The sequence below is a fragment of the Peromyscus eremicus genome, chromosome 1 (assembly GCF_949786415.1).
Source record: "Peromyscus eremicus chromosome 1, PerEre_H2_v1, whole genome shotgun sequence".
Lineage (NCBI taxonomy): Eukaryota > Metazoa > Chordata > Mammalia > Rodentia > Cricetidae > Peromyscus > Peromyscus eremicus.
The window spans coordinates 116,439,840-116,511,100 of NC_081416.1; the positions used below are offsets into that span (position 1 = coordinate 116,439,840).

Here is a 71,261-nt window from a genome sequence, read left to right on the forward strand (position 1 = left end):
TTTCTTGGAATGTCCTGCCTGGTTTTGAGCTCTCTGCCATTCACTATCACCAAGACTTTCCCCAGCTTTTGCAGCTTCACAACGTGTTTCCTTAAGTCTTTCTGCTTGGGAAACAAACAACAATTCAGAAAACATCCTCAAGAGTAGAAGCTGACCTGGTGCTTCTTTCTCCTAAGGATTCTGTTCCCTCAAGTCTCAAGATCTCTGTATCCGTTCCTCTACAAAGTGGGTACGTTCTTATTGGTCACATTTTAGGCAAGTTCTGAACCCCTCTTCAACTAGGCTTCAATAGAAGCCCCTGTCCTGCCTTTAGTCTGTCAGAACCCAGTCTTAGCAAGCATCTACTCTAGCAAGAATCTTCCTAGCCTTCATGTGTCCTCTTAAGTTTCCATCTGTTGACTTTCACTTTGGTTTTTGGTCACAAATCCCTAGCTAGCTTTGCGGAATTCACAGCTGAGTCTGGTTTTTCAATGCCCCTTTGCAGCAATCTTAATGAAAGTCTTCCTTCCTGTTTCATTAAGTATCAAAATAATCTTTCCTTTAGCGATGCCCTCACACAGTTCTTTTATATATTTTTCATATTTGTATAGTTGAGAGTGGGAGAGTAAGCCAGAGTGAGGTGCTATATTATGACAGGGCAAGATACTGCAAAGGTTCCTCCATCTTGTTTTCTTTCTCTCTCTCTCTCTCTCTCTCTCTCTCTCTCTCTCTCTCTCTCTCTCTCTCTCTCTTCATTTCTTTCTTTCTTGTTTTTTTTCAAGACAGAGTTTCTCTGTGTAGCTTTGGAACCTATCCTGGAACTCACTCTGTAGACCAGGCTGGCCTCAAACTCACAGAGATCCGCCTGGCTCTGCCTCCCGAGTGCTGGGATTAAAGGCATGCGCCGCGGCCACCACCCGGCCAAGTTTAGGACTCTTAAATTACTTGACATTTGTAAACCGGAAGGTTTCTCACCTAGTAATGAATCATTCTCTGGGTCCGTTTTACTTTCTGCCTCTAACAACTGATTTATCTTGGGATCTACTTATTTCTGCAAGGTTCAAGAAAGGCTCCCACACACTGACAACTACATAGCTACACTGCCTGAAAGGAGATTCACACGTCAGCGCATTTCCCATTTGTTTTTGAGAGGAGAGGAGTTAAGACAGGGTCTCTGTTCGCAGCCCGGGTTGGTCTCCCTCTTGCAGCCAACTTCCTGCCTCGGCCTCCCAAACTGCTGGGATAGGCAAGAGCAGTTCTGGCTTACAGGGTGGTTTGTTCTGTATAGGAACTGGAAACAAGGCCTAGGAGAGGGTTGGGCAGGAGCCTCCACCACAGACATGGAAATGGAGGAGGAACTCGCTCTGCTCTCGGGGCGCGTAGTGGAGCCTGGACAGACCGGAGGGGTAAGGAACCTGCAGACCCGGGGAGAGATCAGTGGGGTTCCTAGCCTCTCAGCTCTGCTAGTGGGGAGTCCAGGGTGGTGCAGCCATCGGGGAGGTGACAGGGCCACCATCCCGGCTGGACGACATCAGGGCGTCTCCCCTCCACAAACTCCCGTGCCATGCCCTCGAGGTCCCTCCACTTCCAGCTCCCCCACCAAGAGGGCTGGGGCCGCGTCCTCGCATGGCAGCCAAGAGGAAGAGGCCGGCTGAACCCCGCTGAGACGATGGGCGCCGGCGGGGAGGCGCGGTGGGCGGTGGGCGGCGAGCACTCCCGAGGCCGCGCGGCTCCTCCTCCTCCCCCTCCTCCTCCCTCCTCCCTCCCCCTCCTCCCTCCTCCTCCCCCTCCGCCCTCCCGCCCCGGCAACGCCGCCCTGCCGGAGGGCGGGGACGCGCGGCCGGAAGCGCCTTTCCCGGAAGGCAGGGAGGGGGCGGTGCCGGCCTCGGGGCGGCTCGACGATGGCGGCGGCGCGTCGGCTGCTCGCTCAGTGAGCGGAGCCGCGCAGCGGGAGGATGGCCTCGCTCGGGTCGGCCGCGGCCGGGGAGCCGGCGGCCGGGGCTGAGGCGGAGCTAGGTCCTCCGGCCCCTCCGCCGCCGCCGCCGCCCGCGCCCGCGCCCTCGCCGTCGCCGTCCGCGCTCGGGCCGCTGCTGCCCTTGCAGCGGGAGCCGCTCTACAACTGGCAGGCCACCAAGGCGTCGCTGAAGGAGCGCTTCGCCTTCCTCTTCAACTCGGAGCTGCTGAGCGATGTGCGCTTCGTCCTCGGCAAGGGCCGCGGCGCGGCGGCCGCCGGGGGCCCGCAGCGCATCCCCGCCCACCGCTTCGTCCTGGCGGCCGGCAGCGCCGTCTTCGACGCCATGTTCAACGGCGGCATGGCCACGACGTCGGCCGAGATCGAGCTGCCGGACGTGGAGCCCGCTGCCTTCCTGGCGCTGCTGAGGTGAGCGGCGCGGCGCGCGGAGCCCGTGGCCGGCGGCCCGGAGGGAGGCGGCACCCGGCCGGGCCGGCGCCCACTCCCGGGTGACCTTGGGCCAGGCGCGCCGGCCTCCCTCGGCTCCTCCCCGGCCGGAGATGCTCGGGGAGCTCGGGCCAGTCGTTACGGTGAAAGCCAGGGTCGTCATCCCAGCGGTGTGCGCTTTGCCGTTTGAAGGGCGCTGTCACATTCCGGGGCCGGAATTGTCGCCCGGGCTTCAGAGTCAAGTGGGCAGAGCCGAGGACGGGGGTGGGCTGCCCTGATGGCCCACTTGCAAGATTTGTTTTTGTTTGGAGGACGGGCCGGGTAGCTGAAGGATCTTGGAGGACTGGTGTTGTCAGGTTCTTCACGGTTTGTTGTCAACACCCCCCCCCCCCCAAAGTAAGAGCCGTTAACAGGTACTAGCTGACCTGCTTCGTGTTCCGGCAAACAAGGTGACATTTACTGTACCCTAAACCCCCGCTACTGGTGTTGAGAGTTTGCTTTCTGATGATTCGAGAGTAGGAGATCGATAGCTGTTTAGTTTTCTTTCATGGAAGGGAGTATCACTTTGGCGTGATTCGTTTTTAATCGCAACAGTCCTGTTAGGGAGGTAGATCGTGTTGTTTACCCCAATTTTACAAATGGGACAAAGGACCAGAAAAGCAACTCGCCCAAGATAACTGAGCCAGCTCCCAGAGGACCATGTGTGTTTCATTATACTAGGATGGTTTTGGCTGCCCGAGTGGTGTGTTTTTAAGCTAGCAGAGTCTTGAGTAATTCTGACGTAAACAGGCAGGTCAGTGGAACAGAAGCGTCCACAAAGGAAGGCTCCCAGCTTGGTCAAGAAGATGCGTACGGAGTGAAATAGCAGCTAGAGATAAATATTACGGTCCCATTAATGAATGGATAAAGGACAAGATAAATAGAAAAGAGGAACTACAGCTAAAGAACCTTTAACCTCTTTAGTAAATTAGGAAGTGCAAATTAAAATAGTGAAATGCTTTCTCCTTTTCATCAACCCCAATTTTTTTGTTTTGTTTTGGGTTTTTTTTTTTTTTTTTTTTTTATTTTCTGGGACAGGGTTCCATTATGCGGGCTTGGCTGACTTGGAGCTCAGTATGTATACCAAGCGGGTTCGGACTCGTAAAGATCCACCTGCTTTCAGCCCCCGAAGTGCTGGCCCACCAAAAAAATTTTTTAAAAGATGGCTATAGGAACACTTTCTCACGAAAAATGTTCATAAAAAGCCTTTGAAAAAAAGTTGGACACTTTAGATTTCTTTTCCACACATAGGAACATCGAAAAAAGATCTACAGTAGCATTCTTCATAATAATGTGGAAAGAAGTCAAGCCAAGGGAATAAATTGATTGTTTGATAAACAATGCTAGGTCCACTTGATGGACTATAATGCAATCACTGTGATGTTTATGAAAACCAGGTAACACTATGGGGAATGTTTATGGTAGCATTTTGAATTTCCTGCACCATAGTAACGCCTGAGAAGGAATGGAACCAGCGCTGTACCTGGAGATAGGAGAGAAGGCAAACCAATATGCTAAGCAAGAGGTGTTGAATTGGAAAACCGACGGCACCGTTTTCTGTCTTTGTTCTCATAGTTCTAGCATTTAATTCACTTTCATTTATGGGGATAGTTGTGCAGCCTCAAGGCTAGTATCTGGGTCATTTGCATTTTGAAGTTACTAGGAGGACTAGATACAGCTTGCTTAAATTACGCAGTTTAGAAGTCTTTTTTAAAGTGTTAAGGCCAGAGACGTGGCACAGTGCAGACCTGAGCTAGATCCCTGTGAGCCACATGATGAAAGGAGAGAACCTACTCCTGCAAGCTGTCCTCTGACCTCCATGTGTGTGCCACTGTGTACCTGCCTACACGTACATCCAGGAAAAGAAATACAACAAAATGATTCCTTGGTCACCTGCACCTTGATCCACCGGGATGTTCAGTTTCTAGGTCTCTCCTTTTGGTGTCATGTTTAGAGGTGAAACCTTAAAGCGTTTTAAATACTTTTCCTAAGTGACTTTTACACTGACTAAATTTAAGAACTGCCGATCTAAAAGTGTTAAGGCACCCTTCCCCTTAAGAGCACATCTTAGACCTTAACTTTGTCCTGTTAGAGCACAAGAGTACACTAGTGTGCTTTAAGCAGATGAACAGATGGTAGTGGTAAGGATAGACCAGGCAGGGCGTGACAGACTGAGAGGAAGGACTTGTGAGTTCTCATCTGGGGACGAGAGAAAAGTTGTAGAGGATTTAGGTGGAGTGCTGTGATCCTATTTCCATCTTAAAATCTCATCTGGCTGTTATTTGGAGATTATACAGGTAGTAAAACGGAGCAGATGATAAATCAAGAGGTTTTGCTGTAGTCTACTCAAATGATGGTGCGCCTCCAGGGAGGTAGGGGATGTGATGAGAAGTGGTCAAATTCCGGTTCTATTTGAGAGTAGAACCAGAGAAAATTAAGAGTGAATGGTAATGATTTAACTGAATGAAATTAACCTGGGAAAGAAGTGGATCGTGAAGAGAAGTACAAGGATGAACCTGGGGATCTGGAAGCTTGTGGAGATGTGGGAGGGAAGGGAGCATGAAACAGGCAGCTGTCAGGGGAGAGACGGAAGCAGGAGGTATCCTGAGAGAGTGGACAAACGCCAGCTGTGGAGCTGGTCAGCTGTGTTAAATGTCCTGAGGGTTGGGAGAAATGAGAGTGAATTCCTGATGATGTGATAAGATGTACGCTCTTGATAACCCTGGGGAGGGAGCACACAAAACACATGGAGCGAACGGACGCACGCACGCACGCACGCACGCACGCACGCACGCACTCTTATTCAGGAGTCCCGGGGAGGAAGTTGTAGTTTTGGTGCTCCTCTTCTCGGCACGTTTCTCATTTGGGGACCATGCCAGAGTGTTCTACCCCTTCCCCCTTGCGTTTCTTTACCAAACTACTGTCTTTAGACTTCTCTCTGTTGACATTTTTCCCTCTAGCACTCATGTCACCCTATGATTTCTCTGAATCATTTAGGGATTTTTGTCTGTTGGATGAAGTTCAATACTTAGAGGTATTAAAGGCCTTTGTGATGTGTCCCCACCCAATTACTACTGGTGACATTTTCCCTATTTTAATGCTTGCCTTCCAAGGCCTCTTCTAACTGTGCAGCCTCTACCTAAAAGACAGTAATTATTATACTTCAGGTCATAATTTGGGGCTTTCCTTTTTTGATTAAATCACTGTTTCCTTCCCCCCGGGCAGATTTGTACACTAGCTCATTTAATCTCTCGGCCTGTTTTGGTTACATGTTACCCTAGAACAAACCACTCCAACCCCTGGTGGTTTTAAACAGCCATTTCATTATCTTCAGAGCTGTTTGGGTTGATGGGCTCTCCTGGGTGATTGTTTGGCAAATCTTTAAGGTTTCATGCATGGATTTCAGACAGCATCTATGGCTGGGGTCATATGGAGGATTTGACTCAGATTCTGAGATGATTTTCTAATAGTCTGAGATCTTCTTTTCCATGTGCCTTTTCCAGCTGGTCGTTTCAGCAGCTTGATTTCTTGAACAAAAGTAGGAGCTGCCAAGTATTCTTAAAGCGTAGGCTCGGAGCTGACATTTGCTCTGCTACATTTTGTTGATGAGTAGTGAATGGGAATCATGTGAACCAACAGAGATCTATGTAACAGCATTGATGTTAGAAGGCGTGACTTAATGTGGGCCTCTTAAGTGATTAGTTATTGTATATTAGTGCCTAATTGACACTTATGTTCTTGTGACATTACTTTTTTTTCTTTTTGGTTTTTGAGACAGGGTTTTTCTGTAGCTTTGGCTGTCTTGGAATGCTCTCTGTATACCAGCCTGGCCTCAAACTCACAGAGATCCTCCTGCCTCTGCTTCCGGAGTGCTGGGATTAAAGGTGTGTACCACCACCACTCAGCTTTTTGTTTATTTTTTTTGGGGGGTGTGTGTTACTTTTTAAACATTTCAATATCAAACTATAAATTTACACTCACAAAGCTATCTTACCCTTTCTGTAGCTCTGTTATTTATCACAATGCCTAATGATATATATATGGTCCTTCAAAGAATGCTTTTGAATAAAATGGATCATTGGGATAAAAAACTCTTCAGATGTGGTCTTGTAACCTCGTTTCTCCCTAATATAAAATCAAGTTTCACTCTATCCTTCCAAAACTGTTTTAATTCAGGGCTGGAGGAACAACTGAAATGGTAAAGTGCTGGCCTTGGAAACAGGAGAACGTAGATCTGCTTCCCAGAACCTGCATGAAATTGCCTGATGTGGCAGGCAGGTACTTGCAGTCCCAAGGCTGGGCAGGCTAAGGCAGGAGGACCCTGGGGCTCCCTGGCCTTCACAGGAGCTGAATGGTGTTCCAGAAGTCAGCCTCCACACACCCACCACATGTGCATATAATTATTTTAATTAGCCAGGTGTGGTGGCACACTTGTCACCCCAACATTTGGGAGGTGGAGGCTTGAGGATCAGAAAGTTAAGGCCTGCAACTTGGCTACATAAGACCCTATCTCAAAAAAAAAAAAAAAAAAAAAAAAGAAAAGAAAGAAAGAAAAAAAAGGTGCTTTATTTTGTTTTGTTTTTTTTCAAGACAGGGTTCTCTGTGTAGCCCTGGCTGTCCTGTAACTAGCTCAGTAGACCAGGCTGGCTTCAAACTCACCTGTGCTGGGATTAAGGTGTGAGTCACCACTGCCTGGCTCAAATTTTCTTAAAAGTTATAATAAATATAGCCTTAAATTTTTATCTTTTTGGAGACCATCTTTGGGGTGTAGATAAGAAAACAGATATACTTGATGACGTACAGTCATTTCTCCGTTCTATGCTCTTGGCCTTGAAGGTTGTGTCTGGGAGCTTCTGCTGTCCCTTTAAAATACAAAGAGTTGGCCTGCACTATGGTGCTTGCTGTGCAAGCCAACAGTCGGAATCGAGCATGTACAGGTTAAAGGGGAGAGCCAATTCCACACATGTGTCATGCACGCACACTAATAATTAAAATTAGAGAATTATGATCATGTCAGGGTTAAGTTTTAGTTGTGTCTTTCTTAGGTTTCCTTAATATAAAAATTCTACCAATTGGGGGCTAGAGAGATAGATAGTTCAGTGATTAAGAGGACTTGTTGCTCTTGTAGACAACAGGATTTAGTTCCCAGAACCCACATGACAGCTCACAGCTCCCTTGTAACTCCAGTACCAGGGAATCTGAGACTCTTCTGGCCTTTGTAGGCTCTTGTATCAAACTCACTCGGCCTCATATACATAAAATTTTACAAATCTTTAAAGAAAAAGAAATTCTACTGATTAAATATATTTCAGAGAACATATAAATGAAACATGAGCAAGAGGATTCTTGGATTTTTAGTAACTTTTCTATTAGAAATGAAAATACTACCCTATCCCCCTTGTTGATGTTACATAGAGACTTTTGCCTAGTCTGTTAATGTGTAATCATTAAAATTTGCCCACACATTGTCTGGTGCTGCAGGGGGAAAATTCCCTTACTGTTTACAATCCAGTGTTTAACTTGCAGTCTCATAATAATTTAAAGCATCTTATAAGAAATCCAAGGATAAAAACCAAAATAGCACTAAGTTAGGCTAATACAAAAAAAGTATGTTGCGAACAAGCCACAGCATTCATTTGTAATTGTCTTAGCAACAGATATGAAAAAGGAAGCATGCTTGAGCAGTAATAATTCATGGTGTTTCTAAACTTAAAAACAAACTGCTTAGGGGATCTGTAACTCTAGTACTGACAGCAATAATGAAACTGATGTTCCAGTTGAAGTGCCTTTATAAAGAGGGTATTATTGTAGTAATGAGCAATGTCTGCAAGCTATGGCTTTAGAGTCAGATGATTATTTAATGTAATAATGATTGTGTTCCTTGATATAAACTAAAGCTTATTACTGAAGTGAAATTTAATAAAAACAATTTGAATGTGAAGGATCACATGCAGAATAATCTAAAACACAATTCTTTTTTGTACCTAGAATGTAGTCACAGGTATTTGATGCCTCCCGCCTAAATTGGGGCCTCCAACATAGATTGATATAGAACCATATACTTCAGCTTTGTGTTCTTATCTCCTATCTTTCCTTCAATTAAAATGATAATAGGAAAGACAATATGCCTATTACATATTGAACAGAGAAGAAAAGGAATGGCCAAGGTGTAGAAAACAGATAATGTACTTAGAAATTGTGTGGGTAAAATGAGAGTCCTGAATCTGGAGCCTAGAGTCGCAGAAGGAGCTGCAGTGGAGCCGGGAGCTATTCTGGTAGAACCCCAGCTAGGAGTTGGTAGTGAAGAGGGTAGAAAGAAAGTCTAGTGCTAAGACATAGAGATTCTTTTAAACCCTCCTTATAGACGTCCTCAACCATGTACTGATGACAGCTGAAGGTTCCTCCAAACTTGAGCAGACTGCCTGGCAACAGATAGAACTGCTGCTGTGCTTTTGGAACCTCTAGGTAAAGCTCTCATAATGGCATGAGGGTCCTTGACCTCAAGGCTGGCTTCCCACTGTAAGGCAAGATGCTGGTCAGCAGCTTCCACATACTGGGAACTCCCACCCAGGCTTTGCATTTGCAAGACGTTTTTATCTGGACCTAGAACAGTTGCTAACTACTGAATTTAGAGATATTGACCCCTTGACACACATAGAAAACCAGAATGTGAATGTGAATGACAAAGATAAACAGAACGTAGGAATTTCAAGGAAGCATAGAAAAGAAGAAAACCTAAACATTTCTATTAAGTGTCTTGGAAACTTGTGGAAGTTTTTGTGTCCATAAAACAAAGACATAAAGTTGTGGAGGGAAGAACAATCAGGAACAAAGCAGAATTTCTAGAAATCTGAATGTCATTGTGTGGGGGGGGGGGAGGGGGGATAGAGAAAAGAACTACTCCAAAATACAGAGGAAGAAAAAATTTCATGAGACCTTATATTAATGAACAGCTAACATTTACTCTGATTAATTTTTGTTGGGCTCTACTGAAAGTGCTGTATGTTTTAAATTGTGTTCATTCTCACTACAACATTACAAGTATGTGCTGCTATTTTCATCTCTGGGGAGTCACACTGGGATAATTTGCTTAAAGCCACACACCAAGTAGATAATGAGAGCACTGCCTCCAACCCCCCCTCCCCCCACGTATTATTGATAGAGATTTGGCTGAGTCCATGAATATGCAACCTGTGGATACAGCCCAACTGGATTATTACATTATCTTCCTCTCTAAAGCCCCAGCTCTCTAGTCTGTGGTCTGTGCTGATTCTGGAATGACTATGAAAGGGTTTAAGGAATAAGAAGGTTCTGCTATCAAGAAATAAATGAATCTTTTATCATTTGGAGATGTGACCTTAGCTAACAGTAAATTTACTCAAGGGAATATCCTTTGATGAGGGAGACATTAGTGAACTACTGTTCTTGTAAGCAGCTATCGAGTACTAAAAAGAGCCGAAGTTTCACTTAAGGAACATTTGTTTGGCATCTGTCTCCTGAGCACTACTTAACCTCCTCTGAAAATGGAATTACTTTGTGCCTCTCAGGAATAAGAGTATGATGTCTGTATAGGTTCATCTTACTCTGATGTAAATTTCAGGGTTTTTTTTCTTTTGTTTGCTTATTTAAAGGTTAATTCTGATGGATTGCTTATCTAAAACAATGCTGATCATCTATTTAAGTTTTTTCATTGCTTTTCAGATTTTTGTATTCAGATGAAGTTCAGATTGGGCCAGAAACTGTTATGACCACTCTTTATACTGCCAAGAAATATGCAGTCCCTGCCCTGGAAGCACACTGTGTAGAATTTCTCACCAAACACCTTAGGGCAGATAATGCCTTTATGTTGCTTACTCAGGTAAGTAAATATAGCTAAAATAGTAGCTTAAAAACTGAGCATAAGCTGGGTGAGGTGGTGCATGCCTTTACTCCTAGCACTTGGTGTAAGTGTTACAGCTTGGATGGAAAGTTATCCTGGTAGTCAGGAGCCAAGGAATACCAAAAAGTCACACCGCACAACAAACCTTCCAAGAGATTTATTGGGAAGGAAAGACCCTGGAGAGTGACTGCCTCTGCCTGGGTGAGACAAAGCAGAGAACTGGGCAGAACACAAGGCTTATATAGGGTTTCTTGAGGTGGGGAGGCACGGCGAGTTTTCCAAGGTGGCCTGGGATTGGAGGGATTATGTAGCCTGATCTTGGGGAGAGTCAGGGATTCGTGGTTTTGTTTTTTTGTTTTTTTTTTTTTTCTCCCTGTAGGGTGGGACCTGGCTTCTGGCCTGGGAATGGACACTTAGGGCCCTTAGGGAAGTTTGGGGGTTGGAGCCTGGCCTGGAGCTCCTCAGGGGTCAGGCCCAGCTCAAGGGGTCTCAGCTGCCAAAGGTCTCCAGGGATAGGGCTTACAAGGAGTCTCTCCCCATCTGAGTTTGAGGCCAGCCTGGTTGGTCTGCAGAGTAAGTTCCAGGACAGCCAAGGCTACACAGAGAAACCCTGTTTCAAAACAACCAACAAAAAACAACAATAAAAACTGAACATATTTATATAAAAATATTACTAATTAATATTATATAAATATTAATATTACCTGGATAATTCTAGATCATTATTTTAAAATATGTAGTTATTTTTGTATATATAGTTATTTTGTGATTATTTGGGAAAATATATTTAAGATTTTCTGGACAGCTTCATTTTCAATTTTTGCTGAATCTGAAATAAACATTGAGTATTTAATATCAGAGAGGTTCTAAGATTGACTATCTTTACTTCTGTGCCTATGCCTGGAAGCTTCCTAACCCATTACTGGAGCAGTTATGGTATTAGGTTTATATGAAATACTTTTTGTGCCACATTAAGTACAGTCCATACAGAAAAGTACACATACTGTAAGTGTGCAGCTTGGTGATGTTTTTATAAACAGAACATAACTAAAGGACCATTAGCCATCCCTAACATGTAATATTTAGCATTTTGTTGTGTTTGTAATCTGAACTTTTTTGATGAAAATAAATTATTTCTCTTTTTAGATAGTGTTTTAATACTTTATATGAACTTTTAAAAATTATGAATAGATAAAATAAAATCCTGCCTGACATGATGGCACATGCCTTTAGTTACAATACTCAGGAAGCTGAAACAGAAGGATTATTTTGAGTCCAGAAGTTTGAGACCAGCCTGGACAACATAATGCATCTATGTGAAACAATATATATTCTTCTTGAATTTTTGTATTAGAAATAATTACTGGTGACTCCTAGGTCATTTCTCATTTTATAAATGAAAATTAAAATCTGGGCAAATTAACTGCCTGTCTAAAACCTCACAGTAAGTGATGCCAGGGCCCCGAGCTCATCTTTACAGTTGTTTATTGGGTGCTTTAAAAGCAGACTTCTTTTATTAAATATTTGTACTTGAAGAAAGAACTTGCTGATGTCACTCTTCTTGGCCATAGTTACAGAAATCCACATATGCCAGAGACCAAGCTAATAATAATAGCAGAGTGTATTGGGTAGTGGCTGTTGAGTCAAATAGCTTTCTTAGTATTTTTTTTTTTTTTTTTTGGTTTTTCGAGACAGGGTTTCTCTGTGTAGCTTTGCGCCTTTCCTGGAACTCACTTGGTAGCCCAGGCTGGCCTCGAACTCACAGAGATCCGCCTGGCTCTGCCTCCCAAGTGCTGGGATTAAAGGCGTGCGCCACCACCGCCCGGCTTGCTTTCTTAGTATTTTATAGGTATCAATTTAAGCCTTATTATAACTTCATGAACTATTGCTATTCAGAGTGGAAACTTATTTACCATTAAGAAACTGAAAGAATGAGGAGGTTTAGGGAAGGAGCAAGGCCATGTGTTCAGTCCTAGGGATAGGCAGAAATTGAGGCAGAGGTGAAATAACTTAACCAAAGCCATATAACAAATGTGTGCTATTTACTACGTTAAAAAAATTTAGATAAAAGTATCTAATAAATAAGTTGATTCTAAGATTGAAAAGATTATTGTTCAAGGAGTTTTAATGTATTGGAGCAGATTAAGTAACAACTTTTGTTGTTGTTGTCGTTTTTTTTCAAGACAGGGTTAGGGTTTCTCTGTGTAGTGCTGGCTTTCCAGGCTGCCTGGAACTCAAAAGATCCACCTACCTCTGCCACCCTAGTGCTGGGACTAAAGGCATGTGCCACTATGCCCAGCTAAGTAACAACTTTTATATTTCAATTATTGTTATTTATAAACCAAGAGACTAAAATCAGGCTATTATGATGCATTAGATTCTTGTTCATTAGGTCTGAGATGAGGCCTGAGAATCTGTACTTTTAATAGGCTTTCAGGTGATACTAGTGATTCTGGACCACGATTAGCAAGCATGTTAATGTGAGGGAGGGAAACAAAAGACTTGAGTTTTGTTGGCCTGAGAACCAGATCATGTGAAGTTGGACCTCTCACAAAAGTGATTTAAAGTAAGCCTGATCATTCACTTGGATCTGTAGAAGTTCACTCTAAAACAGAGAGTTAGCATCTGCTACATGATTTATACAAAGAGCACGTTTGTGACTTATGACCAGAAATGGTGCTAAAGTAAACATTGAGAAACCTGAAGCAGCAGATTCCATACAGAACTCAGTACTATTGCTCATAGTATATTAAGGATTAAAAATAGTTACCACAAAAATTGTCCAAAACTCTTGTTTTGCTTGATGAGCTGAGCCTGTGGGCACATGCCTTTAATCCCAGCACTTTGGGAGACAAAGGCAGGCAGATTTCTGTGAGTTTGAGGCCAACCATGTCTACATAGTGAGTTCTAGTACAGCCAGAGCACATAGAAAGACCCTGCCTGAAAAAAACAAAAAATGAAACAAAAATCTGTTTGTTAGAGTTTCACTTTATAAAAAATGCATTAACTTTTCTTTAAGTATGTACATACTCTGGTTGTAGACTGGATCCTGTACCAGAAAAATGTTAGAAAATTGGACCAGGTCAAAGTTACAAAACTGAAATCAGCCAACATTAGTAAATTAGTAAATATTGTATTAATTTTGTATTTACCAAAACTAAAGTTATATGAGAATATCCTGAATATCCTTATTCTTAGGAAATTTAAAAGCCCACAATATATGCAGCTTACTCTCATGGCTTACCCCCTCACAAATGGTGTATGTATACACAGATTTGTATGAAGGAAAGAGAATAAACAGAATATAGTAGATAACTTTTAGATAGGTAATCTGGATATAGGATACATTGAGGGTGTACACACGTGCTATCCTTAAAACTTTCTATAAATTTAAAATTCCAAATTTTATGGGAAAATTACATGAAATAGAGTTAATATTATATTAACACCTTTTTATTATTTAAAGCTAAAATTAGCAAATTGACAAAGCAAATGAATATAAACAAGCCCAGTGTGTAATCTAATGAGAACACTGTTCGTTTGCATCTGAATTACTGAATCTGGTTGGAGACATGACTCAGTGAAATGCTCCTGTAAAATGAAGACGACATGCATTCAGATCGCTGATACCCACGTTCAAGCTGTGCTGTGCGTGTCAGGGTGCATCTGTAACTCCAGCATTGATGGGCAGAGACAGGAAGATTCAGGAGACTCATGGCCAGCCAGCCTAGCTGAACTGTTGATCTTCAAGTTCAGTGAGAGACCCTGTTTCTAAAAAGCAAGGTGAAGAGTGAGCGAGGAAAGCATTTGACATCATCCTCGGCCACTGTGTGCACATGAGTTTGCATCTACCTACACAATACACTCATATACATATGTGTGTGTACTATACATATGTGCACACACATGCACAGAAACTCAGTTACTGAGTCCTTTAAAATTAATTTTGCTGGGGCTAAAGAGATGGCTCAGCAGTTAAGGAGCATTTGCTGCTCTCCTAGAGGACCTAGGTTCAGTTTCTAGCACCGAATGGTGTCTTAACCTAACTCCAGTTCTAGGGGATCCAATGTTCTTTGGTCTATGCAGGCACCAAGCACACACATAGTACATATATATGCATGCATGCAAATGCTCATAGACATAAAATAAAAATAAATACATCTTTAAGAAAAGAATTTGACTTTAAGTGACGACTTTGCAGTCATGCCAGGTTCTGGGTGTCATTTCTGGCGTGGTTAATTAGCTGGGTGCCCGGAGCTGTGGTGCTCTAAATTCTTATACCACTTCCTTCACAACAGGAAATGTTGACGACAACAACAACAAAACTGATCTGTTTTTTTATTCTTGACAGTTGATGTTCTAGTTACTGGTGATGGTGAGACTAAAATTTTAAATACTAGACTGCAGCCTATCTAACTACATGATCTTAGACAAACAAATCACATCACTGGACCTGTTTGGTGTGCTTTATCTAATCTAGAGAGTTTGTTTAGGATCAGACTAAGTAATAGCTAAGAAAGTAGGCTGTAGTGTATATGCATAGGAAAGTAAAAGGAGCAAGATGGTTGATAATGTGAGTTCATTGCTCAGTGAAACATTAGTATTCTTTAGCCTTCCATTTCTCATTGTCAGTATTTTTGCATAATTAGCGATTACAGTTGTCTACACTGTCAACTTGGAATGTGCACAGCCTGAAGGTAAAGTAACTGAAAGTAAGATGAATTTTTTCTGTGTATGTGTGTGTGTGTAGGCGCGGCTATTCGATGAACCTCAGCTGGCCAGTCTTTGTCTAGACACCATAGACAAGAGCACAGTGGATGCAATAAGTGCGGAAGGCTTTACTGATATTGACATAGGTAAGTCCCCGTGGAGCAAATGTTTACACTGTAGATACCGCCATGTCTTGTCAGCCTGGCGGGAAAACTGTCCATTAGTGTTTTCTCCAAATGACTGAAGGAGTACCTCCTTATGAGTTGTGCTTCCTTTCATTTTAGTGAAAATACTCCTGGAAATCCTAACTACCTCAGTGTACTCCAAAATGTACCAAATAACTAAGATTCTCACCATCTTCATGGGATTGTACTAGGGTCCTAGAGCAAGTAAAAAGAAGAGTAAAATGTGATTTGTTTTGTTAAATAATCACTAGCTAGAGATTTTGTCAAGGAACAAAATATGTGAACATTAGGATTTATCATGTTAATGGAATAGCTAGCATGTAGCCGGAACTTTTGCCTGTCTAAGTAGGTATCAGACGTGGGAAATAATGACTTGGCAACTGCAGAAAATAAGAGATGTTACCTTCAATTGGGGTCATGTTAGGGAAATTATGGCGAAAGAGGTGCTGACAGGAGCCTTAAGGAATGGATAGTACTTGGACTGAGGATGGCTGAGTGGTAGATTACTTCCCTGGCCTGTGTGAGGCCCTGATTCCATTCCCAGCAGCACAAGAAACAAAGTTCTGAGTAGTGAAACGGATAGCATTAGGCGTTAGAGGTAGGTGGTATGGTGCCTCATGGGGTATGTGTGAAGTTGGGGAAATGCTGGCACATTGTTCCGAGTGGCAGAGGACCAGGCAGTGACGGGCTCTGGGTTTGAACTTGGTTTTGTAGTAGAGGAGAGAAAGCTAATTCTCATAGCTTTAAACTATCTTTTTTTTTTTTTAATGGTGAACTGGAATTATGTGTCTTTAAGTCCCTCTCTTTTGGCATTGAAAGTCATATACCTTGTTGTCTGTTTCATTTGTAGAAATTTTTAAACATATTTTATACAAAACAGTCAAAAGAGAACTGTTAATTTCCTTCTCAGTGTTAGAACTCTTCAGTTCTCTTCTGGCTGTTTTTAGTCTTCACCAAGAAGTCTGATGCTCTAAAAATTTTTGTATTCCTTTCTCTCAGTCACAACAGGAAATGTTTTTTCATCTATTTTTAGACCAGATTGCTCAAGCTTAAACCCCAGAACTTAACCTTGATTTTTATTCTTTTTCATTTGTGCCCCACATGCAGTCTCACACTAGGTACCCATGATTCCATGTTCAAAACAAACCCTATGTTTGACTGGTTTTTTTGTTTGTTTGTTTTTTTGTTTTTTTGTTTTTTCGAGACAGGGTTTCTCTGTGTAGCTTTGCGCCTTTTCCTGGAACTCACTTTGGTAGCCCAGGCTGGCCTCGAACTCACAGAGATCTGCCTGGCTCTGCCTCCCGAGTGCTGGGATTAAAGGCGTGCGCCACCACCGCCCGACCTTGACTGTTTCTTATCTGCTGCTACCACCTAATATAAGCCAGTGTTCTTTCTCATTTGGATAGCTCAGAGTGATCTTCATAAATAGAAAATTCAGGCTGTATTACTTCTGTTTCCACTGCAGTAAGAGTATAATTCAAACTTCTTACAAAGCTTAGAAAATCAGGCCCTGTGGAAGTCAGGAAAGATTAGGCTTGGCTGTAGTAACAAACCCCAAAGTGTATTCTGGCTCCAACACAAAAGCAAGGTCATTTTACGTTTATGTAATGGGCCACAGAGAGTAATGTCCAGAGGTAGCTCTCAGGGTCTGATTACTGCCTGTGTCTTGCTAGTAGATGGTAGGGGAAATAACCACATATTAAAATACGTGGCTCTGAAATTGCTTCTTTATGTTGTCCTTTATTTCATTGTCCAGAATTCAGTCAGAAGATCCACCTGACTTCAGGACAAGCTAGTATGTACAAGACTAGTCACTTTCTAAGACAAGGAAACAGAATTGTAATTAACAGCTCCTACTCAGTACAACTGCCTGGTCTTTTGCTTCTTGTTCATTCCTGTTCCATTTACACTGGACAGGTGTCATTATATTTCAAGCCTTTATATTTGTTACTCTTTCTGACTGGAATCCTTTTCCCTTGAATCTTTGTATGGCTACCTGCTTCTCAGCCCGCAGGTTAACTGAGACAGACTATGTCAGACTTACTTAATTAAACTAAATACCTAAACAAAATTCTTGTTTCTTTGCTCTGATTTATTTTTCTTATTTATTGCCATTTGAGAGTCTTAACTAGGTATTCATATCTCTCTCTCTCTCTCTCTCTCTCTCTTTGGTTTTTCAAGACCAAAAACTTACTGAGTTTCTTTGTGTAGTCCTGACTGTTCTGGAACTCACTCTGTAGACAAGGCTGGCCTCTAATTTACAGAGATCCACCCGCCTCTGCCTACCAAGTGCTGGGATTAAAGACATGCACCACAATGCCCGTTGTGTTCCTCTTTTTTTAAGTGTTGGTTGTCTGCTTTCCTCTCCTAGACTATAAACTCCTGGAAGGCAGGGCCTTTGTCTTGTTTCCCACGGTATTTCTAGTGCAGAAGACAGCAGAACGTAGTCCATGTGTGTTAACACCCTGACCAGCTGCTCTCCAGACAACCATGTAGTTCTCACTCAGCTTAGACCACTGGCGTGAGTCGTCTGAGATCGGACACCTTACCCTTTCCGGGATACCGAGTGTACTTCTCCTTTATAGTTGATTAGCGTTCCATTGTCGGTTCACCTGTTCACTTCTCAAGTGCCTTGGGAAGAATTCGTACATTGTGTTTTACTGAAGGGCAAAGCTAGTACACTCTCGAGTTGTTAATGAAGCATTGTTTAATCTTAATTGTTTCTTGTTAAGGGTCTGTCAAGTGCTCCATTTGTTTTTCATCTGCTCATGAAGTCATACTACCTGCATTACATGTGTGCTTTACATGTGGCAATTGTTTTATACATAGTTTTTATATTTTTCATGCCATTAGAGCCTGGGAATCTTAAAAGTGTGGGTGTTTGCTAAGTAGATACCCTATAAATATTTGCTAATTTGTTTAACACCCAGTGTTGTATTATGTTTATGAGTGACAATCTGTTACATTTTTATCATCTTAGGCTCAGCTATGATTTTTTTAACACATTTGCCAGTAGAAGCCTGCCAGTACAAGGACCTATGTGTTCCTCCACCTGTGTCTGTGTCATAGGCCCGTTTGCCTGACATGTACTTGTTGAGTTTGGGAACTCTAGAGAAAGTATAGGAGCTGAGAGGAGAAGGCCCTGGCTTCAAGTTCTTAGAGCTGTCTTAAGTTCAGGGACTTTTTTTCTTCTCTAGGGTTTGAGCATGTGTTCCAGAAGAAGGGATATGCTATCTTAGGTTTTTGCTTTAGGGAGAAGATTCTTGGTTGAGTGGATGGAACAGAATGGACTTGGGCCACCAAGACAGCTCACTGGATAAAGTGCTTGCTGCTGAGCCTCGTGTCTGGAGTTTGAGGCCCAGGACCATGTGGTAGAATCAGAGAACCAGTTCCCATAAGGTGTCCTCTGACTCTCACCTGTACACTGTGGTGCGTGCACACACACACACACACACACACACACACACACAATAACTGTAAAAATTCACATTGTGCCAACAAGAGCAGTGTGATGGGGTGTATCATACTCCAACTTTCAGTTTATTTTTAACTCAAGTTATTAATGAATTAGATTGGAGGTCTGTCTTTGTTGAATTTTTTGGAGGCAGAGTCTCACACTGTAGGCCAGGCCATCTTGGAACTCACTTTGTCGTCCAGGCAGGCCTTGAACTTGTGATGATCTTCTTGCTTCTGCCTTCAGAGCACTGGGATTATAGCAGTTAGCCACCATGCCCAGCTCATTCATTGTATATTCTTTTTTTTTTTTTAAATGATTTTACTTTATTTTATGTGCATTGGTGTTTTTCCTGCATATGTGTCTGTGTAAAGGTGTGAGATCCCCTGGAACTGGAGTTACAGACAGTTGTGAGCTGCCACATGGATGCTGGGAATTGAACCTGGGGAACTATCCTCTGGGATAGTAGCTGGTGCTCTTAACCACTTAGCCTTCTCCAGCCCTGTGTATTCTTTTTGTTTTTAATTAATTTTATTTTATATGCATTGGTGTTTTGCCTGCATGTATGTCTGTGTGAGGGTATCAGATCCTCAGGAACTAGAGTTACAGACAGGTGTGAGCTGCCATGTGGGTGCTGGGAATTGAACCCTGGTCCTCTGGAAGAGCAGCCAGTGCTCTTGACATATGAGGCATCGGCATCTCTCCAGTCCCTCACTGTGTATTCTTTTTTTGTTTTGTTTTTCGAGACAGGGTTTCTCTGTGTAACAGCCCTGGCTGATCTGGATCCCGCTCTGTAGCCCAGGCTGGCCTCCTGCTCACCTGCCTCTGCCTCCCCAGTGCTGGGATTAAAGGCGTGTGCCACCACCACCTGGCTCTCATTGTGTATTCTTAATCCAACAAATAATGAAGTATGTTAACCTTCACTTAACTGTGAAAAGCGTTATAGAGCCTTAGTTCAAACTCATTTGCTCAGCTACAGTGAAAACAAGAACAATTGGATGTTAAAAACAAAGAAATACCGGGGACTGCGAGAAGGCTCAGTGAGTAAAGGTGCTGACCTTTGCACTGGTGACCTGAGTGCCCAGGCTTACGTGGTAGAAAGAAAGAACCTACGCCCACTGATTGTCCTCTGATTTCCATGTATCACTTCCATACCATGACACCACCCCCGACAATAAATAATAAATACATGTCAGTTTTTAAGACATTTTTGTTCAACCAAATTTTAACATGTTATTGACCCTACTTTGTTCTAAGGACTAATACCTTTCAGTGTTACCCACCCTTGATAAACAAAATTTGACCTTTAGTGTGAATGTATGTTCTGCAGAAAGTGATTTTTAAAATAATTTTTATATGTCTTTCTGGATAATTTACTCATGTTTAATGCGTTAGTTGATTTCTGCTGTATATAAATATAGCATGCCTTTAATTTAAATTTAAAGTGTGGGCGGTCAGATGGCTTGGTGGGTAAAGATGCTTGCTGCCAATCCTGACAGCCCGAGTTTAAGGCCAGGCACCCACCTGGGAGAAGAGAAGAACTGGCCCCATTCCCAAGCTGTCCTCTGGCCTTCACATTCATGTAGACATCTGCACATGCACTAAATAAATGTAATTTAAAAATTGTAGATGTAACTTAGATGTTTTATAGTAGTGCCTGTTTTACTTATGTTCTTTAGAAAATAAGATTCCATAAAATAATGTTTGCATACATTAGAATAGTTCTTTGGGGGAAGATAAAGTACATTTTACTTTACCTGTCTTTATTAAACAATGTTTCCTAAATAAATATCATATATTCTTGTGATTATTAATGCTCATTATATTTTACTCTTACTCTAGAGTGACACATTTAGGGACTCTGAAGTGTTTTACTTATTTTTTTGAGCTCTTGTATAAGACAAGATTGCTTTGCTTATTAAGTATGAATGTCTACTTTTTACATGTTTCCTCTTTGTTAAACTGCAGCTTATTGTATTCTAGTATGCTTGCTTCTAAAGGTCCCTTTTCCTTTGAACTCACTACTTCTGGGGCTGCTATTGCTTAAAAATAACTGACCTTATTTTAATAGTCTGCCTATGATCAGTTTTTGATACTCCATCTGCCATCCTGGTCCAGGCTACTGTCAACTCTGACCTGGGTTTGTACTATAGCTTCCTAACTGGTTACACTTTTATTCCTGCCTCCACCACAATCTCTTCTCAATACAATAGCCATAGGTAGAGATGTTGATGTACACCTGTAATCCCAGCACTTAGAAGGCAGAGGCAGGAGAATGACAAATTTGAGGCCAGTCTGGGCTACCTAGTGAGACCTGTTTCAAAAATACATACATACATACGTACATACATACATATGTCACTATTACGTCACTATGAAGAGACACCATGACCAAAGCAACTTTTATAAATGAAAGCATTTAATTGGGCAGTTGCTTACAGTTTCAGAGACTTTGTTCATTATCATCATGGCAGAGAGCATGGTGCTGGAGCAGTAGATGAGAGCCACATTCTGATCTGCAAGCTGAGATGCTGGGCCTTGGGCTTTTGAAACCTCCAAGCCCACCCCCAGTGACACACTTCCTCCAACAAGGCCACAGCTCCTGATCCTTCTCTAATAGTTGTAGTGGTATTTGCTCCACCCATGACCTTGGGCCATAGGGCAGTGCTTCCTGACATTGTACTGACCTCTTAAAGGAAAGGGAGAATGGTCATGAGCCCCTCTGCTGTCTGCTTCCTGGTCTGATTGAACTGCTAGGTGGATTCACTTCCAGTCAGATCAGAAGATGACTTCAGCTGTCTACTCCATTTTGTGTTCGTGAGTGTATATCCTCAATTTACCCTAATACATTTCCCTAATACTCTTTAACCAGACTCCCGTGGATTTCTCGAGTTAAATAGTGCCACTTCCTAATGACTAAACTTTCAAATATGTGAGCTTATGGGGGCCATTCTTATTCAAACCACTAAATACATCATACTTACTCAAAACATAACAAAACAAGACCCTACTACAGTCAAAGTGATCCTTTCAGAATATCAGCTAGTCTCAGTCATTCAAACAGGTTGATGTTCCTGCTGTGAGGGATTACATGTGGGGGCTGTGGGGAGGACTAGTAGGGGCTTCACTTTGCTGCCAGAGACTCCATTTCTACCCCACATTAGTTGTAACATGTCATCTCTAGTGTTTGAGGGTTCAGTTACATCGAGAAATCCAAGAGAGTCTGCTGAAGAGTTATAAGGAATTTATTAGGAAGTAAGTCAGAAAAGATCACTCACTAAACAGAATAGGCGAGTCGTCTCAGGGTTTTGGAAGGCTGAGGTCCTGTCCTACACTGCTCCCACCACCTGAACCAGTCCCACAGTCAGTTACCTGTGAGTAATGACCTCTGGTGTGTCCAGTCTCCTCCTACCTGCACAAGGAGACTGCAGCAAGTTCAGCAGAGCTCTTGCTGCCTTCTCTGTCTGTCTCAGCCAGGCCTGATGAGGGTGGTTTCTTCCAGGATGTTCACTTCAGAGCTCTGCTGGAGAATCTCAGCATGAGGCTCTGCAGAGGTCTCATCTTAGTCTTAGTTCTTTTTTCTTCAATTCTTTCTATTGTAAAAGTTTATTGTTTTTATCCCGGTTCCTTCTTTTCACTGGGTTGCACAGAGGATGCTGCTAATCCACCATCTTACCTGGAAATCCTAGTTTTTTATTAATAGGTTTAAGTGTCTAGTCTGAAGTTTTGTTGGCTTTTTTTTGTGTGTGTGTGTGTGTGTGTGTGTGGTCTTTGTTTAGCTGAGTTTTAAGAACTTAACATAAACAATACTTTATTAAAGAGCAAAATGTTCTTTATTATTGTATTTTCTCTGTAGATACACTCTGTGCAGTTCTAGAAAGAGACACATTAAGTATTCGAGAAAGTCGACTTTTTGGAGCTATTGTACGTTGGGCAGAAGCAGAATGTCAGAGACAACAATTGCCTGTGACGTTTGGAAACAAACAGAAAGTTCTAGGAAAAGCACTTTCCTTAATCCGGTTCCCACTGATGACAATTGAGGAATTTGCAGCAGGTAAGGCTGTAACTTCACTAATTTGAAACTATTTCCAGACCAGAAGAGAAGCTATGATTTACTAAGTACTAGTTACAAAATAAATATGTTTGTGTATAATTTCAATTCAAGATAACATCCACATTTTATAGCTTAGAGAAGTAAATAGAAAAGGTAAGTGCCTTGTCCAAGTCTATAGGGACAAATCTTCTTGGCCTTTATGGGTGCTACTTCTGCTTAAAATGAGACAGACCTGATTTTGAATTTCAGGTGTGTGACTAGCACTCATATGAGAGTTGCCAACAGTCTGTAACTACAACCCCAAGGGTCCTGATGCCTTCTTCTGTCCCCTATGGGTGCCAGGCATGCACATGATGAACAGACATACATTTAGACAAAACAGTCATACACATAGAATAAACTCATAAAATTCAAAAGAACATCCATATATATGTCATTTGGTATACATATAAATATTTTCTATTGAACGTAGAAGAGTAGAACTACTAAGTTGAGAATGAATATGATTAGCAGTAGTTTATCCTGTCAGTTTTCCAAAGTGAAAGAACTAAGTTCTTCTAACATTGGAGAACGAAGTTAAGACACTTAACTTCAGTCTGATTCTTCACATGACTGTCTTCTCTTAACACTCTGCATCATTATGGAGGTAGTTGGTTTTCTACTGCTGTGATTGAAAACATGACCAAAAGCAACTTGGGGAGGAAAGGGTTTATTTCATCTTAAACCTTGGAGGACTTCCCAGCATATATATGGGATTGGGTTTAACCCACAGCAGCAACAATTAAAAACCCAATTTTAATTTTGTGGGAGAATTTTCTCTTCAGAGCTGTGATTATAGGTGTATGTTTTAATTTTCAAATATTTGAGCATTCTGTTTTTTTTCTCTTAATTTCAGTGTAGTTAGAAAATCCTGTGTCATCTCAGTCCTTTGAAATTTGTTGAGACTTGTTTTATGTCCCAACATAAATATCCATACTCTAAGTTGATTGTATTCTGAGTCATTGAGTACAGAAAAATCTAATGAGTTCTATACTTGCCTAACAATTTCATTATCCTGTATCTACAAAATAAATATTCTAAAAATAGTGTTCAAAATTTGTGTGTACCTACTGTTTCCTTTTGTCCTGTCCATTACTAAGAGAAATAGGTTCAGGCTTTGGGTTTTGGTTGAAAATAAGTCCTTATTTGGTTCCATAAATCTTTTATTTGTATATTTTAAGATTCTAACATTAGGTACATTAAATTTTGTAATTTATTCCTTTATGATATATATATCCCACTTTATATCTAGTAAAGCTTTTTTTTTTACATCTTTGACACTAATGTAGTTTTACAATCTTTTTTAAAAGCTTTTTTGTAGTCTATATTTTCTAAAGATTTATTTTTATTATTTTTAATTGTATGCGTGTGAGAGGTATATACATATGAGTGCAGATGCCCAAGGAGGCCGAGGTGTTGAATCCCCTTGGAGCTGGGAATCAAACCAGGTCTCTATAAGAGTAGTTAAATGCTATTACTTATTAAACCATCTTTCCAAACTGTATTCTATATTTCCCCATTCTTTTTATTAGGTTTTTATTGTCTTTGTATATCAGTTATGTTCTTATAAGTTGCTTTTTTTTTTGGTTTTTGTTTTTTTTTTTGGTTTTTTGAGACAGGGTTTCTCTGTGTAGCTTTGTGCCTTTCCTGGATCTCACTCTGTAGACCAGGCTGGCCTCAAACTCACAGAGATCCGCCTGCCTCTGCCTCCCAAGTGCTGGGATTAAAGGCGTGAGCCACCACTGCTCGGCCTAAGTTGCATTTTTTTAAGGCATCCAATTTAAGCATCATCTTTTTTTTTTTTTTTTTTTTTTTTTTTTTGGTTTTTCCGAGACAGGGTTTCTCTGTGTAGCTTTGCGCCTTTCCTGGATCTCGCTCAGTAGACCAGGCTGGCCTCGAACTCACAGAGATCCGCCTGGCTCTGCCTCCCGAGTGCTGGGATTAAAGGCGTGCGCCACCACCGCCCGGCTGAGCATCATCTTTTGCTTGGAATATTTGGTTTACATTTACTGGATCATTGTACATTTGATTTACATTTTAATAGGTCATTGGTACGTTTGGTTTACATTCAGTAGGTCCTTGGTACATTTGGTTTACATTCAGTAGGTCCTTGGTACATTTAGTTTATATTCAGTAGGTCCTTGGTACATTTGGTTTACATTCAGTAGGTCCTTGGTACATTTGGTTTACATTCAGTAGGTCCTTGGTACATTTGGTTTACATTCAGTAGGTCCTTGGTACATTTGGTTTACATTCAGTAGGTCCTTGGTACATTTGGTTTACATTCAGTAGGTCCTTGGTACATTTGGTTTACATTCAGTAGGTCCTTGGTACATTTGGTTTACATTCAGTAAGTCATTGGTACATTTGGTTTACATTCAGTAGGTCCTTGGTACATTTGGTTTACATTCAGTAGGTCATTGGTACATTTGGTTTACATTCAGTAGGTCATTGGTTCATTTGGTTTACATTCAGTAGGTCATTGGTTCATTTGGTTTACATTCAGTAGGTCATTGGTACATTTGGTTTACATTCAGTAGGTCATTGGTTCATTTGGTTTACCATCTTGCTACTTGTTCCTGACTCAGCTGTGGGTTTGTAGTGGATTTTGTTTGTTTCTTCTTTCTCCCCCTTTTTCTTTTGGAGGAACCAAGTGATTTCTGGTATTTTGTTGCTTGATAAACATTCTTTTACTATTGTTTAGTGAAAGCAAGAAAAGTTAAGCAAATAAAGAGAAATCAGTATCATTCACTATTCTTTTGGTGGGTTACTTGATAATATACAAATGCTTCCTTATGAGATTTTAAAGGTAATTCTTAAAAATTAAAAATTTCAAATTAAAATTTCCCATGCAGTACAAAAGATTTTACTAATACTTAACTCTTCAGTATTTGTTGCCATTTCATGTACTTGAACTCTTCATATATTTTGAAGCCCATAAGATGATGTTATCTTGGGCTGGAGAGATGGCTCAGAGGTTAAGAGCACTGGCTGCTCTTCCAGAGGTCCTGAGTTCAATTCCCAGCAACCACATGGTGGCTCACAACCACCTGTATGAGATCTGGTGCTCTCTTCTGGCCTGTAGTCATACATGCTGTATACATAATAAATAAATAAATAAATCTTAAAAAAAAAAAAAGATGATGTTATCTTAAAAATCAGTAGTCATTTTAGATTACCTGTAAATTTATCCTTTCTGATGATTGTTGTTCTTCTATCTGGGATCATCCATCAAGCTAAATAATGAGTATTTCTCACAGCAGGTATTCGGCCATCAGAGTCTTTTCCCCTGTGCTCATCTGTAAACATCTTTTCCTGCTCTCAGTTTTCAAGGATATGTTTCTGGAAATACTATTCAGTTTAACAGTTTTTCATCTATTATGTTGATGTGATCCTGTTTCCTTTTGGCTTATTATTTCCCTTGGCCAGTCTTTTTATGACCTCTTTAGAAGGATACATACCTTTTGTCAGGTACTCTAGGATTTTACATTACTTTACTTTCCAGTTGGTTGTTGATGATGTATTAGGGGTACTTTTATACAACAGACATTTAATTTTTTGATTTACCCCTCTGTTAATTTTAGTGAATGCTATTTTATTTTCTTTAAGCTGTTACATGTTTTTCATGACCTGAAGACTTCCTGTTTTTTCTTTTTTGTTTTGTTTTGTTTTCTCTGTGTCGCTCTGGCTATTCTGGCACTCACTTTGTAGACTAGGCTGATCTTGAACTCAGAGATCTGCCTGCATCTGCTCTTCTGCTCTTGAGTGCTGGGATTAAAGGCATGTGCCACAACCACCCAGTAAAGACTTTCTTTTCAACTAAGGAAAATTCTCATGCATTTTTAACCTTAAAAAGTGTGTAAGTGTGTGTGTGTGTGTGTGTGTGTGTGTGTGTGTGTGTGTGTGTTGCAATGTTACACACAAACATGTAGAAGCCAGAGATCAGCCAGGGGGTGGTGGCACATGTCTTTAATCCCAGCACTAGGGAGGCAGAGCCAGGCGGATCTCTGTGAGTTCAAGGCCAGCCTAGTCTACAGAGCGAGCTCCAGGAAAGGCGCAAAGCTACACAGAGAAACCCTGTCTCGAAAAACCAAAAAAAAAAAAAAAAAAAAAAAAAAAAAAAAAAAAAAAAAAAAAAAAAAGAAGCAGCAGCAGCAGCCAGAGGTCAGCCTTGAGTATCGTTCCTTGTAGCTAGAGTTTTCATTCCTGGCCCATGGTCAGGACAAATCTCTCTCACCCGCCAGTCCCGCAGCTGCTCAGACCCAACCAAGTAAACACACAGAGACTTATATTGCTTACAAACTGTGTGGCTGCAGCAGGCTACTTGTTATCTAGTTCTTATATCTTAAATTAACACATTTCTATTAGTCTATAAGTTGCCATGTGGCTCGTGGCTTATCGGTACCTTACATCTCGCTTGTCAAGGTGGCAGCTGGCAGTGTCTCTCTCCTCAGCCTTCCACTTCCCAGAATTCTCTTCTCTCCTTGTCCCGCCTATACTTCTTGCCTGACTACTGGCCAATCAGTGTTTTATTTATTAACCAATCAGAGCAACACATTTAACATACAAAACATCCCACAGCACTTCCCCCCCCCCTTTTTTTTTTTCAAAAAGCAAAGTTTTAACTTTGACATAGTAAAATTACAGATAACAAAACAGTTATCAAGCAAGAATTACAGTTACACTATCTAGTCTATTTATAATATCTAGTCTGTATTTGGCAAAATTAAGAAGGTATCCTATCCTATATTTGTGAGTCTAAGGCTTCATATCTAACTCATCTCTTATCATAACTAAGGAAAATTAAAACTCCAGTCTTCAACTATATCAAAGACCTCAGAAGGACAGTCAGTAGAGCATGAGACTCTTAATCTCAGGGTCGTGAGTCCGTGCTCCATGTTGGGTGCCAGATATTGGTGAAATTATTAAGGCAACTCCACGTAGTTAAAAGGGAGGTTTATTTTGTGGGGTAACTCACAAATGAAAGGATAGGTAACAGGGTCTGAGAAAGGTGTAGCACAGTCCCGTGGTGTTCTCTGGAGAACTCTGCTTGGTCCACGTCCAGCGTCCAGGGTCCAGGAACCAAGAGAGCCAGCACATTGGAATCTTGGGTCTTCAAGGTTCTCTCTCGGCCCACCTACAAGGTGTGACAGTTACAGAAGCCTCAATGGGGGTTGGAACTTCCAGATCAAAGCTGGAATGGCTACCCACTACAGTTCCTTAGGAAGTGTCCACATTGGTTTTCTTTTTGAGACAATCTCTAACTTGGACTCTGCCTGGCTTTGCCTCCCCATGCTGGGGTTGTAAGTATGTACCACCATCCCTGGTTTCTTACATGGGTGCCGGGGTTCAATCCTATAGACTAAGGCATCTCCTCAGCCCATATCCTTAAAATTTTAATCCATCTGGAGGGAATTTTTATCCAGCTCTTGTCTCATCATGAATAGGTTCAATTCTGTTTCTTACTACCTTCCTTCCCTCCCTCCCCCCTCCCCCTCCCTCCCTCCCTCCCTCCCTCCCTCCCTCCCTCTCTCCCTTCCTTCCTTCCCCACTCATCCTCTTTCTTGATTGCTTGCTTTGTACGCTTTCCTTATCCAGAGATTACAAGTAGTAAAGCTTGTATCATATATGTCAAGCCAGTACATTTTGTCATTTGTATGTGATTTTTAAATTTATTTATTTATTTGAATCAGGGTCTCACTATGTAGTTGGTGTGACTGGGAAGTTGCTATGTGAAGTGTACTGACCTTGAATTTACAGAAATTCAGCTGCTTCTGTATCCCAAGTTCTGGGATTACAGGCATGCACGCCACACTTGGCTCTCATACAGAATTTATATAATTCTGTGTTTTAAAATCAGTAGGCTTTTTAATCCAAATTTTCTAGTATTTTGAAATCTCTTACTCCATTGTTTTACTGGCTTTGCAAGGGATCTCCTGGCCTCTTTTATGAAGGAGCAGCATTAATTCTGGTAAGTTTATAAAGTATTTAGCATTTTTCTCCAATAAGAAATAGTGAGTTGGGAAACTGTACTGTGTAGTTTTCTATTTCCATAGCTTCCCAACCATAGTTCTCACCTTCTGTTAGCTTCTAAATCTCAGAAATAAAGCTTTATTCTCTGTTGTTCTGTGCTGAAATGTCCCTTGTTCAGATTATAGCTTCAGACAAGTAGGAAGTGGGAGCTGGAGGGTCACAAGTACCTGTCTGTCCTGGAAATGATTTGCCACAGAGAGAATGCTTCTTTGGTTGAATGGAAGTCTGTGGTACTCAGGAGAGAAGACAGAAAAATTATTTGTTACAGTGGAGTTCCATCTAAGTTTTCACTTATCTTAACACATTCTTTCAGATTAGCCTCAAGGATTGATCAAAACTTCAAATGTATGCTAAAATTTTATATGCTAAGTTTATTTTCTATTTCTACAGGTCCTGCTCAGTCTGGAATTTTATCAGATCGTGAAGTGGTAAACCTCTTTCTTCATTTTACTGTCAATCCTAAACCCCGAGTAGAATACATTGATCGACCACGATGCTGCCTCAGAGGGAAGGAATGCTGCATCAATCGATTCCAGCAAGTAGAGAGCCGCTGGGGCTATAGTGGAACAAGTGACAGAATCAGGTATCTGTCCGAGTGGGGGCTTGGCATGGGGGTGGAGGGCAGCCGTTAGTGGTTAGCCTTTAGCCTCGTCTTGAGAGGTAGTTAACCACTATTTCATTTTATAGTTTGCTTAATACAGGATGAGGCCATAGCTGCACACAAAGGAAAAATAAGAGTAGGAACAAATGATTTGGCATATAAGAATAGGAACAAATGATTTAAGTATTTAATCCAAGTAAGTAGAAATGAACATAGGAGCACTAGAGAAATTAAATAGGCAAATGAAGACAGTAGTGAGTTAAAAGTAGAAACGTTAATGAATTCATAATCTGTTTTCCTTAAAAGATCAATAAAACAAACCATCCTAGAAGAAGCAATTCTTGAAATTCCTTTTAGAAATCAAAATGCAACTATCATATGCTTGAATTTTTTACTTTTATTCTGGATTTACTCTGTGCTAATAAATTGAACATCTTGATGGAATGGATCATTTTATAGGCAAATATAAATTATCAAAATTGACCGAAGAAGAAAGCCTGAGTAGACCAATTACCCTGGGAAGAATTAAAAGTTATCAGAGAACTGTCCATTCACAAAGTTTTTACAGGTGAGTTTTTTATCAACCGTTCAAGGAACAGTTCCCTTGAGCGCTGAAAGAAGAAAATACCGTGTGGTTAGTTACTGAAGGAAGCAAAATTCAGATAAGAGTTGAATAAGACACATAATCTGGATCCACCTCACCATAGAGGAAATTCTACATACCCACTCCACCTTAACAGGACAGTGCCATGAGAGCAGATAGAGTGTGTTTGCAGAGTGAAGAGGTAGCTCAGTGTTAACGTGTTAATGTAGCTCATCACTGAAGAGACTATAAGAAAATGGTTCGTATAGACAGCAAGACTCTGGAGGTGGGTAGGGGTGCTTTTGCTAACGTTTTACCTCTACCTGGTGATACCTGTTAGTAGCTTAAGTCTAGAAAACATTTCACTAACAGTGGTTGATCACTGAAGAGAAAGTAGGAATTGAAACTCTAGCTAGAGATGCCTACCACCTTTGCTGAGTCTCGGTGGTCATTGGTGCAGTCATAAACAAGAGCTCCATATACTCAGAACAGGGTGGACCTTAGTGTATAGCTCTAGGAAGCTCAGGTTTTCTGTAGTAATTTTTTTTTTTCCTTCAGAGGCAGGGTATCTCTGTGTAACAGCCCTTGCTGTCATTGGGACTGGCTTTGTAACCAGGCTGGCCTCAAACTCACAGAGATCTGCCTTTCTGTGCCTCTCGAGTGCTGGGATTAAAGGTGTGTACTACCACTGCCAGGCAATATTTTGTAGTTCTTCCTTTACCGACTTGAAATGAAATTCATAGTGCATACTTCAGGGGATAAATGGCCTTTCTGTAATACAAAGGAGAAATAAATACAGCTGATAATAAAAATTTAAGGAGAAATAATGAAGCTGATAGTAAAGTTAGTACTTCAATATATAGACTTTTGGTAGGACACTAGCAGGTAAACTGAAGTGTACATCTCAATATATATGTACTGATATATAATACCTTACATTCCAATGTTTGATAAAAGTTGAGTCAGTTCCATGTATTCATATATCCATATCTGAACTTGCCTACTGGCTGAAAGTTGTTTCAAATTCTAAAATCATTCCTCAGAATTTTTAGTCCTTTTTTGCCAAAGACTTTAGTTGCATGTTCCCAGGCAAGCTGAAGCTCTGCCTCCCAGTTTCAGCTTTCCTGCAGAGATGGAAAAGGTCAGGGCAGTGCAGTGCAGTGCAGGAAACTTCCCTGGGCTGCATCTAAAGGGTTAGGTCCAGGGACACATCTGTAATAGAGCAGCCTTGGTCAAGTCACTGAATGTCTCTACTCCAGCTGCTCTTTCATAAAATGAAGGTACAGTGTAGGATGAGTCTTTCGTAGGATTGAAGTGGAAGATAGGTAGGGGTGTCTATGTGTGTCTTCACATATGACGTATGCACGTGTGGGTATAAATTTGTGTGTATAGGAATATACACATCATTACTAATGGCAACAATGAATGATACGAGCTTTATTTATATGGAAATCAGTAAAATTGCACTAAATATCTTTAGTTTGTAAATAAAATATGATTACAGCTTACAGTCACAACAGTAAATTTCCTTTCATGAATTTTGGGGTTCTGGGTTATGGGACTCTGTTCTGTCACTGGCTCCTTGTGCCTAAACCTTAAAAGAGAACTTACTAAACAGCCTACTGGAACTAATAGAAGAGTAACTGCTGCTCAGAATGTGAATTTGAGATTATTCTTACCATTACTAAAAACTCTGTTAAAATAAAAAGCCCTCAGTTACAGAAATGAATGGTGGTGACAGTTGTACAGTGATGTAAATGCCTCTTAACTGTACATGTAATGACTAGCGTGGTATAATTTACATATGTACTGCCACAGTAAGAAAACCCAAGAGTTTAAATGTAAAAGAAATTGAGTTATAGTAAGTAAATAACATTTTAAGTACATATTCTACTATATTATAGTAAATTATATTTTTATTATGTTGAACATTACTGTAATAATGTAGGATTAAACTCCGAAATGTCCAGCATTAGTACTTCTATGTAGATCTAGAGAAGTTTGGCTGGAATCACACTTTAATAAGGATATGTTAACTTTCTAAATTAATTTGAGTATGTTAGAAAGTTCCTTTCAGAAGACCCATGTTTTTGGTAGCGGAGTGGCCTAACAAAATATAAAGTTAATCTGGAAGAATAAATTCTCTTCTAAAAAAGAGAGGCACCTCAAATATGAAAAAGAACGATGAGTCTATCGCCTTTAATCCCAGCACTCGGGAGGCAGAGGCAGGTGGATCTCTGTGAGTTCGAGGCCAGCCTGGACTACCAAGTGAGTTCCAGGAAAAGGCACAAAGCTACACAGAGAAACCCTGTCTTGAAAAACCAAAAAAAAAAAAAAAAAAAAAGAAGAAGAAGTGTTATATGGATTGCACTATACAGGTCAGAAACCATGAGGCCAGATGAGCATTTAGAATGGGGTAAAAAAGGAAGGATTACTGGATCCTTACTGACCACATGAAATATTCATATAAATTCAAGTTTTAACATTAAACAAAAATGAAACTTTGAACATACTACAGCAGACGAGGATGATGTGGGCCTCTCTAAACCTGAAATAGATTATTGTTTGGTAAAGAATTTTATGTCCCAAATCACCATGAAGTTTAAAAATAAATGACAAATATGAAACTTTTTTGAAGCAGTTTGACAAATATCATAATGCCTAAGAGTGTGCCTTTGATTTTCATCAATACTACTCCTGGGAATTTATTCTAAGAAAATAATGAAAGCTTTATAAAACAGTTTTGCTCTGAATCATACATTATCATATAATTAAGAACTGCAAAAACCCTAGATTTATCCGAAGAATTGATTAATTACATGAGTAAGAGTTGAAAATACAGAGTCTGGTGATGACTTTTAATATAGTTCATAGAGAAGGTGGTTGACAGGATTCACCTCCAGATTCATGAGACGCTTTCAGTGTTTTCTCACTTACTTACTTATCAGCTGCATTTTCTGAGTTGGTTTTCTTTTGTGCTGAGGATTGACTACTACAGGACCTAAACACATTCTCTACCACCCAACTACATATCTGGGCCATTTTCCGATTTTATCTTTAAAAAGATAAAATACTGATTTTAATGATTAAAAATTACTGTGAAATTTTTTAGAGTGGTCCTCTTACTGTACTGGGTATGTAACATAGCATGGGGGAAGGAACATGAGCGTTTCCCCCTCCCCTTTGGTGCTGAGGTTAGAATAACCTCATATGCACTAGGCAAGGGCTGCACCACTGAGCTTCATCTCCAGCCTGAGCTGAGTGAGATTATGTTCCAGCTGGCAAGACTGTTGACCTAGGAGTGTTTCTTTCTTTAAAGCTCAGTTTGTCCATTCTGCCTTCATTTCTTCTCTTCATCTTTCTCCCCACCCTTCTTGTGGGGTCTCTGCAAATACTAGTGCCAGCAGAGTAATGTTCCATTTGAGACTAGAAGGAAATCCAGTCCAACACGACTCAGTAGCCAGTGTTGGTTCAAGCTTCTAGAGGCTGACACTGGGCAGGTTGTTTTAGGCATTTAAGTAAAGCACAATTTGGGGGGAAAGTTTCCTGGTGTAACACAGTGTCCTGTGCACAAGGGGGCATAATTATATTGAAATGCTTCTCAAAGTACATGTCATTTCTTCCCATGAAGATAGGTTCTATAGATAAGCTACATGAGTTATCCTAAGGGCCTAGGGGAGGATCTGGTGTGATCTAGGTCATGTAGATAGGGCAGAGGTCATCTGGGTTATTAGCCACCTCCAGTCCTGTGGGAGCTTGGGAGAGCCCCTTGCCATACTAATAACACAAAGGTCACTTAGAGTATTAGTATCTCCAGTCCTGCTTGTACGAGCTTGGTATGTCCTGGTCCTACAAATAGTGCATGGATCACCTAGGCTAATAGCCACCTCTAATCCCAGCCTTCTGGGCAGAAAACAGGTTATACATCTTTTTCCTTGAAAAGACAACCCTCAATGTTTAGTATTCATGGCTTCCCTAGTACTCTGTGAGCAGGACCTTTGACCTTTGTGTTTCCAGCACCTTCTCTTTTTTTCTCCCACTGTGTTGTCCAGATGGGTTTGATCTTGCGAGCACAAGTTTTCCTCCTGCTCTGACTTCCTGGGTAGCTTGGACCATGAAAGTAGTTGCAATCATGCCTGGCTAAAGCTTATTTCTTTGACTATAAAAACTTGGGATAATAAATATAGATATAGATAGTTCACTGATGTATAGGGCTGGTGTGCTATTGCAGGAAGGTGAGTTATAGTAAGAAATGGAGCTTACGGCTCAGCACATAGGAACTACCTACTAAACTCTAGTTAGTGGTGTGCCAGTATCACTAATAGTGATTGAATCGAAACTTTAGATGAAAATGCTGAGAATTACAGATTATCTATAATTACTGTGTTTAATACAGTCTTTTCAGTTGCCTTTGTAGTTAATGTCATTTTTCTTGCACATATAGTAAATGAAGTAAGATAGATCAATATTTCTTGACTATTGTCCAAACTAGACTTGCTAATTATTTTATGGACCCTTTATTCATGGTGCCTGTCTCCACTCATCTACTATCAGTTGTTGGTTTAGTGCATTTACAACTCTTACCACAGCTTATAATTACTATCTATCCCTTTGCTTGTTTATCATTCTCTCCCAAGTGGCAAAGATAGAAACTGTGCCTTGTTCACCATTGTTTCCTGACTGGCCACTCACAGTGACAGTATGATAGGCCCTCGGTAAGTATTTACTGAACTGATAGAATGTCCAAGTTTGAGACTTTGATCTTAATGACCAGTATGTTCGTGAGGGAGATTGGATGGGTGCAGCATAGAACCAACCGTTTCAATAAAAGCAGGGATTTAGGTCACAATCCTTTGACTATATACAGAATAAATTCTCCTTGAGTTCCTCTTCAGTTCACACTAGGAACTGAAGGTGACATTTTCAGAAGTGTCTTTTATGATCATTTCTATTTGTAAGTAAAATCCAGGTAACACTTTTAAAGAGCTATAGACTTCAAAATATGAACACTTAGAGAATTGTTTCTGTTATTTTGTAATGGGATCCTTTCTCACAGGTTCACAGTTAACAGAAGAATCTCTGTAGTTGGATTTGGTTTGTATGGATCTATTCATGGGCCCACGGATTATCAAGTGAATATACAGGTACTTTCCATCCCTGTTATCATCCTGAGATATAGCAGCTACTTTGCAATAAATACTGTCTTGACAAAAACCCAGATTTCATTGTCATTGTCAAAGGAATCAGGAATCATCAGTAGTATTTTAAACCATTTCTGTTTTGTGGTTGTTGTAAAAATTGTGGTTTCAGGAAATTGGGGTCCTTTACAAAAGTATTAGCATATCCAGAGCTAACTTTTGTCCAGGAAACCCTTATAGTAATTCTGTCTTACTGATTTAAATACCCTTCTTCCCTTTCATGTTACTTGAACTTGAGTGCTTTGAACTCATCTCATTACTTCACACTGCCTCAAACATTCTCTTGATTTAGGAGTGTCTGAATAAATACTGCTACATTCTTGTTTTGTTTTGTTTTTGTGTTTGTTGTATTTTGACAGGGTCTTGCATCTGAGGATGGTCTCAACTTGCCATCCTCCTCCTTGTGTCTGTCTTTCTAGTGCTGAGATGACAGGTGTGTGCCAGCATGCTGCTCTGCTGCATCTTGAGGGCTGCTCCACCTCAGTTCTTGTAGATAGGGCACAGATGTTAAACACCCTCTCTGTTCCACCTCAGTTCTTGTAGATAGGGCACAGATGTTAAACACACTCTCTGCTCCACCTCAGTTCTTGTAGATAGGGCACAGATGTTAAACACCTCCTCTGCTCCACCTCAGTTCTTATAGATAGGGCACAGATGTTAAACACACTCTCTGCTCCACCTCAGTTCTTGTAGATAGGGCACAGATGTTAAACACCCTCTCTGTTCCACCTCAGTTCTTGTAGATAGGGCACAGATGTTAAACACACTCTCTGCTCCACCTCAGTTCTTGTAGATAGGGCACAGATGTTAAACACCTCCTCTGCTCCACCTTAGTTCTTATAGATTGGGCACAGATGTTAAACACACTCTCTGCTCCACCTCAGTTCTTGTAGATAGGGCACAGATGCTAAACACCTCCTCTGCTCCTCCTCAGTTCTTATAGATAGGACACAGATGTTAAACACCTTCTGTTCCATCCTTCCTAATGAACTGCTGTTCCCCATTGGATTGCATACCCTGTAAAGTAAAATTATTTTTGAAAACATATCAATGTTACATTTTTATTTATGAACTATACAATACTGTGCCTATATTTTATATATAAAGAAAAAATATGAGAAAAGGAAGTAAAACATGTTTCAGACTTTTATCAATAAAGCAAAAAACATGCCTTATAAATGTTACCACTATATTCTCTTTAATAGTAAAAACTTTGAACCTTGTAGTCAAATGCATGCTTTTTAAAATGTTGCTACTTTGTATTCTTTGTGACTACAGCAATTCAAAGATCTGGTTTTGTAACAGCCAGGAATAGAGGAGAAAGTTATTTTCATGCAGTTTTTGTGTGTCCGGTTATGTGTTCACGTATGCAGAGGCACGTGTTTATGTACATGCATGAGTGTGGAAGCCATAAGACAACCTTGGGTATCATTCCTCGGGTGTTATCTACCTTTATTTGGAGACAGTCTCTCATTCTCTTGGAACTTACTTTGTAAACCAAGCTGGCCTTGAACTCAGACATCTGCCTGCCAGTGCTGAGGTTAAAGGTTTGCACCACCACACCCAGCTTATTTTTGTAGGGGCAGTGTTTGGAGACAGGCTTTCTCTGTGTAGCCCTGGCTGTCCTGGAACTCGTTGTGTAGACCAGGCTGTCCTCAAACTCAAGAGATCTGCCTGCCTCTGCCTCCTGAGTGCTGTGACTAAAGGAGTGTGCCACCATTGCCTGGCTTTTTTGGCACTTTACTAACTGGGCTCTGGATACTGAGACCTCCATGATTCTTCAGAAAAACAGCAGATCTTTGAAGAGTATAAAAGATTTCAGTTCCTCTCCTTACTTTTGGCTTTTTTGTTTGTTTTAAAAGGCAGCCACTACTTAGCCCCTGCCAATAAATAGTTCCCATCTGGACACAAGGGTCTGAAGATAGCAAGGAGACAGAAATCGGTGGATTTTCACATGAAATTTCTTGATGTTTCGTCTGAGTGTTGACCAGTATTTAAAACTGTTTAGATATACTCCATGAAGTCCATCTAAATAAAGCACAGACTGAAGTTAGTTCACCTAGCCAGTTATGTTACCGCATTAGAGAAGTCCATCTAAATAAAGCACAAACTGAAGTTAGTTCACCTAGCTAGTTATGTTACCGCGTTAGAAGAGCCAGTTTAACCCTTGTTGAAAAGCCTCATTTTTCTGGGCAACTTCTCCTAATACTATGTGTCTACCAGCTGAGGTGTGGTTCCTAACATACCATAATGCCAAATCCTCTAAATTAATGTTTCCTTGCAGTTGGTGTGTGGGGGTAGGGTGGGGGTAGTGGTATGTACATATGTATGTTGGTCTGTGCAGGTGGGTATGAGTGCAGATTAAGGCCAGAAGTTGAAGTTGAAAATAATTCCAGGATCACTTTCCATCTTCTTGGTTGTTTCCAGACAGAGTTTCTTTGAGTAGTCCTAGCTGTCCTGGAACTAGCTCTGTAGACCGGGCTAGCCTTGAACTTACAGAGATCCACCTGTTTGTGCCTCCTGGATGCTGGGATTAAAAGCGTGTACCACCACTGCCCAGCACTCTCCATCTTCTTTTTTGAGACAGTCTCTCACTTCACCTAGAGCTCTCCAGTTTAACTAAGCAGACTGTCCAGTGAGCTCCAGGGATCCCCCTGTCTTTGTCCCCACCTCACCTCTCCGTCACTGGGGTTACAGACACATGCTATTGCCCCTGGCTTTTATGTAGCTGCTCGGCGGGATCTTCACTCAGCACTCATGCTTGAGCAGCAGATACTTTCCCCAGCAAGCCATTTCCCTAGGACCTTTCCGTTTCAGTAGAACCATCTAGAGGGCTTTTGCTTGTTTTGTAAGTATTTATTTGTGTGTATGTTTATATACCTGAGGGTATGTATGTGCACCGTGTGCATGCAAGAACCTAAAGAGATGGAGAAGGCATTGGAGCTCCTGGAAACTGAAGCTAGAGACAGTTGTGAGCTGAACCCGGTCCTCTGCAGGAGCACTGAGTTTTCTTACCTGCTGAATCAGCTCTCCAGTCTTGAGAGCTCTTCTTAGTACCTGAGCTGGGTCCTCATCCCAGAGACTTGTGACAGAGAAAGGAAGTCACATGACATAGGAAGGGAAGAGATGGTATGTTTTTAGGTGAAAGTTCATCTTTATGTGCCTGCTTTTGTATTGTGTTGTTGTTGTTGTTTGTTTTGTTTTGAGATCCACTTTACCTTTCACCCAAAATAAGAGCCATGCACATCTCAAGACACGACTTTGGCTGGCTCAGCTATATTAACAGATGAAAGTACCAGAGACTTGTGTGATAGAAGAAGGACATGATAACTTGGAACATTTTTGAAAGTTGATCCATATCTCCACTGCCACCAGCTACAAGGACTACCATTAAAGAAAGATAGACTCTTGGGACTGTAGCAGTTACATCACTCAAACACCTCCCCATCCCCTTCCATCTCAGTTCTCCCAAATCCCGTGGGACAGCAGTATTGAAGCAGCAAGTATATAAATTGATGGCATTCAATACAGGAAGGTGTTGAAAATAGATCTATATGCTAAGAATGGCACCTTGTTTTAGTGTAACGGTATTTTCTAGAGATTTTAATTTTATGGGTACAGCCTCCTTTTTATTAAACGGGTAGTAGATACTTGAAAGGTATATTCACTGAGCATGGTGGTACATACCTTTAATCCCAGCCCTTGAGTGTTCCAGGCCAGCTAGGCCTACGTAGTTAGACCTTGTCTTAAAAGGGAGGTGGGGTAGGTTATATTAGTAAATGGCATGTATGGCTCAGTTTTCACAGACTGTACACACCTGTGTAACTAGTGCCTCGTCAAGGGACAGGACAAGACCACACCAGGAACTCTTCATGATCCTCCTGCCCGCCCTCCCTACGGAGAAACCGCTGTTCCAACCTTAGCCCATTTCATTACTGTTTCCTAGACTGTTTGCAGAAAGGCAGGTTGTGAGGGCACTGTCCCCATGTATGGAAGCCCTCCTGGTAACTTGGTAAGCTCTGACTTCAGCTTTTCAAGCCGTCCTCCAGGAAGCGTCACCCCTCTTTAAACAGAAGCAGTTTCCTCTCTGTCCAGCTTTATCATCTAACCTGGCACTGCCTGCATATTTCCTCTATTGGCTTGACTCTCCTGGTGCCTTACTGTCCCCAAAGATCACCTAGAACCAGTAAGATAGAACTAACTAATTGTAATTATTCACAGACATGGGTATTTTAATTTAAGGATATTTTAATTCCAGTAAATACTGAAACTGAAAATGTTGAGAGGATTATCCTATTAATAAGACATGGGCTAAACAAGGAGGAAAGATTCTTTTCCCTCCGATATCCCAAGTCTGCATCCCCACCCCACTGCAGACAGGGTTTCTCTGTAGCCTTGGCTGTCCTGGAACTCACTTTGTAGACCAGGCTGGCCTCAAACTCACAGAGAGCCTGTTTCTGTCTCCCAAGTGCTGGGATGAAAGGCGTGCACTGCCATGCCGGCTGGAGTCTGCATTCAAGTTCACACACGAGCCTGCACTTTGTAGGGAAGCCCTCTTGTGCAGCCAAGCCCCCGACGCTTGATGCCTTCCCCATTCTTACCATGACGTGTGAGTTAAAGAGCTATTTTCTGATCATCAAATGCTTTAAAAGGCATCTTTGATAACTAGAGATAAGCAGAGAAAAATTAGAACATAGGAAGTTTACAGTCTATTGTCGCAACTTCTAGAGACTTCATGTTTTCTTTAAGACTGTTACAGTTTAACTTAAATGTTACTTTTCTTAAAAATCACAGATCATTGAATATGAGAAAAAACAAACCTTGGGACAAAATGATACTGGATTTAGTTGTGACGGGACTGCTAACACATTCAGGGTCATGTTCAAAGAACCTATAGAGATCCTGCCCAATGTCTGTTACACAGCATGCGCAACACTCAAGGTAAGAGGCACTCAGCGGCCCAGGCCGCAGCCGCCCTGCACGGGCTCCTGGCTCCTGGCTTCCGTGTTTACAGAGTTGCTGGTATGCTGGGGAGTATCTTAGAAAGGGGAGAGGAAGCAGAGCTAAGTAAGATACTCCGCTGCTTTAAGTGCTGCCCAACACTGCTGTTCTGAGAGAAAGTGCTTCCTAAGAACTGCTCCATTGTTTAAAGAAATTGAACTTTCCACGGAAGATAAAGAATTGTGTCCTTAAAACCTTTCCACAGTTGTTAATGGCCTAATTCTATATTGGTGTTTTTAAATTGTTTTTAAGTAAAAACTTCATATTTCATTAAATGACTGACTGAAAATTTTACACTGGATCTGTAGGACGAGGGTAGACCAGTAGTCAGATCAGAACGTACTGAGGGCCTCTCAGATGATAGCCACTAACCATTATTCTCCTGTAGGGGCCAGATTCTCACTACGGCACAAAAGGACTGAAGAAAGTCGTCCATGAGACCCCTGCTGCAAGCAAGACTGTCTTTCTATTTTTCAGCTCCCCTGGCAATAACAATGGCACTTCAATAGAAGATGGACAAATACCAGAAATAATATTTTATACATAACCTAGTGTTACCGACCATTCAGTCTAATCTCAAAAGCATAAACAACTGGCCACAAATAGTTTGAGTGTCTTGAGTATTTATAATTACAGAATAAGAAACATTTTAGTTTCTTAGAGGAAGTAAAGTTTATTTAAATCTCTGCATGATTCAAAGGCAGATTTTCCATTTTCTTGTAACCCTCGGTCGGGGCAAAGAGAACTGAGTTTGTGAAAACCGCAGTCTTCCCGCTTGTCTTGTGTGATTTCATAGGTCCACTGACTCGTGATCTTTCAGTAATTTGGGAATCGAAAGATTTTTGTCATATATAGCAGATGTGGGTGTTTTCACTTTTTTTTTTTTATCTTATTTTTACTATTTTGAAAGTTAGGTGAAATGGGTCAGTATTCCTACAGAATTCTTTTTAACTCAAATAACTAATTTCAGAAAATTAAGAAAACTGACTTTATATTTGGAGTTTTGAAATATCTGGTTGTTAGCATTTGGAATAGTGCTAAAAGTAAGCCTAACAAACACCCAAGAGAAATTCCAGTACATTTGCAGAAAGGGTGTTTTGTAATAGTGTAATAGTGTGTTGCATAGTACTGTTTCAAAGCTGTAAGTGGAGTTGGTACAAATTCACAATAACTGAAATAAACAGATCTACAGGGGCGGGCTAAGATGGATTCTTTACCACTCCTCTCCCACTGTGCCTGTCGTGGGTGCTGCCAGTAATTGCTAGATGGCTGAGATATGATGGAGGTGGAGACAGACACCACTATAGTGCTGCAGTGACTGGACACAGCAAGAGAGGACAGAATACTAAGTTCCTAACAGCTGCTCTGAAATCAAAGCTGTCCAACCAGTACTCCTGCCGAAAAGGAAGGAGGCTTTTCGTCACCTCCAGAGAAAGATGCTTGATTTGATCTGTAACCTTGTTAATGGACTGGCACACCTATGGTAAGAGTCGGGCAGAAGGATATCTGACAATGTGACGTTTCTACATTTTTATATAAAGCAGATTTTTAAAATACAAGTGAGATAACATTTTCCTCTTGAAAATGATTATCTTACAAAAAAATAAACCTTGTATAAATTAAGCCGAAGGCGTATCAGTCTCAGATAGATGTGGAAAATTATTAAAAATAAAAATTCTTCTAAGTATCAACTTAAGAATTTTTTCTAAATAGGATATAAAGGATTTCATCAAAAGTAATATTTTGTATTTTCACGAGGTCAGGGAGGTGATGTGCTGGTGGCCAGGGTCTGTTTGCTCTGGTACCATGATCTTGTGTTGCCAGCCTCCATTAGCTGGAATACCCATGGAATGTGTGATTCTGCATAACTGAAGTTTAGCAAAGACTGTAGTAACCATTTGAGGATGTATTTCTTCCTTAACACATATTGCATGCCAGAGGTAAGTTAGTGCTTTTGACGTTGGGGCATTCCCATGCCTTGTTTTTTACTGAACAACTGTAATGGAATGTAGTCAATGGAAGGTACAAGAAACGGAACCACTCACTGACATTGGGACATCACCTGGAATTTTTAGAATAAATTGATCCTTTTTGTTTATCTATTTTTTGTCATTTGTCTCTTTCTGTGAAAGTTGAATGTGAGACACTACTTTGGAACAAAGGTTATAATTAATTAAAGTTTAGCTCTTGTGTATTTGTAGTTTTAGTCAGTACTACAGAGGGGAGTGTGGGACAGTTGCCTAATGTGGTTTGAATGAAAATGGCCCCCATGGGTTCATAGAGAGTAGCACTATAGAAGGTATGGTGATGTAAGCTTAGCTGCTGCACATGAATCTACTGACATTTTAATTATTGTCTGTGGCCCCACAGCCCCGCAGTCAATGCCCCTCCAGCCAATCTGGCCATGCCTGGAGGGCCTTCCAGTCCTGTGGCCAGGGTTCTGCCATGGCCCCAATGTGTAGGTTTAAACTAAGTCTATCAACAAAGTATTTTCTCTGCTTAATAGCTTTGGCCATAAAGACTTCAAATTGTACCCAGCACCATTTAGTAAACGTTCTAAATAGTAACTTCTTTATTTGGACACTGTAATACCAACACATATTGATGCAGACAAGCAAGAATGTATGCGAAGTACTTAGTGCAGAGGCCAGTACACAGTAATCATCAGGCTGCAGTGACTGGCATTTTGGCACTACAGATGGAATTCAAGCTAGGTGCCTTACTCAGATGTTCTATTCTTGTAAAAAGACACCATGACCATGGGAACTCATAAAAGAAAACATTTCATTGGGGCTGGTTTATAGTTCAGAAGTTTAATCCATTATTGTCATGGCAGAAAGTGTGATGGGACACAGACAAATATGGTGCTGAAGAGGTAGCTGAGAGTTCTACATCTGGATCAGCAGGCAGCAGGAAGAGAGACCCACACTGGGCCTGTCTTGGGCATCTGAAACCTCAAAGCCCACCCCCAGTGACACACTTCGTCCAACAAGGGCACATTGTTGTGGGCTATTCACAATGTGACACTCCGAGACTTAATAAAGTTAACCTCGAATGGGGTGGAGCCAGTGACTAGCTGAGCAGAATTAGCCATAGAGAAGCAGGAATTTGGACAGAAGACTAAAAGGAAGGTAAGGGCAGGACTAGAGTCTGGTTCAGGCTTTTTGGTTCTGGGACAAGTGAAGAGGAACGTCTCTTGCTTGGTCTCTGGTTTAAAAAAAAAAAAAAAAGGCAAGGCAAGGTCAGCTGGTTGCTTCTCAGCTTCTCTGACTTGTTGGTAAATAGAACATCCAAAGAGCTGGTGGTTGTGGTGCGCACCTTTAATCCCAATACTTGGGGGCCAGAGACAGGTGGATCTCTGAATTTGAAATCATCCTGGCCTACAGAGTGAGTTCCAGGACAGCAAGGACTACACAGACCCTGTCTCCAAACAACAACAACCCCTCCCCCAAATAATAAAAATAATTTGACTAACTTGTACCTCTACTGTAAAATATCAATATCCTTAAAAGTATTCCTACAGTAGCGTTGCTATTATATCTGCCCAACAAATTAAGTTGCAATATTTGTACTTTCAAACATTGTGTTTTAGGTCCACATAAAGTTTTAGGTAGACATACTTTCAAACAAAAAAAAAAAAATGGAATAGAAATGCTTATAGGACAAAAGAGAGGCCATCAAATGTGGTACATGAAATGCAAAATGTTCAACTCTCACTGCCCTTCTTCCCTTACTAGTTAGTGCCTTCCTCGGCCTTCTGTCTCTGTTCTTGTCCCCACATTGAAAACGTGAACTGTGGCCACATTGAACAAAATGAACAAGAGGGAACCACAGCAGCCCCAGAGTGACCAAGAGCTTTACTCTTGCTGTGTGCTTTAAGTTTTTAACTCCACTGGCAAAGCTAAAGTAACTCTGAAGCTGGAGTAAGGTTTTTAAAACCGAACTTAAAATGGAATCTGACATTTGCAGTGGGTTTTACCATCTGGATCACAGTCCCTGTCCTTTCTGCAGGGGCAGGTTCTTAGGTGTGTGGCAGATTGAGCCGAGGGCTCTTGTTCTTTCTGGCTGGTGTGAAGGAGTCCTTATACTCTCTGGAGGTACCTGTGCTTCCTTACAGGGCACCTCTTCCCTCTCCTTCCACCCCTCTAGACACCTGGCAGGTACCATCGGTAATTCACCAACGTGCCCCCCCTCCCCTCTTAAAAAACCTGATTGTCCAGTCTCTAGAGGGTTTCATGAGTTCACCTAAAAAGCCACCAAGTTACCATAGTATAATTTTGATTCTACTTTGTGCCTCAATTGTAGCTTATTTCAAAAGAAATAGGTGTGGTGTGGTTTAACACGTGGATCCGTGCCTGAGCAGTAAGGCTGGCCTCAGTGTCTAGTTTTTCATGACCACATCTCATAACCTTGTCATATGGAATGTGTCATTGGAGAGTAAACTGAGATGCCCCGTTCTGATCACAACCTTTAATGGCTGTTTTCAGCAGTCACGTACCAATCCCACCTGTTACTGAATCCGAACACTGCAGCCCTTGGACATCTGCCTTGTCAACCTCTTGACTCCCCTCCCTGTTCAGTTGGACATTGGTCTTTAACCATTTCAGTGACCCTCAGTCCTCTCGTGTACACCCAGATCAATGTGATTGGCTCCCTAGCTGCTGAGGCCAGGCATTCAAAGTCCTGTAACTTGGGGTGTAGCTCAGTGGTGGAACATGTATTCAGCATTAAAAAAATGACGTAAGTGGAGATTGGGATATTGACTTCCTCTGGCTCCAACCTGAATCAGATTGTCAGTGCCACTGGGTGAGTTTCCATAGACGGTTCTGCCATTTTCCAAACACTATATAACTATTCCTAGTTCTTACGTTAAGCACCTCCCCACTAGTGAAACTCCAGCTCCTGCTTCTGAACTCTCTTCTAGCTCATTAGTATGCTTTCAAATGCAGTTATCTGGTTCAAAAACTAAAGTCCCCGAGTCTCAAGCCCCTCCAGATTCCTGTTACTTCACTGCAAAGTGTGAAATATTATCTACACATTTCTATTTATCCACTAAAACTGCCCCTATCTGGGTCACCAATACTCATTTTCTAGACCTGTGAATACTGGGTCAATTCACTTCTTTTGTGACAATTATCAGCAGACCATGGCTGGAGAGATGGCTCAGTGGTTAAGAATATTGTCTGCTCTTCCAGAAGTCCTGAGTTCGATTCCCAGCACCCACATGGCGGCTCACAACTATCTCTAACAGGATCTGATGACTCTTCTGGCGTGCAAATATACACATAGAGCACTCAAGACATAAAATATTAAAAAAATAAAGATAAGAAAAAAAATCAGTATCAGCTGACCGCTTTGAAGCCATCTCCCTTAGCTGCCCTTGCACTGTACTACCTCTGGCTAGTGTTTAGTTGTGGCTTGTCTCCCTGACCCTTCTTGCTCAGTGCTGGACCTGCATGTCAGCTCTGCGCATTGGGGATGTGTCTGACGGTCCATTTCCTTTTGTTACCATTTGTTCTCCATCACCCGCACAGGTCTCTGATGCTTCAGTTAGGTATTCAGATAACTGTAACTATTCCACTTTGATCTCTCCAATCATTTCAAACTTACTGTACCCTAAAAACTCACCTCAAACCACCAACCCTGCTCACCAGCCCCAGACTTGGGCATCTTCAGTCTTAGTTGCACTGTGTGATCTTCCCTCCATCTCTGACCATTCAAGACCCAAAGACCCTCAAACGGTTAAGAGCCATCTCCCATTGAGGTGGCAGATGTCTTCCCACCTCTAGGCGTATATTGTCCACACATTCTAACCTAACTGGACAGGCCAGTCCCTAACTTCAGCCCTTGTACTGACTTGCCTCTGCTCCCGTCGTATTCCATTTCACAGTGTATCTCCTCTCCTTTCGCACGGCAGTGTGCGAATTGCCACGATGCCGCGTGGAGCAGGCGAGCGCTGAGACTGGCTGCTCTTGTCACTCACTCCTAAGGATGGGTGGGTGACACCTTTGCCTCTGCTGACAAAGATGGCTCACCACGTGATCACACCCCCGGCGGGCAGGTTCCCAAAGAAGGAAGCCCGCGCCATCCAGGCGCAAGGTGGCGCTCTCAGATGAGGGCAGACGCGCATGCCGCTTCCGCCCGCGATGTGCGCAAGCGCACAGGACTCTTCCGCCGCGCCGTGGCCCTCCTGCTGGCTTGGGATGCTGCAGCTCGCGGTGGGTCGCGGCGTTTCGGTCCCTGCTAGACTCTTGTCTGCTTCCACAATGCCTAAGAAAGCCGGTGCGACGAGCAAGGCCAGTGGCAAGTGCCGTGGCGTGGAGAGGGTGGGCCACGGGACTACACAGCAGGGAATAGAGCAGCGCCGGGCGGGTGAAGACCTCGCTGACAGCGGGTCACTCATTCCTGTCGGAGCCTTCCTGGGCCGCACGTTAGCCCTCCCGAGGACCACCAGATCCAGGCTCCACTGCACACCTGCCGACCTCCGCCTCGCTCCCCACTTCCAGGGCTGCACTTCCCGGCAGGCTGTGCATTCTGCCTCCCTGTGGTCAAGGAGACAGCACTCCCTCCCCTGACAAACTCCAACTCCTTTCTGTGACTCAGCTCAGGCACTGCCACCTGCTGGCACCTTCCCCAGCTCCCCAGCCCTGGCTGCCTTTCTCCGTGCAGTAATGTACTGTGTATGGTGCACTTAGCACAATTATGGGCTTCATTATGGTTCTCTCGCGCTGTGATCCCAGCTCCTTGAGGTCAGGGAGTATCTCTTCATACCCACTGCCTGCAGACTGCCCTGGAATGTATGAATAAAAAGTTCTTAGCATGGCGTTTAAGTGCCAGTCATTATTGTTCTTTCTGCAACCTCCCCCTCACCTTCTCACCCACTCGGAGCTTTAGTGTGCTTTGGATATAAAGATGACTAATAAATGGCTCTACTCTCTAGGAATAGTAACTATAAAGCAGACTATAGGGACAAGTTCTAGGTAGCCAGAATGAGATCCAAACTCATTCATTCTCTCTCTCTCTCCCAGCTTTGAGCTACACCAAATAAATGATAAATAATAAATAGTAATAAATAGTCTCTATTTGTGGAGAAAGTGAATTATAAAGCTAACAAGAGAAAGGAGCAAAAAAGTGTGGAGGCCAGAGTCCGGCCTTCTAAGGCAGTACAAACGCTATGGGCTGATGGGAGACTGACTGGTCCCTGAGGGATGTGGGGAAGCACCTTCGTGGCCGGTTGCTGGATGGGAGGCCCAGTTTTGTCAAGACGAGGGGTAGTAATGTGTCAAAATAAAAGTGTGATGAAATATTCCGTAACCTGTAACATTGTGTGTGTCATTTTAGGGTAAAAACCAAACCAAGGAACCAGAGACACCACTTCCTCCTGCAGGGCCTGTGGCCACTGATCCTAAAGGTTGTATCACCATCGCTATCCATGCCAAACCCGGCTCCAAACAAAATGCTGTGACAGGTACATGTGAGCACTGATGGGATTCTTGTGTGGATCACGCTGTTTCTCTACCTTCTCTCTGCCTTGTTGGCTGACAGCCTATCCTGAGACTATAAATGTATTTTTATATGTGATTTAGAGGCTTATTTATTTATTTATTTTGTTTTTTCAAGACAAGGTTTCTCTGTGTAGCTTTGCACCTTTCCTGGATCTCGCTCAATAGACCGGGCCTCGACCTCACAAAGATCCGCCTGCCTCTGCCTCCCAAGTGCTGAGATTAAAGGCGTGCTCCACCACTGCCTGGCAGCTTCTCTATTTAAAAACCCTATGTTCTCATACAAAGGTATTTGAAACAAAATGCACAATATTTAATACCAAGTTGTATCTCTTCCTTTTTAAAAATGTGGTGCTTTGGAGATAGCCTGGTCTCATGTACCAGTAATTCATGAGTACTTAGGAACTGAGGCAGGGGGATCTTGAGTTTGAGGTCAGTCTGGAATACAAACAAGACCCCGTCTCTAAACAACAAAACATGCGGGAAGCACACAAGGAAACATATGTATAGCCTAGACTAGCCTTAACTTTTCCTGTTCTAAAGATTAGAGACAGCGACAGAGAGGAGAGATACTTGGTGTGGTGTAACGACCACTAACCTGAAAATGGGAGAAAACCTCAGCTGAGACCCCTGACTAATTCCTAGGCAAAGTTAAAGTTTGAACTGAATTATCTTGAAAAATCTTTATTTTCAAGATAAAGCTTTGTATACCAAATTATTTTTATATTTTGAAAACACTACACCCAAACCGAAGTGCTAGATAGGCCTGGTTTGTGCTAATGGGTTGGTTGTCTTGTATCTGTTGCCCATACTTTGGCCAGCTTTTCTGCTTTCCTTCCTTCCTTCCTTCCTTCCTTTCTTTCTTTTCTTTTTTTTTTTTTTTTTTTTTTTGGTTTTTCCGAGACAGGGTTTCTCTATGTAGCTTTGTGCCTTTCCTGGATCTCGCTCAGTAGACCAGGCTGGCCTCAAACTCACAGAGATCCCCCTGGCTCTGCCTCCCGAGTGCTGAGATTAAAGGCGTGCACCACCCCTGCCCGGCTCTTTCTTTCTTTTTTAAGATAAGAATTGCCTATGCTGGGCTCAAACTTACCTTCTGCCTCAGTCTCTGAGTGCTAGGATTATAGGCTTATGCCCCAAGCCCAACCTTTTGGCCAAGTGTTTCCTAAGCCAAATCTAAGATGGAATCAACTATGAGGTACACTGTATTTATGTACATTATTTTTTAAAAATCAGATCAACTAAACTCTTCTGTGATTTCAAAGATGCTAAAATGAAAAACTGACCTGAGAGGCGACGGAAGAGCCACTTCACCGTCTCGTACTTGTGGAGTGCACAGATGAGCTGTTACACAGGGTACAAGTATATGGCTGGCCGTGGCTGAGTGGCCCCAGATGCAGGGCCAGCTCCAGCTCATTTGCAAACTGCTCTGAGTAAATGCCTTGTTCTCCTAATAACTGTGAAGTACGACAGGGCACATTACTTGACTTCAGTTGCCTCGCCTGTAAAATGGGGCTAATAATGGCACTGTGCTGACGCCCTTTGGGAAAGCTTACATGCTCCTGAAAGCAGTGTGATTGTTAGATAAATGTGAAATGCATTGAATATTGGAGGCATTGAAGATACATATCACGGAAGAGAGGAACCTAGCCTAGGGCTTGGCTTTTCCTGGTGTGAGACCCTGCATCCTGTGTGATCTGGGTGCAGCTTCATCTCTGCAGTTCCTGAGTGACATAGGTGGAGCCGAAGCCCAGCTCCCGACTCCCTTCTGGAGCTCTTCCCAGTCAAAGGCAGTTTCTAGTCGCCTACGTCCAAGATGCTCTCTAGGACTCTAGACCTGTCCAGTTAGTAGGGTTTTCCCTTTTGTGGGTGTGTGTTCTACGACTGTAGAGACTGATTTATCTGTGTTCCCTGAGGTATTAGTTTAACATTCATTCAGTCCTGGTTTGTGTGCAAGACACTGAACCTAGTTCAGCAGTTAGTAACCGAAAGCCTGTCCCAGGTAAATGCAAACTGCTTGACAGTCCCTGGCTCCGTGGAGGGAAAGAGCCCCTTAAGGACGAAGTTCATGTCGTTTCATTCCAGATCTGACCACCGAGGCCGTCGGTGTGGCAATCGCGGCACCTCCATCAGAGGGAGAAGCAAATGCGGAGCTCTGTCGGTATCTCTCCAAGGTCTTGGAGCTCAGGAAGAGTGATGTGGTTCTGGACAAGGTGGGTCTCTCCCCTTTAAATCATTATATACTGATCAGAGTTCATATTTTCTATAATTTTTGTAAAGCCAGTTTTAAGAACAGTTTCGTGTGTGTGTGTGTGTGTGTGTGTGTGTGTGGCTGTTCTGTCTGCATGTATGTCCGTGCACCACGTCCATACCTGGTGCCCTCAGAGCCCAGAAGAGCATGTCATATCCCTAGGACTGGAGTTACAGATGGTCGTGAGCCACCATGTGGGTGTTGGGAATCAAACCTGGGTCCTCTGGAAGAGCAGCCAGTGCTCTTAACCACTGAACTATCTTTCCAGTCTTATAAAGCCGGTTTAAAAAAAAAAACTTTATTCATTTAAACACAAAAATCTGTGACTGCATGGTGTCTTTCATCTACACTGCCTCTGTCGTATTGAGACTGGCCAGTCCTTCGTTTTGCTCATTTACAGCGTTTTTCTCCTTTCTAAATTCCTACCTGTACCTACTGTCAGATTAATCTCGCTCCCTTCCTTCAAGACATCACCATGCTGAAATAGTGTAAAATGGTCCCTGTGTGTCATCTCCATTGAGAAGCTCACCAAGTATTTCTGGCCCCACGTTGGTTCTGCTCTCTAGGGGAGTCCTACTGTGAAGACAAGTTCATATGAAGTTAATACCTTGGTTCTACTTCAGAAGCACCAGAGGATGATTTTTAAAAACAGGCTCCTGGCATCTCTGTAGACGTACTGACCTAGAATCCGTATGCAAGGAAGCAGGCCACGTTCATGTTTTTAAAGCTCTGCCTGTGTTCTAGTGCTGTATGTACCCTGCAGTTCATACCTGTTCCATTTAAAGTCATTGACTAATCGATGACTTGATTAATGATCTATTAATAATCTTCACCTAAGAATCCATTTGATCAGGCCCCTTCCTTCCTTTACCTCCCCAACCTGTGGCAGATCATGCCTGACCTTGGCAGTGCCTGGTCTGATGTGAGCCCAGAGGCATGCTCCGCTCTTCTGTGTGCACACACAGTCCATCTAGAGAAATCCTTGCTCAATTCTGTGATTTATAAAAGGTATATTTCAAATAAATCTTTTTAAGAATTGTTTTAGATGATTGTGAAATCATAGTACTTAGATGTGTGGTTGCTTTTTGTTTGAAATTTTCAGAAGTATATAACAATTTAAAAAAGCAATCTGTTTATATTTAGGTGTTAGAAAAAGTTTATACTAAATTTTCATATTTAATATTTTAAAATTATTTTCCTTTGTAATTTAAGCAAATTACTTGAAATTAGAATATTGGCCAGGCATAGTGGGAAGTACCTGTAATCCCAGCACTTGAGAGAGACAGAAAGGATCAAGGGTTCAAGTTCATCCTTGGCTATATATTGAGTTTGAGCTAATCTTGGTTACATGAGACCCTATATTAAAGAAAAAAAAATAGAGTATTGTAAACATTCATCTTGAAAATTTAATGCTAAACTTATTATAAAAGTTGAAATAAAAGGCAAAAACTCAGGAGAGTCCTACAAATTTGTTGTAAATAGAAGTGTCCAGGGGAGAGAGTGCCTAGATGTCTTAGAGTTTAATTTGCTGTGAAGAGACACCATGACCACGGCAATGCTTACAAAAGAAAACATTTAATTGAGGTAGCGGCTTAAGTTTCAGAGGTTTAATTCATTATCATCATGGTGAGGAGCATGGCGGCATCCAGGGAGACATGGTGCTGACTACATCTTGATCCACAGGCAGCAGGAAGTGGACTGAGTGTCACTCTGAGTGAAGCTTGAGCAAAAGAGACCTCAAAGCCTGTCACCACAGTGACACTTCCTCCAGCAAGGCCACACCTCCTAATTGTGCCACTCCCTTTGGGGGCTGTTTTCTTTAAACCACCCACACTAGGCTCTTGGGAGAGGCCATCGATGACACCCTGTGAGGACGTGCTGCAGTGGGGACAGAGGTCTGTGCTCCTGCCCGTACTGGGATGCTGAGTGTGTCTTTTTCTTTCTGGTTCAGGGTGGTAAATCTCGGGAAAAGGTGGTGAAGCTCTTGGCCTCGACGACTCCAGAAGAGGTCTTGGAGAAACTGAAGAAGGAAGCTGAAAAAAAATAAAGGCAGGAAATGATAAGTACGTCCTGGAGGAGTTTCAATAGCAACACAGAGGTGGCTAAGTAGGAAAATATATATGTATCCACACTTAGGGAATGAAATACATATATAAAAATGAGATTAAAGGTAGTAGAGCCCGGTGGTGGTGGTGCACACCTTTAATCCCAGCACTCAGGAGGCAGAGCCAGGTGGATCTCTGAGTTCGAGGCCAGCCTGGGCTACAGAACGAGATCCAGAACAGGCACCAAAACTACACAGAGAAACCCTGTCTGGAAAAAAAAAAACAATAAATAAATAAATAAATAATTAATAAATAAATGTAGTAGAAAATTTAAGTCTATACATTAAATATAGGCTCTAAAATTCCTTGCCGGGCTCAGCTCCCAGCACTCACATCAGAGGGCTCACACTGAAACGCCAGTTCCAGGGTGTCCTGGCATTCTTCTCTGACCTCTGAGGGCACTTGCAGGTATGTGGTTCACATATGTATATTCCAGGCACACACATACACATTAAATAGATAAACAAACCTTTAAAATCCCTGAATGCAAACAGCCTGAAATATGTTACCCTAATTTCAAGACATCACCACGGAACAGCTGGACAAGCCAGTCAGGACGCTGACCTCACCCTTTGCTATCCACGATGGTGCCTCTGATCTGCAGACTCTGCGAGACCAGTTGAGGATCGCAACGTACAAGGTGACATAAGAACCCACTCCCTTACTCCCGGTGGTGCTGTTAGCCTCATGTCTCAGGGTTTCTGGATTCTGGGGCTTTCTGATTCAGTTTACAAGTGAGAAACCTCTCATGCTGCCTCACAGTCCCATCTTCTATTTCAAGATGTTTATTTAAATGCAAAAATAGTTTTTTATATTTTAAAAAAATTATATGGAACATTTTGTGGAAATCATAGACTTGTAATGTCAATTATATTTGAAAACCTTGTAAATCTTCAAATCTAGAAGTTCTTAGGAGTCTCCAAAGATCTTAAAAAAATAAAGTGGCTGGAACAATGGCTAGCGGTTAAAAATGCTTACTGCTCTTGGAGAGGACTTGAGTTCAGTTCCCAACAACCCAGTGTGGGATGGCTCACAACTCCCTGTGAAACTCCAGTTTCAAGGGATCCGATGCCTCTGATCTGAGGGCACCCACACTCATATGTGCACACACACACACACACACACACACACACACACACACAGAATCATATAAATTAATTTTTTTTTAAAAAGCCTTTTTAAAAAGAAGAGGATAAAAATTACCTGGAAGTCCTTCTCATTCTAAAGCCCATCAGGAATCACAGTTTCTGGGTCGTACTCAGTTGGCAGTGCGCCCTGCTGTGCATGAAGCCTTGGGTTCGATCCCTAGCACTGCATAAACTGGGCATGGTGGTGCACACCTGTAATCCCAGCACTCTGGAGGTGAGGGCAAGGGGATGAGAAGTTCCAGATGATCCTTTACATAATAGAGTTTCAGGTCAGCCTGGGATACAGCCTGTGTACCTGTGTATGTATATATAGCTGAAAAGATATAAATACATTTTATATATTTGACCTATGTTACAGTACTCTAGATTGTCATTCTTCGTTTTGGTCTTTGAGACAGGGTCTCACGATGTAGAGCTTGGTGTGCAGCCTCGCAGCTCCTACTGCCCTAGGCTCCCAAGAGCTGGATTATACATAGACATGCACAGTGCGCCCAGCCAAGTTACAGTCATTTAGTAAATAACATAATTGCTGATTTGTAGTGTGTGCCATAGTCCACAAAAAACAGCAATTGTAGAAATGCTTAATGTAAAAGAACTAGAAATTTCCTTTCAGGAGCCAAGGACAAGATCAGTTGGGCAGCTTATCCAGAGCCCAGTGCTGGTTAGTAGCAGAACTGGTTTAAACCAGCTGCCCTGTCTTGTAAGACCCTCTACCACACTGCTTCTGAGTACTGGTCTGTGTTGGTTTGGGCTGGAGAACTTTCCCACAGTTCCACTGGGTACCACAGTCATTTCACCTGTGGCCATGCCTGGCTCACTACAGGAAGCTTTCTCATGGCACAGAAACACATGTCGAGGGGATGTGTTAACATGCTCACAAAGTCCAGAGGTGTCACAGAGGTCCTCATTGATGTCACAAAGATCCCACTTCATTTCCACCGTGGTGTAGGTGTTATGCTCAGGCCCACTTCTTCAATGAGGCAAAAGGCCCTGCCTGGGGTTTCACATCTGCATGCTGACCCTCTGCTAAGGAGGCTGTGAAGGAGAGCTTGGTGGTGTTTTCCGCCTCACACCAAATCAGATCACAGGAGTGTCTAAACTACCCTCTTGGCAAGAAGTGACAACCCATAAGTAAGTAACTAACCAATGGTTAGAAGATGTTTATCCAATTGTTTTAGGCCCATTCAGGCCCATCCCAGAGCTGGAGATAGGATCAGCATACTCTGGAGTAAACTAGTAGAGCGAAATGGATACCAGAATCAAAGCCAGCAGTTTTTACTACAATAATTTTTTTTTTTTTCTGACATGAGGCCTAACTATGTTGCCCAGACTAATCTCAACTGCTCACTTCAAGTTCACCTACCTCAACCCCAGTGCTAGGATACAATTGTCTGCCACCCACCAGTTCTGTTTCACTGTAAGTGGCCATATTTTTTGTTTGTTTGTTTGGTTGGTTTTGGTTTTGGTTTTTTTTGAGACAAGGTTTCTCTGTGTAGTTTTGGTGTCTGTCCTGGATCTTGCTCTGTAGACCAGGCTGGCCTCGAACTCACAGAGATCCGCCTGGCTCTGCCTCCCGAGTGCTGGGATTAAAGGCATGTGCCACCACTGCCCGGCAAAGTGGCCATATTTTAAGAAGGAGCCTTTGCCTAATAATTTTAAAAGAAATATACCATTTTTGTTTGTTTTCAAGACAGGGTTTCTCTGCGTAACAGTCCTGGCTGTCCTGGAACTCTCTTTGTAGACCAGGCTGGCCTCGAACTCATAGAGATCTGCTTTTCTCTGCCTCTCGAGTGCTGTGATTAAAGGTGTGTGCCACCACTGCCCAACTCATAACAATATTTTCCAACAAGAAAGATGCATCACAGCCAAGTGTGGTGGCACAGGCCTATAATCCCACTTCAGGGAGGCTCAGGCAGGTGAATCGAAAGTTCAAGGCCAACCTGGTCTGTGTAGTTAAGTTCTAGTCAGGCCTGAATTAAACAAGATGCTACCTCCAAATAAACAAGCAAAATAAAAGATACATCATAGCGACACCATCAAGGAACTGGTCCAGGGGCTGTGTTCTAGATGGAGACCCTTCTTCCTCTGTAAATATGGTAGTCTTCAGCAGTCTAACTGTTTCTCGTCCTCACTGATGGGAACCTTGACCTGCCAGAGGAGGCTGACTAGGCAGCTCTCTTCAGTGGGATCCAGGGTTGGATTTCACCTCAAGAATACTGAAGTAGAGCCAAGAACAAGGACACAAAACCCAACATCTATTACCCCCCTTTCAGGTAATATGATTCTAGCCCGATCCACCCCCAATTAATTCTGAGTAACAAATACTGACAGTCTACAGACTGACCTGTTGTTATACTGCTTTTCTCGTCCTCTGCTATCTGGGGAACCTGGCTTTGCCACAGCTATAAATGAGGTCTGAGATAACCGAGGACTAGTGTCAGGGTGATGCTGTACTGTAGCCCCACCCACATCTGTCACCCCTCGCTTCCACCAGAAGAGACAATCTCTCCCACACAACTGTTTGATTTCTGGGGTCACTCCACACCCTTCCTTTGGCTAGAGGATAGAGATAACCAGAAAATCCAAGTGGGACCTTTGCAGTGTTTAAGTCTCCAAAATGCTAAAGATGGGAATTTTAGAAGGCTTTCTAGGCTGTGGACTACAGCGTTCTATCTCAAGTTTTCAAGGATTTGGTTAAATAATTCCTTAACTGTAAGGCAGAATATAAGTACTTAGAACTTACCACGACCGCATGTTCAATCGTTTTAATATATGTGATTGGCAACTTTAAAGCTCAGATATTTCAGTTTCCATCCAAGAGGTGGCACTGTGACAGCATGGCAGAAATCGACAGGTCCCTTGACGATCCTCGTCAGTTCAGCTGTCGGAAGTCCGCACGGCTGTTCTCACACACTTGGCTCCACATTTCCAGAGATGTGCTTCGAGCTTAGATCCTCTTACGCTGCAAGTCGTTTCTCTCCGGACAGTGTTGGCCGAGGGCCAGCTGGGTGCTGAGCAGTCCAGGCGAGTGCCAGGGAAGAGAGCAGGAATCAAAGCCCTCTACTCCACAGCTTCCAGAAATCCCACCTAGTCAGTGATTCCGATTGAGCAGACAACTAGCCAGGTCCCTAACGTGCCGGTTTATTTGACTGAAGAACACACCCACCAATCGATAGGCTGTGTAGGGAGGTCTTCTAATGAGAACACTCTGTCCCTTTGAGAAACCTACAGTGCCATCATTTGAAGGCATCTTAGGCTGGGATTAGAGCCAAGGAATCCCCAAACTCTGAAGCCGAAGTTAGAGCTTCCTTAGTCATTTCCACGTGAAAGTCACCTGTGATGTGCTCCGCTGTCACAGGGGCTTCCAAATTATGGCAAAGCCTTAGGTGTCCTCAGATCCCTGGAGGTCAGGAGCACAGAGAAGACTACGGAAGCGCATTATCAGTAGAGCAGAGAGCCTCTAATCCTGTTCTAAGCTGCTCTGTCCACGTGGGAGCTTCCTGCCACATAGGATGCCCGCTCACTTCAGGTCACAGTGAAGCATCTGCAGCAGGTCTAACTGAATTTAAAAAGAAAGGACCAGAGAGCTGGCCAGCACTTAGGATCCCATGCCGCCCTTCCAGAGGATCGAGCTCAGTTCCCTGCACCCACATTTAACTCCAGCTCCAGGAGAAGTCTAACACCTCTGGACTGGGCCACCCACACTCACACGCACCCACACATACATACACATGATTAAAAACAGTAAATCTTTGGAAATAATAAAAAGAAAAGGAATCACCAGAGAACTAAAGACCATGCTGGAAACAAAATAACAGGGTTGAAAACACGAGGCCAAGTCAGAGAAGCCTGGGCAACGGAAAAGGCAGCTGTGGAAGTCAAAGGAAAAAGCAATGCTTACGTATTTAGAATCCCAGGAGAGAATCAAAATGTGGAACCAGTGGTTGAAGACATAAGAAAATGCCTGAGAAAGAAAAGAGGAGTTGACAAAACGGTGCAGTGTCCCGGGTGACAAAGGTTCCCTGACAGCCAACAGTGAAACGTCCTAGTAAAAGCCGGGATTACGAAGACTGAGACGCTTGTGACCAATCAGACAAAAAGCTGCAGGTGGGTCAGTGAGACGGTCCAGTGCAGTGGTTCTCAACCTTCCTAACGTGTGTGCCCACTCACGGGCACATCCTGTGCTTCACCCACTCACCCACACAGTACCAATGTCAGGGTTAAAAAACCTCTTAAAACTCTGAAGTCATAGGGGAAAAAAGCACTATATAATTTCTGCATATTGGCCACCTTCATGACCAGACACCTGGCAAACGCCACCTAAGAAGGATTATTTCAGTTCAGTTTGAGGGTACAGTCCGGCATGGTGGGGAGGGCAGAGCAGCAGGGAGCTCCAGGGAGCCAGTCATACTGCACTGTAGTCAGGAAGCAGATGAATGGTCGCGATCAGCCATTTCCTCCTTTTTATGCAGGCCAAGGCGCCAGCCCAGGGCATGGTGCCACCCACATTTGAAGTGGATCCTCCCACTTCAAGGACAATACAAACATTATCATTTACATGTTGCCGATGAGCATGTGACCTCCTAGTGTATTAAGTGGTATCCTTTAACATGACAATTCTCCTTTTAAGAGTACTTTCCACAGAGCACCAAATAAAAGCACTAAAGGGTATGTATACAAAGGTAATGCAGCACATGTTAGCATGTGGAAAACAAGGTAATGCAGCACATGTTAGCATGTGGAAAACAAGGTAATGCAGCACATGTTAGCATGTGGAAAATGAAAAGAGAATCCCCTAGTATCTACCAAGAGAATAATCATTTAATCAATGGCAAGTCTTTACTATATTATTAAAATTAAATCATTAGTTTTGAATCTGTTATTGACCTAGAGTGATATCTGTTGTAGTCTGTTAAGTGTATGAGGGGTGTGTGTGTGTGTGTGTGTGTGTGTGTGTGTGTAAGAAAGGAAGAAATATATAATTTCTATAAATCTGTGTGACCAGGGTAAAACCGGTAAAAGAATATATGTTTGGGTGAAGACTACTTATTTTTGTACCATCTCACTCACGTTTTGCATTTGTTTTGTATATACATGGAGTATACATAATTAAAGAAACATAAAAGAGGAAAAAGTTCACAAAACAACAAAGCGCTCTGGCTTTAGCGATGACACCAGCTTGTTTACCTCATTCAGACAAAGGCTGGCGACTTTGGGGAGTTAACGGCGGCACCAGCGGTGGAAAAACACCATGAGATCATAATCACATCCTCCCCAGAACTGGTCTCAGGAGATGTCACTGAAACCCAGAGAAAATTTAACTGTAATTAATACATAGGGTTCTCTGTGCCCTTAGGGACAGAATGAAACACCCACTAAATCAGTCCGTCAGCCCACGAAGATACTGGTGGGGTATTTGTGAGCTGAACCCTAATTTTTTGAGACAGGGTCTTTCTTATGCAGCCAGACTGGCCTCAGACACACTAGGTAGCTGAAGATGAGCTTGTAATTCTGATCTTCCATTCTTATAGAGCACAAACTCAGGACTTTGTGAGTGCTAGGCAGGCATTCTTCCAAAGCTACACCCCCAGCCCTGTGAGCTGAACTACTTTTTGTTTTGTTTCTCAAGACAGGGTTTCTCTGTGCAGCCTTGGCTGTCCTGGAACTCACTCTGTAGGCCAGGCTGGCCTTGAACTCAGAGGGTGAAGGCAATACAGACTCCCTCTTAGGGTAGGGCCACCATCTTAGACTACCTGCTGTACTCAGTTCCAGGAAGGTCCTCAGGAATGTGCCATGACAACTCAACAGATACAGAGCAGTATGCTCCTGCAGACATTCTGTCTGAGGTTTATGGCCCTTGAAGATATCTAGATAATCTTGCTGAGCAATCCAGATAATCCTGTTCAGCGGGTTATGGCCTAACCCAGTGGTTTCAACTGTGGTTTCATGCCCAATGTCTAGACCAATAGTTTCAAAAATCACCTTGCCCCATATCTCTTATATCCAATCCTAAGTCACCAAAGCATGTAATTCCCAGCTTGTGGTTTTTCCCTATAACAACTCTCTACACCTGGGCTCGAGGCTGCTGCCACATTTCCTTCCATCTGCCGTGCGGTGGCTCAGGTTGAACCTGACAATAAATAAAAGGACCCTTATGTGCTTGCGTTGGAACCCCGCTCCTTGGTGTTCTCCGGGGGTTTCTCAAAGCGGGTACAACAAGAGATCCACCTGCCTCTGCCTCCCAAGTGCTGGGATTAAAGGCATGTGCCACCATTGCCTGGTAAGCTGAAATATATATAATATATTTTGGTCATATTCTTTTCCCTCCCCAACTCCTCCAAGATCCTCCCTACCCATTGAACTTCATGTTCTCTATTAAAACAAACAAAACCCACAGGAAAAACAACCAAAAACAAAAAATGCAAATTAAAACAAAATTTAGAAAGGCAAAAATCAGTAAGAAAAAAATTCTAAAACAAACAAACAAAAACCATGGAGTCTGTTTTGTATTGGCTAACTACTCCTGGGCAGAGGGCCTGCCCTGGAGTGTGGTGGATATACCCAGTGATACCTATTGGAGAAAACTGATTTCCCGCCCCAGCAGGTATCAATTGCACACAGCTTCTTGGTTAGGGGTGGGACTGCGTCCACTTCCCCTTCTTAGTGCTGGGACTTTGTCTGGCCTGGACCTGTACAAGTCCTCTGCATGCTGCACACATAGAGAAGAGCGCCATCCAGCCCTCATCAGAGAAGCTACTTTCTGCAGTAGATGGTGATTAGCAAAGGGACCCACAACTGGACAATGTGCATGCAGAGTGAGAGGCTTTGGAGCCCTGAGCCCTGAATGGGATGTCTTCATCAAAACCCTCAAGGCTCAGGGATCTATGTGGAAGAGGAGGCAGAAGAGAGTGTAAGATCCCGAGGTGGTGGTTGTGGAATATTATTTTAACTGGACAAAGATGTGTTTATGCTGCAGAGTATTACTTTAACTGTGTAAAGGTGTTACTTTTGTTTATGCTGCATTTGTTTAACTATGTAAAGATGTGTTGCTGTTTCATCTTGCCTGCCTAAGGCACCTGATTGGTCTAATAAAAAACTGAATGGCCAATAGGTAGGTAGAGAAAGGATAGGCAGGGTTGGCAGGCAGAGAGAATAGATAGGAGGAAATCTAGGCCTGAGAAGAATGAGAGAAGAGAGGAGACTCCTGGAGCCAGAAGCCAGGAGGCCACCAACCAGCCAGTCATAGAGACACCATGAAAGAAAAGGTAAAAAGCTCTGAGGCAAAAGATAGATAAAGAGAAACAGGTTAATTTAAAAGAGCTAGCTAGAAACGTGCCTAAGCTAGGTGGAGCGTTTAAAACTAATAAGTCTCTGTGTCATGATTTGGGAGCTGGTTGGTGGCCTAAAAGAAAAAGCCTGGTACAGGTCACCAAGGAATGATGACTCCAAGGAATCAGCATCTTCCAGAAACAACAGGACTGATCCACTATGAACTCAGAGACTGTGAGCTGAACCTCTTAATCCAGCCCACAAAGGCCCTCTTCAAATTTTGGAGGTGTGAACCTGTGTTCTATGTGTTCTTATGCACCTAGTCCAATGCTGTATACTTGTTTACTTTATAATTGTTATAGTATTTGTACTTTCTTTTGTTTTATTTTTTGAGACAGGGTTTCTCTGTGTAGTTTTGGTGCTTGTCCTGGATCTCCCTCTGTAGACCAGGCTGGCCTCGAAATCACAGAGATCTGCCTGGCTCTGCCTCCCAAGTGCTGGGATTAAAGGCGTGCGCCACCACTGCCCGCCCAGCTGTATTTGTACTTTTTTTTTTTATGAAATATAGTGTAATTTGATACATGTGGACAGTATAGCAACCAAATCTGGGTAATTAACATTTCTATCATCTCACATACTATCATTTATGTGTCAGGAACTCAGCTCTTTAGTTATTTTGGAAAGTATGAGTTTTACAATGATTCCATTCAAGAATATTAGAACTACTTCCCACCACTAATTTTATTTTCAAATCCATTACTAACCCTGTCTATCTGCCCCCCCTCCACACCTTCCTAGTTTATAGTGATCTCTGTGCTACTCCATTTTTTTTTTTTTTTTTTTTTTTTTTTGGTTTTTTGAGACAGAGTTTCTCTGTGTAGTTTTGTGCCTTTCCTGGAACTCACTTTGTAGACCAGGCTGGCCTCGAACTCACAGAGATCCGCCTGCCTCTGCCTCCCGAGTGCTGGGATTAAAGGCGTGCGCCACCACTGCCTGGTGCTACTCCATATTTTTATGTGGTCAACATAATTTGTTTCTGCTAGTGAGATGTGGAATTAAGTCTGTGTCTGGCTTATTTCACTGACCACAGTAACCTCCAGCAGGTTTATCCATGTCATCACATGGTAAGATTCCATCCTCCTCCTTTTTTTTTTTTTTCTTTAAAGATAAGATCTTTCTATGTAGCCCTGGCTGTCCTGAACATCACTATATCGACCAGGCTGGCCTTGAACTCGAGCGCTCCTTCTAACTGCCTCCTAGTGATGATATTAAAGGCATGTACCACACCCATCAGATTCCATCCTTTTTATGTGCATGCTTTTACATCATCTTACAAGGAGCAGTCAAATCCTGTTGGTAGGTTTGTTGGAAGCCTATCTTGGGTTAAGCTGCTCCTCCATCCTACCTACCCTGTAAAAATGTAAATCTGACAGGTACCACCTGCTGCTCGTCTCCATTTTTCTAATCTGATGACATGGATAACAATTCCTCAGAGTAAGTTGTTTTCTCTGGTGCCAAGGCTCCTGCACTGTTCAAGCAGCTGAAGAGTTACTCCCTCCTCACCCCTGCACGCCCTCACATGTACAGCTCTGCTGATGGGCAGCATGTAGCCATCCTGGCTCAGGACCACATTTTGGATGTTACTTTCCTCAAAAGCAGCACCAAACTTCTAGAAAGGAGGAAATATTTGCTCTCAAGGTTCCCTTGGGGTCCAATCTACTAATTGGATCTAGATTTTAATTTGTTCTCTAATACCATAGCAGGATCTGGGAACATCATATATAGCTGTATTTTAATCCTCAAGTATTAAGCTGAATACTGACAGTATTAATTTTCTTTTACCATAGACAGTAGTGCTAACTGAAAGTCAATATCCCAAGTAGGACTGGAAGTTCAAGGTCAACCTGGGCAACTCAGTGAAACTGTCTCAAAATAAAAAGTAAAGATGGGGCTGGGGTAAGGAGAGTTGCCTAGCGTGTGTGAGGTCCCATCCCCAGAATCAACAACACAGAAGTCAATAGCTCAGGGTGTAGATTCCCACAACCACATATTTTGGATTCTAAGGACCATGTGTGAAAAGCTTTGTCCCAGCCTGTGGTGTCATTGGGGGTTTAGAGGCAGGGCCAACCAGCTCCAGCCTCTTACCTCATCCCCCTTTCACTTTCAAACCACCATGAGGTGAACAGGTTTCTGCCACATGCTCCTTTCAGAAGCCCAAAGGCATTAGAGCCAACCGTGACAGACATGACAGAAGTGACAGAAGCCCCAAGACCATGAACCTCAAATACCTGTCGTCCTTTTAAATTTCCTCAGGTATACTGAATACCGACCAACACAAAATTTAAAAGTCAAGCGGAATAAAAAGTAGAAAAAAATTTAAAGCGTAACAATGTTAAGAACAAAGTATAGTACTTTTATTAGAATTCAAAATTAGTTCTGTCATTAGCCTTCAGGATGAAAGGTCATGTCCTTCTACTTTAGCACTCTTAAGACTGTCATTTGGTTGGGCAGGGTGGCACACACCTGCAGTCCCCTGCTACTCAGGAGTCGAAGGCATGGGGACTGCTTGAGCCTAGGAGTTCCAGGCCAACCTGTGGGAGGTTAGAAATAAACTCAAGGCTGCTGAGTATTGACCCAGGGCCCTCCCGAAGCTATCCCGTGTCTGTCTTTTTCTTCATCTATATTTCTATCTAGCATTCCTCAATCCCTCACTCCCCACTTCAAGGGACCCTTCGATAGGTTGGGGTTGGACCTTAACACCAACCTAAGTAACAGAAAAATCCCACTCTTAAATGATAAAAAAGAAAACGGACATTTTACCTTTAACTTTTCCATAAGGTCGTGTATTTTCCTTGAGGTACATGAAATTCAAAAGGAAATTTCACCCTTCTCTGTTAAACATCTTAAGAATGCCAGGAATCTTTTCAGATGCCTTTCCTAAACGGTTCCAAGAACCCAAAACCTACTCTCAAAGCAATGGCACTAGGCTATTTATATGCTAGATACCCGACATCCTTCTCACACTGCAAAACACATGCCAGAAAACTCTTAAGTCCCCAGCAAGCTGTTCTCAAAGGATTTAATCTGATGTGTTCAATAATCAACACATTTTAAAGTGAGTGCCAATTTCCAAACAGTGTGTGGCACTAATTTTAGCTTTTATATAAGCTTCTTCTAAACTTGAAGTGTTTATTTCCTAACTATAACTTGATCTCCCTTTGCAATTTACATATGGATACACATAAGGAAATGATGATAAATCCCTGTCATTGTTTCTTGCCTTTCCTCATCTTGTTTGTATGTTAGAGACAATTCACCACGCAGCCTAGGGACTTCCCTGGGACATCAGGCGTGCTCACCACACCTGGCTGTCTTGTGAGTTGACATCTTGCACTACTCTGCTTCACAATTTACCAAGTATTCCCTCCCAACAAACGTCTTTGCTGTGCTTATAACAGAGGGCTTTCTGGTCATGGTTTCAGTTTTTGTTTTCACTCTTCCTTTGACCATTTACAACTCTGCAAGGGTGGCAGGGTAAGGACTGCCCCATCTAAACAGGACGCTATTCATCCAAACCTGACCCGACTTCTTCAAGTCACGGACCTTTAAAGACGGGACTGGAAGTCACCTACCACATTGGGTTACTCATACTGAATGAAAAAATAATTGATGTTAAAAGGACTTCACTCATTTTTTAAAAACCAGGACCATATTTACATATAGCAGATATTAAAATACTTAAATACTGTTAGAAAACAACTTTTCTTCTGAGCATCTTGAGAAGCACCCCTCACTTCAATTGCGTTTCTTCTGCCCACATCTCTAATGGCATCAAGAGCTAACAAGCACAGGATCTGCTTGTAATGCCACAGTCAGCTTCTGTCCTAACTGGTTAATGTCTGTGCTTTACCAGTGGACAGATTTTTGGTAACCCGTCTTTTAAAGAAGATCCTGTGGTGTAGCTAGGTGATTCCTGACTCAAGTTCAGTATCTGTAATATCAAAACTTACCTTCATGTAATAGTGCTGGCCCATTACCTATCAACAGAATGAGAGGTGCGCATGGAAAAGCCTTACTTTATGTTAAAATCTCACTACTTCATTGTGAATACTTAATGTATTAGAACCTTTTTAATAAAAGTTACCTAAGAGGATGGCTCTTCAAGAAGAGGGACTCAGGGAGGATATATTCAGATCATAGAGAACCTGGAAGCCCATCTCAAGGGGCTAAGAGAAAAGGCAACCTTAGAAAGTTAACTCTTATTCAATATATATAAAGAACAGTGTAATAAAAAACCAAGTAGGTCATTACCATGTACATAAATGGGCTGTCAAAATATAAGAGTAAAGTTGCACACATTTTATGCATTTATTCATTCTTTCATTTTGTACACATATACTGAATGTCTTTAAATTTTTTTACTTGAATAAATCTATTGTAATCATAAAAATACTTGAAGAATGATTGTTCTGAAAGAAGTGACAGCCTCACTGTATTGTAAGAATCATCATCAAAGGTAAGCATTTGAAAATGAAAATAACCCTGTAAAATCAATACAGGTTAAATACCAAAATAGCTAAAATGCAGCAGTATTACATGAGTATTTTGAGTGTTTATAGAGCACATCCATTTCTTCCCTGTTGTAAGTTTGCGAAAAACTGTTGAGTGCTACAATCCCACCATTTCAGGAGGCCGCACTGAAAATGAAAATGAGCCCTTCCACATAGACTAACTGGTTCTGGAGCTGACTCATACTTACAAACCACAAAAAACCATAATCACATGACAAACTCAAAGAAATATAATTGTTTACCTTTCAACTGCTGCTATTGTGTATAATACACCATAAGTAATCACGGGTGTTTTCACACACTGACTGTCCTCACTCTGAAATGTCCGAGGTGAATACATCTGAGCGCGTTACTCTTCTATAAAGGAAAAGCTAGCGTTTCCTATTTAATCATTTTTATTTCTGTGTTAAAGACAGAACTCCTAGAGGCCAAATAAGGAAAACAGACCAAACTCAAAACATTATTAAATCATATATAATCCACTTTATTACTACCAATCATCACATCTCTAGCAAGATCAATTTTATTCAAGTCTCAAGTTCTAAACAATTAACAACCCATTCTGTAAAATAGAATGAAAAACTATGACCAAAAGAAGACAACCAAACGTTTAACACGTTATCAAAATGAATGGTCTTTTGTTGAAAGCCGTAACATTTCTGTCAGTAGTAACTATATGGAGGCCGCTGGTTGTGACCATATTGTCCGTATTGTTGTTGATAGTAAGGCTCTTGTCTCTGCTGTGGGTAATTGTTTCCCCATGACCGTCCATGCCACTGATTTGATCGATTGTCACTTGGCCATCCTCGTCTGTTATCCCTACCTCTAAACTGTCTGTTATCTTGCAGCCTACCAAAAGAAAACAAAATATTAACTTCTCTTTAAAAAAATAAAAACCCAGGAAACCAACCCCAGGGCATTTGCGTGCTCAATGTAACACACATTACTTGAGAGTGGAAAACCTAGTTCTCTGTGGACGTCACAGCACTAGCCATACTCCCCCAAGATTGAAGTCCTTCTTCCAGCACACACTGGACACCTTTTACTGGACAGAGGCAGGGAACAAGTCCAGTTGTGATCACCTGACACCTACCAAAATGCACAAAACAGTCTGGCTTCTTCATAGTTTTGAATTATTACATTTAATTTTCCATTTCATTTTATAAAATTTCTAAAGTAATCAAAAACAATACCTTCTTTAAGAAATCAAGTACAAAACTCTAGTTTTATTAAGTATATCTGTAAAGAAAATATTAGTTTGAGACAGGGTCTCACTGGATAGCCCAGGCTAGCCTAGACCTCATGAACCTATGGCCTCAGCCTCCTAAGTACTGAAAGTATGGCTTGCATCACTATGCCTGGCTTAAACAAGACTCATAAAAAGCAAGTATTTACAGTGCTTATTATGTTCCAGGCACTGTCCCAGGGCTGTGGGTGAACCATACTGAAAACACAGGTTGGCCCTGGCTTTAGGGGCAGGCATATTAAAGCTATCTTTCCCCAGATAACCCTCTGTATTATCTTCTGGAAATAACACATACCAGTTGCCTCGATTTCTTTGGTTACCACCGGCTCTGCTATTCCATTCCTCAACAATTGGGGGAGATTCAGGAGGACGTTTCAAATATTCTTGGTACTCTTTGTCATCTTGTGTGAATCTGCTTGCAAACATCTCTTCAAAATCTGGAATCACTTCAGAAGTATCACTCATCTTGAAATTCTGTACAGTTTTTAGGATCTGTAAGAATTTTTTAAAAAATTAATACTAATTTATCAGCTTATGAAAACCCAAGAAGTGAACTATTTTGGACAGAGTATTAACAAAGTCCCTAAGTATTTTTAAACTTAAGACTGTAACAGTTCTTGACTACATTGTGCTACTGGAGCCTGCAATACTAAGATGAACAATATATCATGGGCCATATCCCCAAAGAGTCCCCAGTCTAGAAGAGGCAGATATGGTGGCTGGGGAGGATATCTCAATTTGTAACATGCTTGTCCTGCAAGAATGTGGACCTGAGTCTGTTCTCCAGCACCTACTTAAAAAGCCAGGTCTAGTGGAACAGGCCTACAATCACAGTGCTGGGGAAGTGGAGACAGGCAGACCCCTGGAGCTTGCTGGCTCGCCATCCTAGCTAATCGGCAAGCCCCAGGTTCCAGTGAAAGACCTAGTTCAAACATCAAGGTAGACAGCTTCTGAAGAATGACCCTGGAGTGGACATCTGGCTTCCACATGCACCCCACACATACACACAATAAAAAGTATGAAGAAGATGGATATGATGTAAACATAGGCAGAAGACACCAAGAAATAAAGCTAGAGAGTAAACAAGGGACAAATTGTGGGAAATGTTGTATCCAACACAAATACTTTTGTATCTTCTTTCTGGGAGGCAATGGGAAGTATGGGTGGGTGACTTAAGAGGGGAAGTCTGAAGATCTAATCTACCTTTATGTGTGGTGAGACACACCTGTAACAGGAGGCAGAGGCAGGAGGAACTGCAGGCCAACCTGGTCTACAGTTAATTCCAAGCAAGCAAGGGCTATATAGTGGAATCCCATCTCAACAAAAACAAAAACAAGGTCCAATTTAGTATTTTGAAGGACTCCTTTTGTAACTGGGTAGGGACTAATGAAACTAAACTAAAGCAGATTGCTGTAATAATGTAGATAACATGCTGAAAAGTTAATGTGAGGTAAGGGCTGAGAAAACAATTTTAAAAGAACTCCAGGAAGAAAAAGTCACTAATTAGATATGGGAGGAGTAATAAGGGATGAATCTCAGGCTTCCTACCAAATGATTAGACACATTATAGTGCCACCAAAACTATGAGAAAGGTGGGTAAGGGTACCCTGAATTTAAAGTGAACAATGAACCAGGTGGTGGTGGCCCACACCTTTAATCCCAGCACTGGGGAAGCAGAGGCAGTAGGATCTCTGAGTTCAAGGCCAGTCTGGTCTACAGGACAGTCAGGGATACTCAGAGAAACCCTGTCTTGAAAAACCAAGGACTTGAGCATTCCTTGGGTATATGCCCAAGAGTGGTATAGCTGGGTCTTGAGGAAGATTGATTCCCAATTTTCTTAGAAATTGCCATACTGATTTCCAAAGTGGCTATGTAAGTTTGCATTCCCACCAACAGTTGAGGAGTGTTCCCCTTGCTTCATATCCAACATAAGCTGTCTTCAGTATTTTTGATCTTAGCCATTCTGACATGTGTAAGATGGTATCTCAGAGTTGTTTTGATTTACATTTCCCATACCACAAGGACACATGCTCAACTACGTTCATAAAAGCATTATTCATAATAGCCAGAACCTGGAAACAACCTAGATGCCCCTCAACCAAAGATTGGATTAAGAAAATGTGGTACATATACACAATAGAGTACTACTCAGCAGTAAAAAAACAATGATATCAGGAAATCTGCAGGCAAATGGATGGAACTAGAAAATATCCTGAGTGAGGTAGCCCAGATTTAGAAGGACAAACATGGCATGTACTCATAAGTGGATACCAGATGTAAAGCAAAGGATAACCAGACTACAACCCACAGCTCCAGAGAAGCTAGCTAACAAGGAAGACCCAAAGAGGGACGCATGGATCTCAATGGGAAGGGAAAATAGATGAGATCTCCATGAGTAAACTAGGGATGAGGGGTGGGCAATGGAGGGTAGGGGATGGGGGATGAGAACATAAGGGAATGGGATGGTTGAGCTGAAACAGGGATAGAGTGGGAGAGCAGTGAAAGAGATACCTTGATAGAGGGAGACATTATGGGGATAGGGAGAAACCAGGTGCTAGGAAAGTTCCCAAGAATCCACAAGGATGACCTCAGCTTAGACTACTAGCAATAGTGGAGAGGGTGCCTGAACTGGCTTACCTCAGTAATCAGACCAGTGAGTACCCTAACTGCCATCATAGAGCCTTTCTCCAGTAACTGATGGAGGCAGATGCAGAGATCCACAACCAAACACCAGGCTCAGCTCAGGAAGTCCAGTCAAAGAGAGAGAAGAGGGGTTCTATGAGTAAGGGGCATCAAGATCTTGATGGGGAAACCCACAGAGACAATCAAACGAAACTAGTGGGAACTCATGAAATTTAGATCAATAGCTGTGGAGCCTGCATGGGACTGGACTAGGCCCTCTGCATAAGGAGACAGTTGTGTAGCTTGATCTGCTTAAGGGACCCCTTGGCAGTAGGATCAGGATCCATCCCTGGTGCATGAGCAGGCTTTTTGGAGCCCACTACCTATGGTGGGATACCTTGCACAGCCTTGAGGCAGGGGGAGGGGCTTTGACCTGCCTCTACTAAATATACCTCCCCATGGGAGGCTTTACCTTCTTGTAGGAGGGAATGGGGGATAGGTTAGGAGGGAGAGGCTGGAGGGGCAGGAGGAGGGAAGAGGAGGATCTTTGATTGGTATGTAAAATGAACAAAAAAATTTAATTAAAAAAATTTAATTAAAAAAGAAAAACCAAGGACTTGTCTTTTTAAAAAAAACGAAACAAAACAAAACCCCAGCAACCCGCCCACCACCACCACCACCACCACCACCACCACCACCACCACCACCACCACACACACACAGAGGGGGAAAAGGGAGAATCTGGGGACAGTGATGTATACCTGTAGCCTCAGCATTTCAGATACTGAAGCAGAATTGTTTGAACCCAGGAGTTTTAAGCCAACCCAAGCAACATACATAAAAACAGGCATTTAGGTGCACAGTTATTAAAGTTTGGGCAACCATTTTACAATCTTACACAATTTACTCCTATTCCAGATCCTGTGAGAAATGAAAAAAAACAAGACAAAACACCTGACACTAATAAGTAAGATACTGTCTAATGGATATAAACAGTATAATCTGGGCTGGCAAAATGGCCCAGTTGGTAAAGGGGCTTGGGGCCAAGTCTAAAGACCTGAGTTCAATCCCCAAGTCCCATATGGTAGAAGCAGAAACCAAACTCCCACAAGTGGTCCTCTGATCTCCACATGTGTGCTATGACATACAGACCCACACACAAATGTAGTATAAAAATTAAAAACATGACTCTCTTAACAGCTGAGTTATCCATATAATATATGGATACTTAAAAAAAATTTCTTCAACCCTCTGCCTACAGGAAAAGATTTGACTTAACTTGCAGGTCTAATCCTCAAGGAATAGTCTTCAGCAAGACCTTGAAACTGCAGAATTCTATAAGTAGTCTCCACTTCCCAGTCCTCCTTGATCAGGTACTGTTCAGCTTCTCTATCTCATAGCTTTCCTAATCTAAACTTCATGTTTTTACTGATTGCCTCAAAACTTCTAAACCAAAACTTCTTGGTAGACCTAGCACTCCTCAGGCTGAGGCAGGAGGATCAACTGAGCCTAGATATACAAGACCAGCCTTGGCAAAGAAAAAGGAACCAAACCTATTTTATGATTTGAGGCATACTTAACATCATGTTAAAAGCTTAAAACCAAATCTTTCCCCTGGTATCCTCAATTATTTTTTTTTTCCTGTACTAATTAAACTTCTACTAAAGCTTTTCATAAGTTGTTTAACTGGAAGATAGCATCTTCTTTGCTTTGTTTTTTCTCAAAAAATGCAAGCATTCATAACATAATACTATCCTTATTTCAACAAAATTAAACTAGAATTGTTATTAAAATACAAGAAACAATATCTGGATATTCTACCTTTCCAGCTACTACTGAGATTATGTCTTATTAATTATACCTCTATGTGCCCAGCTGGTATTGGCAAACTAATGTCAAATACCAAAAACCAAATGAGTTTAAAATAAATCCAACTAGGCCAGGTGTAGCGGTACATGCATCCCAGTACTTGGGAGGTAGTCTGGCGGATTTCTGAGTTCAAGGCCGGCCTGGTCTATAGAGTGAGTTCCAGGGCAGCCAGGACTGCATAGAGAGACCCTGTCTCAAAAAGAAAAGGGAGAAAAAAAAAAAAAAAGCCAACAATAAAAACTCCCAACTAATTAAAAGTGTCCGTGTTTCCATACTAACCACAGAAGCCACTACAGAGACAGAAAGACATCCCATTCCTAATTAAGACAGACAGTAAATTCATAAGGCAAGGAAAATGCACTACATTTTCCCCATACCCTACCTACCACAATCAACAAGTATCTTGTTTGTTTACTCAAGAGAGTGGAATTTAAACAAACTCTTTTTTTTTTTTTTTCCTTCGAGACAGGGTTTCTCTGTGTAGCTTTGCGCCTGTCCTGCAACTTACTCTGTAGCCCAGGCTGGCCT

At 42.1% G+C, this 71,261-nt stretch overlaps 3 protein-coding genes and 1 long non-coding RNA gene across 4 annotated transcripts in view; 3 read left to right on the forward strand and 1 right to left on the reverse strand.

The window, feature by feature from the left end:
- Positions 1-1,919: 1,919 nt before the first annotated feature.
- Btbd1 (BTB domain containing 1) lies at positions 1,920-40,758 on the forward strand. Its single transcript, XM_059272187.1, has 8 exons — positions 1,920-2,359; positions 10,118-10,274; positions 15,046-15,151; positions 22,501-22,698; positions 29,161-29,353; positions 35,011-35,098; positions 39,947-40,093; positions 40,542-40,758. Exons 1-8 carry the CDS (start codon positions 1,935-1,937, stop codon positions 40,698-40,700), a joined length of 1,473 nt encoding a protein of 490 aa, XP_059128170.1. The 5' UTR covers positions 1,920-1,934; the 3' UTR covers positions 40,701-40,758.
- Positions 40,759-46,318: 5,560 nt separating this feature from the next.
- Positions 46,319-52,184, forward strand: C1H15orf40 (chromosome 1 C15orf40 homolog). Its single transcript, XM_059272200.1, has 4 exons — positions 46,319-46,449; positions 47,495-47,621; positions 49,738-49,865; positions 51,855-52,184. The coding sequence occupies exons 1-4, from the start codon at positions 46,357-46,359 to the stop codon at positions 51,948-51,950; spliced, it is 444 nt and encodes a 147-aa protein (XP_059128183.1). The 5' UTR covers positions 46,319-46,356; the 3' UTR covers positions 51,951-52,184.
- Positions 52,185-53,830: 1,646 nt separating this feature from the next.
- LOC131917992 (uncharacterized) lies at positions 53,831-58,038 on the forward strand. Its single transcript, XR_009380806.1, has 2 exons — positions 53,831-54,287; positions 55,950-58,038. It is a non-coding gene; the product is annotated as an uncharacterized LOC131917992 (long non-coding RNA).
- A 7,418-nt stretch (positions 58,039-65,456) lies between these two features.
- Ramac (RNA guanine-7 methyltransferase activating subunit) overlaps positions 65,457-71,261 on the reverse strand; it is a 7,313-nt gene continuing 1,508 nt past the window's right edge. The window contains exons 2-3 of the mRNA XM_059272219.1: positions 66,538-66,734; positions 65,457-65,845 (exon numbers count right to left, since the gene is read on the reverse strand). Of these exons, the coding sequence (XP_059128202.1) occupies positions 65,659-65,845; positions 66,538-66,707 (357 nt within the window). The 5' untranslated portion in view covers positions 66,708-66,734 and the 3' untranslated portion in view covers positions 65,457-65,658. The remainder of the gene's footprint in view (positions 65,846-66,537; positions 66,735-71,261) is intronic.

Bases quoted from the DNA above. Each gene is read 5' to 3' on its own strand.
- Btbd1 (XM_059272187.1), top strand. From the start codon at position 1,935: ATGGCCTCGCTCGGGTCGGCCGCGGCCGGGGAGCCGGCGGCCGGGGCT. The intron at 10,275-15,045 runs GTAAGTAAATAT...GTGTGTGTGTAG, and splicing joins CCTTTATGTTGCTTACTCAG to GCGCGGCTATTCGATGAACC. The intron at 35,099-39,946 runs GTACTTTCCATC...TAAAAATCACAG, and splicing joins ATTATCAAGTGAATATACAG to ATCATTGAATATGAGAAAAA.
- C1H15orf40 (XM_059272200.1), top strand. From the start codon at position 46,357: ATGCTGCAGCTCGCGGTGGGTCGCGGCGTTTCGGTCCCTGCTAGACTC. The intron at 47,622-49,737 runs GTACATGTGAGC...GTTTCATTCCAG, and splicing joins CAAACAAAATGCTGTGACAG to ATCTGACCACCGAGGCCGTC. The intron at 49,866-51,854 runs GTGGGTCTCTCC...TTTCTGGTTCAG, and splicing joins GTGATGTGGTTCTGGACAAG to GGTGGTAAATCTCGGGAAAA.